This window comes from Danio rerio, chromosome 16 (assembly GCF_049306965.1).
Source record: "Danio rerio strain Tuebingen ecotype United States chromosome 16, GRCz12tu, whole genome shotgun sequence".
In the NCBI taxonomy this organism is placed as follows: Eukaryota; Metazoa; Chordata; class Actinopteri; order Cypriniformes; family Danionidae; genus Danio; species Danio rerio.
The window spans coordinates 18,206,987-18,279,075 of NC_133191.1; the positions used below are offsets into that span (position 1 = coordinate 18,206,987).

General features: G+C 37.1%; 2 protein-coding genes and 1 long non-coding RNA gene across 12 annotated transcripts; 1 reads left to right on the forward strand and 2 right to left on the reverse strand.

The window, feature by feature from the left end:
* Window positions 1-5,089: 5,089 nt before the first annotated feature.
* Window positions 5,090-9,530, reverse strand: LOC108179593 (uncharacterized). Of its 3 annotated transcripts, none has more exons than XR_012392076.1 (4): window positions 9,424-9,530; window positions 9,282-9,336; window positions 6,634-6,771; window positions 5,090-5,764 (listed from the first exon to the last, which is right to left on the reverse strand). It is a non-coding gene; the product is annotated as an uncharacterized lncRNA (long non-coding RNA). The 3 variants fall into 3 exon arrangements; XR_012392077.1 differs by having other exon boundaries at window positions 6,629-6,771; window positions 9,424-9,524; XR_001796072.4 differs by lacking the exon at window positions 9,424-9,530 and having other exon boundaries at window positions 9,282-9,397.
* Window positions 9,523-32,530, forward strand: LOC137487239 (uncharacterized). 7 transcript variants are annotated; one of them, XR_012392073.1, is made up of 7 exons: window positions 9,523-9,803; window positions 10,078-10,180; window positions 21,815-22,005; window positions 22,138-22,176; window positions 27,854-27,997; window positions 28,103-28,136; window positions 30,655-31,669. XR_012392073.1 is itself a non-coding variant. In XM_073926029.1 (6 exons), exon 6 carries the CDS (start codon window positions 25,906-25,908, stop codon window positions 26,728-26,730), a length of 825 nt encoding a protein of 274 aa, XP_073782130.1. In that variant the 5' UTR covers window positions 9,523-9,803; window positions 10,078-10,180; window positions 21,815-22,005; window positions 22,138-22,176; window positions 24,945-24,996; window positions 25,228-25,905; the 3' UTR covers window positions 26,731-30,203. The 7 variants fall into 7 exon arrangements, 3 of the variants coding, with proteins under 3 accessions (XP_073782130.1, XP_073782129.1, XP_073782128.1); XR_012392074.1 differs by lacking the exon at window positions 28,103-28,136 and having other exon boundaries at window positions 30,655-31,679; XM_073926029.1 differs by lacking the exon at window positions 30,655-31,669 and adding an exon at window positions 24,945-24,996 and having other exon boundaries at window positions 25,228-30,203.
* LOC100147949 (coiled-coil domain-containing protein 106) lies at window positions 13,412-16,171 on the reverse strand. Of its 2 annotated transcripts, none has more exons than XM_021466889.3 (3): window positions 15,992-16,171; window positions 15,295-15,489; window positions 13,412-13,857 (listed from the first exon to the last, which is right to left on the reverse strand). In XM_021466889.3, the coding sequence occupies exons 1-3, from the start codon at window positions 16,086-16,088 to the stop codon at window positions 13,547-13,549; spliced, it is 603 nt and encodes a 200-aa protein (XP_021322564.1). In that variant the 5' UTR covers window positions 16,089-16,171; the 3' UTR covers window positions 13,412-13,546. The 2 variants fall into 2 exon arrangements, 1 of the variants encoding a protein (XP_021322564.1); XR_002455765.3 differs by having other exon boundaries at window positions 13,657-13,874; window positions 15,992-16,113.
* Window positions 32,531-72,089: the final 39,559 nt, after the last annotated feature.

Here is a 72,089-nt window from a genome sequence, read left to right on the forward strand (position 1 = left end):
GACAGTGAGTAGTCGGGTGTGGGATCGTCACGAGCTGGAGTCTGCTGTGGAGAGACAGAGAGACAAGCATTAGCGCAGGGAGTTATTAGAGGAATAAAGCTCGTCTTCTTCTGGCGTGGGCTTGGTTTATATGCCTCTCTGCTTGATGACGTCCAGCTGTGAGCGATCCTGTGCTGATGATGGTCCAGCTGGGTTGGATTAGCGACCAGGGCGACGTGGCATGTGTGTGCTCGTTACAATATATATATATATATATATATATATATATATATATATATATATATATATATATATATATATATATATATACTTACCAGATGTAGCCGTCTTTACAAGATGTCACCATTTTCATGCTTTTCTTGCATCGTCTGCATTTAATTTTACCGTGGAGTATTCTTTTCTTTGCATCCACTTTATTAATTTTAGACGTGAGTTGTTTGTTTCACTAATATAAACTCTCCCAATGAGTGATCTTAAAAAAGTGCCCATCTACATAGCTGATTAAGCTATTATTTTTACTTAATTTACTTTAGATTTGCAAAAAAGTTGTTACCTAAACTGCTACAACACAAACTCGTTAATTTAGATGCAGCATAATGCTCTGAGTCTGTTGCAGGTCTGTTGGCGCGGAAAAGACAAATCCGGAAATGGGCGGGACTTGTTTAAGGGATAGGTTTTATTTTAAATGATTTTTTTTTCTGTGTGGTTTGTATTCATAATATTAATCTAATTATAAATCATAGTAAAGTTTATTTCTTTTATTATATTTATAACAGCTTTTACAGTCATTGGTCCCAACTGTTCAGGGTACGATGTCGATGTCACAGGGTACCTGTTACATTTCTAAGCGCTGTCATTACTTAGTCATTTCCGATGACTCAAAATAAACCTTTTTTAATATTTTTTTTTACGTTTTTTAAACGACTATTTTAATTTGTAAATGAGATGGCTAGATATAATTCGTTTTCATAAAATATAACAGTGTTTTTAATCTCTCCCATAAAACATAGAGACTCGCTAAGCGCCCTCTACAGGAGAACTATTTAAAAGGCGCTTACAAAAGGATTGCCGCCTAAATAAACTTCCTAAAAGAGCATATTGTAGGTTAGACACCCCAGTGAGACAATGTGTGTAAGAGTAAAATAAGAACTAGATTTTCTTTAAAATAAACGTTAAAGTTTATTATTAAGCCGTTTGGAGTCGTTTTAAGTCACGGAAATTATCTTCCGCATTTGAAAAATCGCCAGACCGGAAGTGACGTCGGATCAGGGAGTTCGCGCATATAAACTCTATGAATACAACTGATCGTAGTGCGCGTTTGGATGCCGAGATAAGATATTCTGAGAGACTCACACAAACGACAGACCACAGCCATACAATTATAAGCCTGTGGACAGACCAGCAGACAGAACAGCAGTCAGAGAAGTGTAATTTAACTCTATTGTGAGAAGAACCGAGCAGGTTTATGGTGAGGCCAGTGTTGGCTTACAGACAGATATGTAAGATAACAAAATCTTATCTGGCAACAGCAAAGCTAATATTGATCATCAATAAGTATTAATACTTACCAGTAACAGAAACTAATGAGCATTTAACACAGTTATGCCACATTGACCCTATTTTTAATAGTAGATAAGTGAATACAAAACACAAATAACAGATTGTCTGGAATAATGCAGAAACATGTAAACAAGGTACTGGAAAATCTTTTTTATTTTACAAAAGGTTTTCAGAGCTTCTGTATTAAAATAAAAACAACATGAAATATTAAAACAATTAAAACAAGTTTTTAAATATGTCTTTTTGTCATATTTTCATTGGGTATAAGATTATCTGTATCAGATCCCATTCAGGCAACAATCCATAAAAAGACAAGTATAGTTGTTACAGTATAAAATATTTACAAAGATTTGATCAACAGATCTGATCTGCATTTATGATTAAATAAACTTCAACCCTAATTCAAGTTCAGATTCTAAATGCAACTTCGTTCAAGTTTTATTTATATAGCACAAAATCATAAGCAGTGTTAATACCAGCATTTTTACTCTTTATATATGTATAAGTATCTGTGTGAGTGTGTGTATACTGTAAAATTACATACTTAACCAGCGTTCTCCAACCATTATAGGTCTAGATTACATATTTAAATGCTTTGTTTATTTTCCACAAATAAACTGGTAGCACATCATAATAATAATGTAGATTAAATTGCACGCATATCCACATTAATAATCTGTGACGAATGATAATGTAGATTAGAGTGCTTGCATATCTACACCATTATTACTGTAGTAAATTAGCTCAAGGTTATTCTTCCCGCGTCTTTTCCGCCGTTATAATGTTGCGAGTTATGATTTAGCTTTTAATGCTCGCGTACCTTCTGGAACATTATATAGCGGAATAGCTTAGCGGGAGGAAGATTCATTTGAACGGGGCTTCAAATGAATCAACTCTTTTGATCCGAACAACGAATCGTTCAGCGATGCTATCAACCTAAAATTTGAGCAGGGTAGCAAGATCAAAGTTCAAGACATTAGATTCATTAATATGCACAGGCACCTTTCTTTATACAAAATTAAACTTTATTGACTAATTAATCTAACAGAAACTAACACCTAACACAAACACACATTTATACAAGCATAAGGGAGAGTAACAAACGTGAAGAGGTTGAGAAGATGTAATGATGGGAAAACCTGAGTTTGTAAAAACAAACCAAGCAACCAAACGTAATCAAATTTAATATAACCCTTCTATTGTCTCTTTAGGGTTGAATTTTAGTTCACACCAGTTAAGATGTTGGGAGAAAGGTGAAACTTGCGGTCTGTTCGTGATGTCCGAGCTCCCGGTTTTGAGCACGTGGTTGATGTTGTTCTTTATTCCTCACGAGGTTGTAGTTTCAAGTTGAAGCGGCAAAGAGGATTCTGTGCGGTGCAATATCCGAGTGCGGTGCGATTAACCCTTTCTGTCTGGGTTTCTGCCTGCTTTCTTGGAGGTTTCTATACTTAGGTTTGTGAGGAAGTTGTATAGAGTTGAAGAAGGTTTCAAAACAGAGGCCTTTGGAGCAGAGAGGGGGGTTGCTTGGAGTTGGGAGAGAGAGAGGGGGAGCTCCCAGGCAGCGTGTTTGAAGAAAGGTCCCAAGAGAGTTTAAACAGAGAGATCCCAAGAGGGAGAGTTTAGCTTGGTCTTCAACTTTTATAAGGCGGATTCGGATCCACCCTCCATGGAAAGTTGACCAATTAGAAACTAACTTTCTTGAATAGTAATTTACAGCTCTTTGCCTGAGGCAGAAGAATTAGCATAAATTTTATGCAAATGGGGACAGAAATGTTAAAGTCTCTTAAAACGTTAATATGTTGTACTCATATTAAAACAAAATGTCAACGATCGATTTGTACAGCGAGTAAGCTTTTAAAAAAGTCCAAATTTGAACAGTATAAGAGGATGTTTAGCTTAGGTACAGTTAAAAATTATATGCAGGAGTATTAAAAACAAAATTATTAATACAAGAGAAAGGGAAACTTTGTTTTGGAAAGTTTGGTAACGCTTTCTTTTACAACCCGCAAAGTACCGCGTAAGTACAGTGAAATTACAGTGTACTTTTCTGTACGTACTGTGTAAGTATAATGAACGTATGTGTAGGTATAAGGGAACAAACCGTAATGCTTGGGTAATAAGGGAGTAACAACCAGATGTTCATCACGAAAATTACCGCGTAAGTATAGTGAAATAACGGTGTACTTTTCTGTACGTATAGTGTAAGTATAAATATTGTTTAATTAGGTATAAGGGAACAAACTGTAATGCTTGGGTAATAAGGGGGTAACAACCAGATATTCAGCATGAAAAGTACCGCGTAAGTACAGTGAAATAACGTTGTACTTTTCTTTAAATTGCAAAAGAACAAACCATAATGTATGCGTAATAGGGGGGTAACAATAAGATATTCATCACGCAAAGAACCGCGTAAATATATTACGTTTACAATGTACTTTTCTTCAAGTATTGTATACATATGAAGAATTATGCAAGGATGGTGACAACCTATTGCTATCTGCAAATGTACTGTACATGCACCTGCACGAGTACATACTCTTATTCAGTGCTTGGGTTTTATATAGGCTGTTTAATGAATAAAAAGTTTACAGCCTGTGAAATTATGAACCCTTATTGTATACTGTATGTATTTTAAATCTGCAATTCAATATAAAATATATTTCCATACACTACTTACCTTATGTTTACTCGTCGATCTCACCAAAGCCATCAATGTCTCCATAACTCACTATCAACAAATAACTTTGCATGATATAGGCCTATCGTCAGGGTTCAATGTAGATTAAAACAGGCTCGCATCTTTACTGCTGTTTGCACAGGGGGGCTAACTGTTGCATTTCAGTAAATGTATAGCTGATGCTTTATAGAAAAATTTAGTAATTTGGTCTTCAATCAATTAAACCTGCTGCTGTAGTTTACTCTGTTCTTAGTGTTCATGTATACACTAGTGTGTTAAAGTTCAGCTTCTTCCCTCTTTGTTCCCTGTAGTTGAAGGGTGAATACAATATTTGTTCCCTCCTTGTTCCCTGTACTTACAGGATAAATACCACATTTGAGGGTTGTAAATTAAAGTAAAGCATTGTTCCTCCCTTGTTCCCTGTACTTACAGGGTAAATACCACATTTAAGGGTTGTAAATTAAAGTGAAGCATTGTTCCTCCCTTGTTCCCTGTACTTACAGGGTAAATACAACATTTGTTCCCTCCTTGTTCCCTTTAGTTTTCACATACTAAATATTTACAGATACCATACATTACTATCAAACAAAAGTACTATGATCAGATCATATGGGAGATTGTGATCATTTATAGTGATAAAAATTAAAAAAAGAAATATATTGTGTGTTTGTATATTTATTTTACTGCCTTCAAGATTTTACATTGTAAACTAAAGGGAACAAGGAGGGAACAAATGTTGTATTAACACAGTTACTGTATGCCACATTGACCCTATTTTTAATAGTAGATAAGTGAATACAAAACACAAATAACACAGAACGTCTGGAATAATGCAGAAACATGTAAACAAGGTACTGGAAAATCTTTTTTATTTTACAAAAGGTTTTCAGAGCTTCTGTATTAAAATAAAAACAACATCAAATATTAAAACAATTAAAATAAGTTTTTAAATATGTCTTTTTGTCATTTTTTCATTGGGTATAAGATTATCTGTATCAGATCCCATTTAGGCAACAATCCATAAAAAAACAAGTATAGTTGTTACAGTATAAAATATTTACAAAGATTTGATCAACAGATCTGATCTGCATTTCTGATTAAATAAACTTCAACCCTAATTCAAGTTCAGATTCTAAATGCAACTCAAGTTCAAGTTTTATTTATATAGCACAAAATCAAAAGCAGTGTTAATACCAGCATTTTTACTCTTTATATATGTATAAGTATCTGTGTGAGTGTGTGTATACTGAAAGGAAAATATATCATCTGACCTATTTAAAAGTAAACCTAAAATTATTTTTCAGTAAGTTGGCCAATGTTTATGTGGGTACCACACCATCACGTCTTTAATGTGTATTAAATTGTAAATGCTGTGTAAAAAGATGCCGACAGCCTCATCCTTGTAAACCCGCTGGAAGGATCTAGAAAGGAGAGCAAATGTATTGCAAAGTTCTGCATTCTCGTCGAGCCTGTGATGAACTCCAGTAGTCCACCGTCAGACACGCAGTGAGGGCTGATGCATATATACTGCAGAAATAATGCAAAAGTTAAAATCATATTTATTAATAATATATATTTTAAAATTCACCATATGATTTTTAATATAACACAATACAGAAAACCCAACCACATTTGCAGACCCCTGGATAGTGAACTGCAAACCATCTCACATATACAGTAGACTGTACCCATTATAAGTTGAGCATTTGTGAATAAAAAGTGCCTTTCCTCATTGACAGGACAGAATATATTTACTCTCCCTCAAGTGGTTTCAAACCTTACTGACTTTCTTCTGTTGATCACAAACCAAGATATTTTGAAGAAAGCCTAATATCTGTAACCATTGACTTCTATAGTGGGAAAAACAGATATGGAAGTCAATGGTTACACGTTTCTAACATTTAAAAAAAAAACCTGCCTGCATTATATAGAAATATTGTAATAATTCTTTGCCCTTCTAGTTTTTGTTATCAAGTAATACCATGTAACGTACAAATAATTCACGATAGGGGTCATAATATTTTACCCGATGAACGAGGTGAATGTCTGAGGTAAAATTGGTTTTATATTCACACATTCTGACTTTCTCCCTAATAATATAATTTCAGAAGAGTATTATTTGCTAATCCCTAATATCATGTTAGCAGCCAATGACTATCAAAGTACAACATTGTTCACTGTCAGTTTAATAGTGCTAATGTTGTTTTTAAATCATATTTATGTGTGATTTCAGTTATTATAATAAAAGTCCGGGGCTTGGGGCGCCTTTCCGGGTTTTTTGGTGGAAGCTAGTCTCCCATCCTACTTTAAGCATAACGATCGCCCGCCCGCCGTGAAAACGACCGACCGCACGCCTCGACTAAACTGACCCACAAATTAGAAGATACGTACCTCACCTATTTAGGCTTGGTATCAATGTGTGACCGGATACCCTCTCGTCTTCCACGCCCTTGAATCGTTCCTTCGATCTGTCCCCACCTGCTGGCACAAATGGAAGTCCCTGCCATGTCCCTCTCCTCTATCTCGCTGTTTCTCTAGAAAACCAGCAGAGAGTACTAAGTTAGGAGAGAGTTTTGTGGACAGGTATGGCACTTACCTTTCATGCCTTTTTGTCATCCCTCGGCTGAACGAGGGGGGAAAGTCCCGGAAGCAATGTGAGAAGTTGTGGTCCGTTTCTCATTAAAGTCCCGCGAACCCCCTCGTCCCTCCAGATCAGCCGCCCCCGAGGGCGTCTATGGGTAGTGGCACGCCGGCGCCCCTTGGGCCGCCACCCCAGCGCCACCGACGCAACCGCAGCGGCGCCACGAGGACCGAAATCCCTGCCACACCCCGCAACCACTGCGGCGCACCGATGCCGCGCGAGCCGCAGGCCTCCGCAGCGCCGTCGCGACCACCGCCCCGACCGGGCTTCGGTTTTCTAAGAGGCTACCTCGGGAACGGGCATTTACCGCATTTTCGGGTCCGGCCTGGATGCAAGTGCAAGACTTGGATGTCCATCGTAAACGTTAAGGTTTTGAATACCTCTGCCATTTACCCGTGTGGTAATCTCCAGATGAGAATCTCAGCACTGGACAGAAGTCACACCTAGTGCACCATTACGGCGCTATTGCGGTGCTTTTTTTGTAAGTGAAACCGTAAGGTTTCACCCGGTTACCATGATGACCACACGAGAGGGGCTCTCCGGGGGCTGTTGTTTCCTCCCAAGTATTTCACCCCTATACCATCGACCTCAGGCTCGCAACAGCGGGGGATTCCCACTCCCCTGACATGCCCCGCCCGACGCCTCGATCCAGACTAGAACAGCCATGGATCGGAATGGGAGGGGGGGTCATCGGCAGTGTTTAGCACAGAAGAGCAGAATAATCTAAATAAAATAAATAGGACTGCCCTAAATTATTTTCATTTAAATAATTAATTTATATTACAAAACGAAAATACTGACTGATTCTTTTTAACAACCGGTATATAGGCAATTTTTTCCAATCATGTTTTTTTCTTCCGTCAAATAAATATCGCAGACTTCCTCAAAATGCCCGCTCCATGGAAAATATGCTGTTATTATTATAATAACAAAACCTTTTACATTTTTAATGGAAATCATTATTTTAAAGAATATGTCCTGATGGTTTCCTCTCTCCCTCGCGGTTCAAGTGCGCGTGCTATGTGATGAAAAGACAACACCAACACGCGCATATGTAGACTTTTTGTAAACAGTTTTGTTGTTTAAATATGCAATTGCATTAATGTGCATACATGCTTTATAAGCCGAAAATAGGGCGCACCTCACTGCCTTTATGTTGACAAGGAAAAAAGAAGAGAAGAAGCGCGGTCCTCTTATGAAACGACTGAATCAGCTGGGTATCGATTGTGCATAAGTGTTGCTGTCTGTGTTGTTACAATTGTAATATTTAATACTATTGTGATATTCAAGATTTGCACATTCATACAGCTCTGGATAACTTAAAACAGCGATTAGACCTTCAGAGCGGTGTTAATGCATCCTGAAGTAAAGCGAAACTGCTATAAACTCCAGCAAGATAGAGTGATTATATGCAGAGCCATATACCTTTATCTCTAAATAAAGTATAACTATAGAAACTGTGTTCATCTTAACTGAAAGCTTCGTCCTGTTTCCTGGCCTCACGCATCGCGCACCTGTCAGTCAGCACGTAACGTTAACTCCCAAAGGGTTAAACAGAAAGCGCAGAGCACGGTTACAGAAAAGTTTCCTCTGCAGAAGAGTCGGGGCATCTGGTGAACGCCCATCCCTTTCTGCGCAGCCACATTAACAACAATGCTTTGACAGCATTGGCAATGTTTCTGCCGTTGTCTGTTGTCAAGCGGGGTTAAGTTGGTTTTGTTTTTTATATTCCTGACACATTCAGACGGTCCCTTACTAAGAGCTCCGCGCGAGCTCTCCCGGCTTAACGCGTATTGCGAGGGCTTAAAAGGAGCATTGCTCGTTATGTCGAGCGGAAAAAAAAGTTTTTCCTCATGTTCTTCTTCAACTAGCTCAATTTTTGCAGGCAGCCGTGACGTTATTGGAAAGGTAGTCACGGGGAGTGTCGCGATTCTCCCTTATCACACCGCGACACAGAATCGTAGATCTGAGTGTCGCGATTTCGATTTTATATCGTGTATCGTTACAGCCCTATATAAGACTGTGTGAGAGAGAGCATGTACTTTTAAGAGTGTGAATGAGGGAGCATGTGTATGTGTCTGTGAGAGAATGTATGTGTGTTTGAAAGTGCATGTACAAGAGTGAGTGTGTGAGTGAGTGTGTGTGTGTGTGTGTGTGAGTGTGTGTGTGTGTGTGTGTGTGTGTGTACAATATGTGTATGAGTGAGAGCATGTATGTGTCTGGACATGAAAACAAAAATATTTATGCTTTTTAAAATAGTTTACAACAACTGACTACCATATAGGCTAATAAGTTGAAACAGATCTTACTATGTTGATGCGAGCTGATCACTTTCCATTAGGCCTACTTAAAACAGTAACAGTCAAATCACAAGAAACATTAGGTCAAAAACTTCATTCTTACCTTTTCTTTTTACGGTTGTTCCGTTTGGATCTTCACGGAGTACAAATTGGCTTTTCTGCCGTTAAAGAGCATATTGTAGGTTAAAAAACAGTTTAAAAAAGTAGAATTGTTTGTGAAAATGCTCTATAATACCATAAAATACCATATTAAAATGTTTTACGAAGTGCAAGGGCACAAATTTTAAAGAAATTGTGTCTGTTTTCCTACTTCCGCTTTTTTTTCTAACCACCCCAGTGATGTCAGAAGAGTGAGTTATCTGACAGACGCGCGCTGTTTACAGTGGGGCAGAGGAGCTAATAGCAGAACTGGTTGTTACTTTTGGCGCAATTTATCATCATCGTGGTATATTATTGCGTTTATGGAAACTGCACAAACTCCAGCCTGTCAACAGATCAAGTCCACAAGTTTCCTCTTGCTATTTTGGTTTGTGAAATGGGATGAATCCGATAGGAGTGATAGCTGACGCGAACGGCGAGAAACACTCCTGGATCAGTCGAAGATGCAGCTCGATGGCTGTACACGGTAAGACAACTCGTTTTTCGTTTATGTTTGTCAACTTTCAAGTCCGTAAGCATTATTATTTGAGTAATTTGAAGCAACGTGATGTGTTTACTTTGGAGTAGCCGATAGCACGGTTGCTAGCTTGTATTGTTAAGCATATTAAATATACTTTTTTGAAGCGTGTAAAAATGTACACATATGATAAGACGGCTAGTAGCATCAGTTTGCTAATATAATAAATGTCTTGTATAGTTACAGCGTTGTTGCTTTGTTTGCTTTGTGGTGTGTTTATTAGACTTTGGGAGACAGAGATGATGACCCGGAGCTGAAGGCTTTCTCTCCACTGGCCTCTCGCTCAACTGTGCTTCACTTTGGCTCACAAAGTAACCTCAACTAAGGTAAAGTGGACTTTATATTCGCACATTCGATTAGTGACAGCTTGTGTGACACACCCTCTGTATTGTTTACCATAGTACTTTTATTATAATGACTGAAATCACACGTAAATATGACTTAAAAACAACATTAGCACTATTAAACTGACAGTGAACAATGTTGTACTTTGATAGTCATTGGCTGCTAACATGATATTAGGGATTAGCAAATAATACTCTTCTGAAATTGTATTATTAGGGAGAAAGTCAGAATGTGTGAATATAAAACCAATTTTACCTCAGACATTCACCTCGTTCATCGGGTCAAATATTATGACCCCTATCGTGAATTATTTGTACGTTACATGGTATTATTTGATAACAAAAACTAGAAGGGCAAAGAATTACTACAATAATTCTATATAATGCAGGCAGGTAAACTCACACTATCTTTGACTTCCTTTTTTTTTAAATGTTGGAAACGTGTAACCATTGACCTCCATATCTGTTTTTCCCACTATAGAAGTCAATGGTTACAGATTTTTAGCTTTCTTCAAAATATCTTGGTTTGTGATCAACAGAAGAAAGTCAATAAGGTTTGAAACCACTTGAGGGAGAGTAAAAATATTCTGTCCTGTCAATGAGGAAAGCCACTTATGGTCCCACTTTATATTAAGTGTCGCTTATACCTGTGAACTTACATGGTAACTAGATGTGTAAGTAGTATGTAACTACAGTGTTTGTACACACTGGTACATAGTTATTACTTGTGTAATATTGGTGTAACTACACACATGTAACAGCCCACTGAATAGTATGTGTAAGTACAAATGTGTAACAGGACATTGGTAACAACACTTAGAAAGTACACATCTGTAACAAGAATTATGTAAGTGCAATGTGTAACAACAGTATGTACTTGCAGGTGTTTTCTCACTTCCACAACTGTTTGCATACCATGTACTTGTGAACATTGTATGACAGAAATAAAGCTTCATTAGAAGGTCTCTCCTTGTGATACCAGTGTAATTACAGGGTAAATCCACATAAACTGTCCACTCAATATAAAGTGTAAAATAGTCACAAAATACTCTGTAACTTGTAAAATATCCTATATGCAACACTTTATTAACAGTGTACTTACATGGTAACCCCAAAGAAACTGTCCACTCAATATAAAGTGTAAAATAGTCACAAAATACTCTGTAACTTGTAAAATATCCTATATGCAACACTTTATTAACAGTGTACTTACATGGTAACCCCAAAGAAACTGTCCACTCAATATAAAGTGTAAAATAGTCACAAATTACTCTTTAACTTGTAAAATATCCTCTGTGCAACACTTTATTAACAGTGTACTTACATGGTAACTCCACAGGAACTGTCCACTCAATATAAAGTGTAAAATAGTCACAAATTACTCTTTAACTTGTAAAATATCCTCTGTGCAACACTTTATTAACAGTGTACATGGTAACCCCAAAGAAACTGTCCACTCAATATAAAGTGTAAAATAGTCACAAATTACTCTTTAACTTGTAAAATATCCTCTGTGCAACACTTTATTAACAGTGTACTTACATGGTAACTCCACAGGAACTGTCCACTCAATATAAAGTGTAAAATAGTCACAAATTACTCTTTAACTTGTAAAATATCCTCTGTGCAACACTTTATTAACAGTGTACATGGTAACCCCAAAGAAACTGTCCACTCAATATAAAGTGTAAAATAGTCACAAAATACTCTGTAACTTGTAAAATATCCTATATGCAACACTTTATTAACAGTGTACTTACATGGTAACCCCAAAGAAACTGTCCACTCAATATAAAGTGTAAAATAGTCACAAAATACTCTGTAACTTGTAAAATATCCTATATGCAACACTTTATTAACAGTGTACTTACATGGTAACCCCAAAGAAACTGTCCACTCAATATAAAGTGTAAAATAGTCACAAAATACTCTGTAACTTGTAAAATATCCTATATGCAACACTTTATTAACAGTGTACTTACATGGTAACCCCACAGGAACTGTCCACTCAATATAAAGTGTAAAATAGTCACAAATTACTCTTTAACTTGTAAAATATCCTCTGTGCAACACTTTATTAACAGTGTACTTACATGGTAACTCCACAGGAACTGTCCACTCAATATAAAGTGTAAAATAGTCACAAATTACTCTTTAACTTGTAAAATATCCTCTGTGCAACACTTTATTAACAGTGTACTTACATGGTAACTCCACAGGAACTGTCCACTCAATATAAAGTGTAAAATAGTCACAAATTACTCTGTAACTTGTAAAAATATCCTCTGTGCTACACTTTATTAACAGTGTACTTACATAGAAACTCCACAGGAACTGTCCACTCAATATAAAGTGTAAAAAAAGTAAAATTACTCTTTAACTTGTAAAATATCTTCTATGCAACACTTTATTAAGTGTACTTACATGGAAACTCCACAGGAACTGTCCACTCAAGTGTAAATTTGTCACAAATTACTGATTCATCCACTGATGAATCCATGTACTTCTCACCTACATTCTGAAATGTTCCATGTTAATTCTATTGTAACTGTGAACCTAAAAGTAATAGTATTAAATTCCAAAGTATTAATCCACAAATGTTTTTCAATAAGTAGACTATAGAGGACTAAAAAAGAGAAAACATGCAGCAAAGGTAAACAATGTTTATTAACATTTTTATTCTCAACAGTGCAACACATAAAGAAAAACCTTAGAAATATGGCTGCAATATAGAACCTTACAGACACTATTAAATTAAAGAGATTAAACATAATGCCATAAACAAAAAAAATCTTAGAGTAAATTAAAACTTTTAGATAAATGTTGGAAGTAACATCATATCACATTAAACGTACAGCAATTCACATTGAAGGGATAGTTTACCCAAAAATGAAATTATTAATTACTCCCCCTGCTGTTATTCCAAACCTGAGTCCTTCATTCAGAAAATAAAATAAAAAAATCTACTTTTTTATTTTATTTGTAAAAATATTTTAGCTGATTATTTATTATTATTATTATCATTATATATTATTATATTATATATATTTTAGAATTATCTGACCCTCCATAGAAAGCCAGAGTTGCAAGGCATTTAAAGTCTAGAAAGATACAGTACCAATAACATCAAAAGAGTACATTTGTCTTCAGTGGTTCAATTGTAATGCTATGAAGCTATGATAATACTTTTGTGTGGACAAAAAACGCATTATTTTACATTTTATTCTCTTCAGTGTCATTTCAGGTCTCAGGGGTTGGAACGACAAATGGGGTAACAATTAATAACTACTGATGTGAATCTACAATTTAACTTTAAACAACATCTGCACATAAGAGATTTGTATATTTCTATCTGAACTTATACTTTATTGGCAGAAGTTTGCGCTCTTGTTTGGCGTTTTCAATGACAGATTTTAAGTCTGTTGTCAGCGACTGCAGGCACCTCTTGGCAAAGTCAAAAAGTTTCTCCTCGGTTCTGAATTTAGGGATGCTTCTGTAAAACTCAGCATCAACAAGCTGAATTTCAGCCACAACAGCTGTTAATGCGAGAGTATTACGGTCAACCCCAACTTTGGCACATGCTTTACTAATGCTCCCTTCTTTTTTATAGGCATTGAAAACTTTGTTGTACCGCCTTAGTACGTCATCAGGGGTTGTTGCTGTAGAAAGATAAAAGCTTAAGAAGAAATTAAAAAAAACAAAAAAAAAAAAAAAAAAAAAAAACAATGTGTGTCAAATACTTAAATGCACAAACCACACAAACCTGGCATGACCTATTGTGAATTAGTTTTTCCAGGGATGTCCCACATGGAACGAACATATATGAGGATGTATGCACAAACATGAAACCTATAAGCAGTATACAGTATATGCACATATATGATAGGCATGGGACGATAACCATTTTCAAGGTATGCCGCGGTTTGGAAAAGTCAAGGTTTTAAAACTGTACAACAGTTTTCAAGGGGGGACAACAGTATCTCTAGCAGAACATATTCCATTTTAAATTGTAAAAAACATGTTTTGAAACAAATAAAGACAAAATGAAGCAAAATTCATTAATTCATTTAGCCCGACACATTTACTGCTCCAACATATTTTAAATGTTTCACAAAATAAAATATACTGTGTTTAAAACAAAATGTACTGTTGTTTTTTACCCAGACATTTAAAAAGAAAATATTTTTGAGCAGTAATTACAATACTGTGATACCGTGATATTTTTATCCAATGTTATCATACAGTAAGAATCTTATACAGGCCCATGCCTAATATATGATAATAAATATGTGTATGTATATGCCATATATAGGCAAAACTGAGGTGCATATATGTGCATATACATGCCATATAGGTCTCCTGTAATGCTTCTTTATATCCACATATAAGCCTTACATGTACATACAAGATATACTAATAAAAAACAAAATGCAAAAAAATTATGTGCCAACACTTGAAATTTTATTCACATGTAATTGGCATGTTATGGAATTTAACTATGGCAAATAAGTGAGGAGATGAAAAGCTATGATGTCTACATGTTTTCCTGAAACATTTACAAGGCCAATTCTTTCTTGTATTAAGATAGTGAAAAAGAAAGAATAACAAAAGCTTTTGTGTTTTAAAATATTTTTTCTGTTCAGTTTTTTTGTCTTATTTTTTATTGTACTATTTGATTGTTTTTAAGTAAATAAAAAATGCAATTTATTATATTTACCTTGTCTAGCAGCTATAGGTTTTAATAATTTAACTAATATGTAGGTAAACATATAGGTAAACATATAAATGTACATATAAACATACATATAAGCACATATATGTGTACATACAGTATATGTCTACATATATGCATACATACAGTATGTGTACATATATGAATGTGCATATATGTACATATATGTACATATAATATAGGAAATGGCCAATTTTTTATGTCATATATATTAAAAACCTATATCAAAACTTATATGTTTATATAGGTTTTATTTATCTATCTTAAAACATATATGTTTATATAGGTTCTTTCCATGTGGGGTTCTATTGACTAAGTTCACATCAACAGAAAAATGGCATTCAAAAACAGGATATATGCTTACCACGTGTGCTGTGCTTGGTAGATTTTGACCTGCTGGCCCTCTTTGTCTTCTTATGACTCTTTCTCTTCTTCCGAGGAATATCACTATCAGGTGAATCTGAAGAGGAGGAAGAAGTCATGGACTCCTCATCAGTGTTACTGGTGCTGCATTCAGTGCTTGTGTCCAAGACTTTCTTTACTTTTTTTGCCCCTCTGTCTATGGAAAAAAAACAGATTTAGTTACATAAAAAGGCTAGCAGGCTTAGGCTAGCCACAGATGAGACTTTATACAAATCTTAACCAATTTTAAAATCATGGAATAAAACAGACATACTGTTTCTTACAGTCTTACAGCTAGAAATTAAGTCCAAAAAGAATATGGTTAATAAATTTGTCCAGTTTTTATAACATGTTTGTGGCTCCCAAATTTTAACAAAGCGCGAGGTTTAGAATAAAATGTGTTTTTGTTTTTTTTTTTGTTAAAGGATCTTCCGTCTTGATCAGAAGCAGTTAATAATAGGTCAAACCCCATTCAGGGGTTCAAATCAAACTTAAAATCAGCAACTGTAGTATGTGGCCAGCCTTAAAAATGTAATCTATTAATACTACTCAGCAGTTCAGGATTGATGTGAAAGTTTAAAAAGTAAAAAAAAATCTACTTGCTCAGTAGATATTAATTTCAAATCAAACACGTTAATACAACAAAACAGGTTTCTTACTTGACAATTTTAGGACAGTTTGGCGGAGAAAATCTCGTTCCTGTTTAAGTGTTTGTATTGTCTGGGCCATGAGCATCAGCTTGTCTTTTTCCACCATAGAGGAAGACCCATCATCTTGTCCTTTAAAAACAAACAATGTAGCAAAATACAGTTATGGTACATACATCTGGTACATACATCTGGTACATAATGGTACATACAAGTGCCTGCTAAATAACTAAAAATTTACCTTGTGTAATATGGAGTATATAAAAGTGGCATTAGTGCAAGATCAAGTATTTATATTTCCATAAAAGTACAATAGAACAAGACTGGTATTGGCTGTTTTTTTTTTTTTTTTTTTGTTAAAGCTAAAACATTTCAGCAAACAGTTGTGGTAGATGTGGTTCATTTTCAAATACGTTGGCTTGGTCTATCTTATACCATGATTGCACATTCAAAGTAATTTCTTTCTAAGTAAATACAAACTCACCTGGTTCTGGAGTTATGGTTTCCACCGCAACAACAGAAAGGTCATTGTCATCGTCTTTATCATGGTGTACTTTATGAATTTTTTGGGATGATTCAGGTGGTTCTGTAAAAACAAAAAAAGAAAATGGTTGCTGCTCTTGTCTGTCAAACTACCGCAACATTACTGGAGCAACAACTTCTAAAACACTTCATGTAAAATGGTTTAACTTCGCCAAGAGTATGATCAGTTGGTTATCAATTTTTTTCTCAAACATTTTACCCACTTTTATTTTTTCCTGTAGGACCAATATAGAAAAAGCTTGATGTGGCTTAAATAAACAAATAAAAACATACATGTGTATTTTTAAACAAATTTAAATGTGCATTGTGTCCTAATATGATAAAAAAATTATTCAATCCTACATTAATTTTCTTGTTGCATTTATAAGGGTTAAAATTAAATTTAAATAGACTAGTGGTCAAATGTGCTGATCACTGATTTCACCATTAAAAATACAATCAGCAAATGTGTTTTTTTTTTTTTTTTTTGCATATTCAGCACTATTTGTATATGGTTTTACAAATAGCATGGTTAGTTATTAGTGTATAAAAAGTGTGTACAATAAACTATAATTTAAAGTAGTTTAAGTATAGTAACATTAATTTTTTTATTTAGTAAAGGCTTGCTTACGGTTAAGCATATTGCACATAAAAGTGAACTTATATCTAACCTTTGTTAGTCAGTGTAGATGAGTTAATGCATGAGACTACTAATATTAACGTTAAATCATTACAAATCATCGAACTGTAGATTAAATTACCTTCACTCAAGAGGTCAGCTTCAGCTTCGCTGCGTTGGGGGCAGTTCCTCGTCAAAGAAATCGTCTTTTTTCGTGGCATACTGAAGAAAAATTCGCTAAAGAGTTAGGGCTAACAATTTGCAAAAAGACGCATCATGAGCGAGATAACCGTCTGCTCTGATAGGGAAGTTGGCGGTTCATTCAGTAGTCCAATCAAAACTTACGTAACGTGACGTGACAACTGTGACGTTTCGTTGTGAACAGCCAGTTATCGACAAGGCGCCAAATTTTCAAATAGGAAAGCAAGGAAAGCGGCTTTCAGTTATACATTAGCTGTATCTGTTATAGCGCTATGCATACAGGGAAATTAAACAAGATTATACGGCTTTGCAGCGGTGGAAAACATAGAAAATTAGTGATCAAATGGCTACAGAGGAAAGGCTTGCTTTGTAAAGCACCTCATTGTCGCCAGTGTGGAAAAAAGATGAGTATTAAAGCCCACAGTGGACGTGATGGTTACATATGGTAAGTAACGTCAAGCACAAAGCTTGTTTAACTCGCTGTTTTGATTGCTAATTTTAACATAATTTAAGTAAGTTTCCTTGAATACTGTGTTATAGATTATCATAATTTTTTCACTTTTATTTTAGGACATGCCGAAGAAACAAGCATCGCAGAATTACACTCTCCATTCGCAAAGGATCACTGTTTCATAACTCCAGAATACCTTTGGTAAAGTGGATGGAATACATATATAGGTAATCTAATAATTATAAACTTAATGTCATTGCGGTCGATCGCTAGCCTCGTTAGGTCATTTTCATGTGTAATATAAATGTAAGATTATCAAGAAATATAGTTTAATACTATTTGCCCAGCCACTTCAACAACACACTCCTTATTGTTTATGAATAGAGATTGTATAGGTGAAGAATCTGTGTTTTATCTGAAAAGCTAGCATTGTAAATATATATATTATATATATATATAAAATTAACCAAAACTATTTTCTTATAAGATTTTCACAGGGTCTACATTTAAGACAAATTGACTTGATGGATGATGGTGTTGCCAAAACTTCAACAACATTGTCCAGAATAAACAAATTGCTCAGAAAGGTAACTTAATAATAACATATGCACACATATACAATGCAGGCTTTTTCACTCTTACATTTAACAGCACCTTACTCAACCAATTCAATTCAATTAGGTTTATTAGTACAAATTTCCTATGGCTATTTTTTACAGGTTTGCATCAAGGCATTGAGTAATTTGAAAAGAAGAACAGGCCTTAGAGTTGGTGGAAAGTCAAGACAGAAGTTTGTGGCCATAGATGAGTCCAAGTTTGCTCACAAGAGAAAGGTATGTTTGATGTGAAAATGTTTATACTGTATACTTAGTAATTTTTACTATGTTGAAATACTAAAGTTCATTAACCTGCATTCAGTAATACTTCCAGAGTTAACATCACATCAAAATAGCACATGTAATCAAAAGCAGGGATATGATTTTTATGTATGCAAATTCCTGTATGTTCTGACGTCAATGGGGTGACCCTTTCAGTTTTAATGTAAATTTCTTCATTCAGGACATCATGTGATTGTACCCAATAATTACAGATTTCACTATTTTCCTGTGTCTCCGGGAAGTAATGTCTATAATGATATTTGTGTAGTCCTTCAATCTACTCATATGAGGAAGCTGATGTCAATGTGAAAAACAATGACAAAGATTTGAATGTGTTCATGTGAATTTTATGTTTTCACTTTTGAGTGTGCACCATGTTTTATTACCCTCTGCAAATCATCTGTTCTTACAGTCTTTATTTAATATTTAATAGACAATAACCTGAAATGTATACCTAAATATTAATTTCAAAACGTTATATTATTATACCTAACTCAAGAGTTACACATTATACATAATATTTTAAGAAATTTAAACAATTTCATTTTGAAATTTAAACAAATTTTGGACTGACTAGTAATTTATTTATCAGGTTGAAATTAAAGGTGTACTAAATAAATGCAGACACTTGCATTTTTTAAATTCTATTTTATGCATTGATGAAGACACAATGGCACCACACAAGTTAGTGGCCATCTAGCAGCAGCAGTGTGCCGTTCTGTCCTCAGACTAAAGAACTAGGTATAGACCAATTGGTTTAAAGATTATTCAGATGATTATTAAACTGCTTTTTAAGTTAATTGAGATAGATGCATGGTGAAAAATAACTATGGTCAGTCATTGGGAGATTTTACTGCTCTTACAATTTCCGTTGTTTCTTGTGTTCATTACTTTTCAGTTTAATCGTGGCCGCTTTTGTACTACTTGGCAGAGAAGAAAAGGATGGGTTTTTGGGATGATGGAGGTTAAAGGAGATCACCGCCTACCAGTCTTAAAGATGGTAAAGGACCGTTCCAGGACCACACTGGTGCCCATCATCACAAGGCACATCAGAAGGGGGTCAACTGTTTACAGTGACAATTGGAGGGCATATCTGAATGCATTACAACCTTTACGATACAGACACCTAACTGTTAATCACAGTGAAAATTTTGTTGATCCCCAAACTGGCTGTCACACACAACATATTGAAAGGGCTTGGCTTGCCATCAAGGCACAGGTATCAAGATTAAGGGGTAACAAGACTACAAAACTATTGAGAGAACATTTGAAATTCATTCAGTGGCACTACTGGCTGGGAAGGCGAAATAGTAAAGGTGCCTTAGCACAGCTTATCCATGACATTAGAAAAGCATACCGGGTTCATTGAAAATATATATGCCATTTTTTTCTCTTTTATTTGCTGTTTATATTGTGACATTTCTTCAGATTCTAAAATTTCCTGATAATACAAACAATTAACTTGTTTTAATACATTCATAGTTTACTCAAAAAAATATTTGTGTAAAATACTATGTTGCAGAGTAAAAAGTCAAATACAAATGTGACAGTTTTGATTTAATAGATCCTGGGATATTATTTACAGCACTGATTGTTTTCTTTATTGTTATTTAAAATTTTTCTTTTGTGATTGCTGGCACTCTGTTGAACAATCTGACTTTACAGTCACAGTGTAAATTACAATATTCTGTTACTTTTCTAGAACATTGAAACTGCAATGCAATAAAGTTACACTACATATTAAATATACTATTCCTTTTGATTCACCATGCATTTTCCTTTGCTACAGTTATATGAGGACATGAAAGGACAGTTCATGAGAAGTTACCATGTCAGTACATTGTTATGTGTTCAATTTGGATTTATATTACACAGTTTGTGACCATTTTGCTAGTACACTTTAAAAAAAAGTTACAATTTATTTACATACAGTATGTACACATTGGGTGGACGGTTTCTGAGGAGTTTCTATGTAGGTACACTGTTGTTAAGCAGTTGCATGGAGGATTATGTTTAATATATTACATAGTAATTTGTGACAAATTTACACTTTATATTGAGTGGACAGTTCCTGTGGAGTTACCATGTAAGTACACTGTTAATAAAGTGTTGCATATAGGATATTTTACAAGTTAAAGAGTAATTTGTGACTATTTTACACTTTATATTGAGTGGACAGTTCCTGTGGAGTTACCATGTAAGTACACTGTTAATAAGTGTTGCATAGAAGATATTTTACAAGTTACAGAGTATTTTGTGACTATTTTACACTTTATATTGAGTGAACAGTTCCTGTGGGGTTACCATGTAAGTACACTGTTAATAAAGTGTTGCATATAGGATATTTTACAAGTTACAGAGTATTTTGTGACTATTTTACACTTTATATTGAGTGGACAGTTCCTGTGGAGTTACCATGTAAGTACACTGTTAATAAAGTGTTGCACAGAGGATATTTTACAAGTTAAAGAGTAATTTGTGACTATTTTACACTTTATATTGAGTGGACAGTTTATGTGGATTTACCCTGTAATTACACTGGTATCACAAGGAGAGACCTTCTAATGAAGCTTTATTTCTGTCATACAATGTTCACAAGTACATGGTATGCAAACAGTTGTGGAAGTAAGAAAACACCTGCAAGTACATACTGTTGTTACACATTGCACTTACATAATTCTTGTTACAGATGTGTACTTTCTTAGTGTTGTTACCAATGTCCTGTTACACATTTGTACTTACACATACTATTCAGTGGGCTGTTACATGTGTGTAGTTACACCAATATTACACAAGTAATTACTATGTACCAGTGTGTACAAACACTGTAGTTACATACTACTTACACATCTAGTTACCATGTAAGTTCACAGGTATAAGCGACACTTAATATAAAGTGGGACCCCACTTTTTATTCACATATGAGGAATATTCATCCTGTAGAAGAAAAACAAATAACATTCAAAAATTGAAGTTTGTTCTTTCATGCTCAACTTCTAATGGGTACAGGCTACTGTATATGTGAGATGGTTTGCATTTCACTATCCAGGGGTCTGCAAATGTGGTTGGGTTTTCTGTATTGTGTTATATTAAAAAGCATATGGTGAATTTTAAAATATACATTATTAATAAACATGATTTAAACTTTTGCATTATTTCCGCAGCATATATGCATCCGCCCTCACTGCGTGTCTCACGGTGGACTACTGGAGTTTATCACAGTCTCGACGAGAATGCAGAACTTTGCACTACATTTGCTCACCTTTCTAAATCCTTCCAGCGGGTTTACAAGGATGAGGCTGTTGGCATCTTTTTACACAGCATTTACAATTTAACACACATTAAAGACGTGATGGTATGGTCCCCACATAAACGTTGGCCAACTTACTGAAAAATAATTTTAGGTTTACTTTTATTTTCCTTTCAGTATTGTAACGAATATGGCTGACCAGACACATTAATATTTTGCATTTTATTCCACAACCAGCCAACTTTGCCCAGAGAAGGCTCGAAACCTGATTCCAAGGTATTTACAACCCAAAGGAATGTGCCATGCGGCACTAAGCACAGGAATGAGTTACAAAGGACTATTTAAACTGCTTGTTTAACACTGTTTTCATATAAACTTTACTCTTTATGTTTAATCATATGTTTTGCAAAGTTTCCCTTTATCTTGTATTAATATTTTTGGTTTTAATACTCCTGCATATAACTTTTAACTGTACCTAAGCTAAACATCCTCTTATACTGTTCAAGTTTGGACTTTTTGAAAAGCTTACTCACTGTATAAATCGATCGTTGACATTTTATTTTAAAATGAGTACAACATATTAACGTTTTAAGAGACTTTAACATTTCTGTCCCCATTTTCATAAAATTTACCTATGCAAATTCAAATGCGTCAGCGGCACGTGAGCAGAGCGTGAGCAGCGCGTGTGTTTTCGGCGTCCATGTTAACAGATTAGAGTTTTCATACCGCACGCAGCAGCAGCCAAATGAACTTAAAACGATTAAAAACGGCAACAAACATTTATTTAGGCCCGAACTACAAAACCAAATGTAAAACAATTTTAGTATCAGTTTTGCTTAAGTTGCACAATAGTGTTGCAGGAGAGGGGAAATAGAATATTTACGGGATTTGTAGTCCATAGCGAAGTGTATTGTGGGTAGTGTAGTTCGACATGCATACTGGATTATGTGAGCTCGCTGTGTTCTGTGCAGCTGAGCAGAGCAAGAAAGTTTTAATCGGCTTTGTTTTATGTTCACTCGAGTTATTCCTACCGGGAGCTGTTTGCACTGTGAATCTGACAACACGAAAATAAGTAAAAGAATGGCATGCATTGGTTACTTTTGTCCGTCTCATCATCTGCACGAGCATGAATTAACGAGCTGTTATTCTGCCGCTGGACATCACTGAAGCGGAGAAAGTAACACTAGTTTGATCATGTATAAATATCATTATAACTATATTGTATAAAAATGATTATAACTAGGTCTACAGCAACCTGATAATCAAAAAACATATGATATGATATCACAGGCGATTGTCCTCTGACTGTAGACACTTCTCATATAAGTTAGCTTGAGAAGCATACAGTACTATTTGATCTATAAAATTTGTAAAATAAACATTTGCAGGTCAAAGAAACAGCATAGGAGGGGCTTTGGTGCAGATGAAAAGTTTAAAAGGTGTATTTGTATATAGAGAGACATGGGTAACTAGATAGAATAGACGGAGATAGGTTGATCTCTGCAGCAGCTGCCGAAGAGCTGCGCACTGCAGACGCAGCTGGTGTGAAATGCAAACGCCTGCGTGCTGCTACTGCTCGACATACGCGCTGCTCACGCTCTGCTCACGCGCCGCTGACGCTTGCGGTGTGAAACAGGCGTTAGAAAGACACACACACTTACACATGCACACACACAGAGGATCCTCAGAGAGCACTCGTGTGTTTGCCTGCATTACTAAACTGCTTCTCAAAGTTTAAGCCCGCTCTTAAAGGACAGAGTGTGAAACCCCACATCATAAAACCATTTATGATTGCTGGATAATGTATGATTGCATGTAAATGTGCCGACATTTCGCATTTAATGTTTGAATCTCGGCTACGTTCAAAGATTCATTTGGCTAACATTCCCTTTGTTCTGGTTGCATAGCGACCTGTACAGATCAGGAAGTTTCCATCACTTCCGAGGGAAGTCTGAACTGTGCATGCGCATCAAATGTAAACAAACTGCGCGTTACGTCAACAGTTGCAATGTTTACATTTATACGAACCTAGAAACATTAATTGATGAATTAGCCTACAAGAATAGTGATTAGCAATTTACAACGGTGTCTGTTTGAGAACTTGAAAGTGATTTTAACCATTTAACATCTTTGCATTTTGTTTGTCCCTATATTCTTTACTCTCATTTGTTTTGAGAGTAAATCTTTTATGCATTTTACTTTACTAACAGTGTGCTGTTAAAGCAAAACATAACCCACTGTTCTTTTATTTAATATCTAATTACATTTTACAAAAAGGAAATACTGGTTCACTATTATTATTATTATTATTATTAATACACATTACCATTTGTTTAACAATAATAAAGTTAATGTTCTATTTGTGTTTTATGCACAAAATCACAATATTACATTTAATTGTAATTCTATTTGCTCACAAGCAACTTTTGAATTAAAATTTCACCAAAATTCCCTTTTTAGTCTAATCTCTTTAGACATTATTAAGTCTTAAGCTCCGATAGTTTAAGCAAGCATACCACTTTTTACAACTTCTTATTCACCCCCTTTACAGAAAATCTGTTTCATCAAATTCAGATTTTCTCAAGATCCAATTACATTATAGTGGTTATGCACTTATAGCCATTGGATGTTTTTGTTTCCTTGTATTTTTCCTTACTCCTTCACCTTTTCTAGTAAACCTCATTACGAGTCTTAAATAAATTAGAGACAACCCACTCTCTTATAATTTATTTCATTTAGTTGAACTTCAACTATCAATTTTGTACTCGTAGCGAGACGTTAAGGCTTCAAAGCTGGTTGTGGACCAAGTCCACTCAGTTCTCCTTTTTCTTCCTGCTTCTTTCTTGATTAGTTTTCATTTCCTTTCCTGTTGTTTTCTCCTGTCTTCTATCTAATGCATCTCATTTGTAGGAAGCAAATCTAAGCAAACCAACTTATCAAGTCTATGGAAAGAAACAAATTTGTTTTGTAATCAAACCATCCTTTGATTTGATTTACTTCATGCATTTGTGAATGCAATTAAAACTTCTGATTTTTCCGTCAAGATCAATTGACAGAAATGAGTAGTGAACAGCCATCCCCGCTAAAACATCGCTGGTAAGCGGTCCAATAAGGTGTGTAGTGTCAATCCTGTCATATTGAGACAAGAAAAAATTCAGAATTATAATTGTAGTATTTCCCTCCTAGATATAAGCAGTAATATTATTCTTTTCATTTTCAGTGATACAAAATATTATAAATATTTTCATAACTGAAAGAAAAATAATATTTTTCTGTTTAAATTTGTTTTAACCTTGTTCTCTCTCTCTCTTCTTTTCGCACACGGAGACCTACACAGTCACCACACCACTTCATTTTGGTTCATAATCACTGAAACAAACAACACTTAGCTGCTCCACTACATATAGACTGATAACACCACAAAGATCTGGATCAGTCTCCACCTTCCAGTAAGCCAGCATGTCACCGACTGCAAACCCCACTGCTCGAGCAGAAGATGTGGAAACCTGACTACAGAACATCACGGATGGCCTAATCACCAAGGCAATTGAACTTTTATTACTTTTAGTAATATTCGTGATTCTGAAGAGACTTTTCACACAGGAGTCGAGCCAGCCAGAGCTAACAAAATTCACCTGTCTCCTGAGTGACGCCTTCACCGCCCAGCTCAAGCTCAGCGACCAGCACCTCACCCATCTTCAGAAGGAGCTGACTTGTGCACAAAGCCGCATCGACAAGCTGAAAGCGAAAGGACAAGATGACTTCAAGCGTCAAACCACTGAGTTCCTGAAAAGGCTACTGCACCTCCAATGCTGCACAGAGAAAACCAAGGACCAGATCATGGTATCAGACGAAGTGAAGCATCTAACTAAGAGACATGTTTAACAGCTCCAAACTGCCCTTGCTGTTGTTGAACGAGACCAGCATGAACTGAAGTCATCCCAGCAGGACCTGATACAGCGTCTCCAGTCTGCTGAACAGCAAGTAGAGGAAGCTAAAACCAGCATGCAACACAAAGACGCTAAAATTAATGCTCTGGAGGACCAACTGAGCACATACAGCAGTCCAAATGATGACCTGACCCAACAGCTAGATGACATCAGCGATGAACTCTACAGGCTCAGAGAACTCATACAGGTCTATCAAAAGAAACCAGAGCCAAGATGGGCGGAGCCCTTATCAGCATCACCTCCGCTGAGCAAAGCTGACTCCCTCATCTCCATAAACATTGGAAGAAGTGAACGGCTGAAGACCAAGTCATCACCAGCTCTCACCACCAACAACTTCCCTTCTGATGCAAGCAGAAAGTTACTACACACGGCTGTCAAACCTGCACAGGAAGAGACTCTTAGAGACCTTGACAAACTGGCGAAACGCATCACCCAGTTTAACCCAAGCTCCACTGAGAGCAGAAACATCCAGGCTTTCCTCCAGGACATAGACTTTTATCTTGAAGCAAGACCTCATGTGACTGACAGAGACCGGTTCTACCTCCTCAGATCCACATCCAGTCCCGAGGTGCAAAGTTTCCTAGACAGACAACGTGCTCACATAAAGTCAAACTACCAGCTACTGCGTGAAGCACTGATTGAAGAGTTTAAAAGCTCTGAGTCTGAACATGGAGTGTTTACTGCCCTGGAAACCAAACAAGGTCGCCACAAGACACCTCAAGCCTTCTACCACAGGTTCAGAAAAGCATACTTTGCTGCACATGACAACCCGGTTCTTGAAGAGGATGTAAACTTCAAAACCTTCTTCCTACGAAACCTTCATCCAGGACTAAGTCGTCTTCTAGGCATCATAGCCTGTCCACGCACAATGTCCATCTGACAGTTGAGGGACCTCACACACCGGGCGTACCTCAAGCAGAAGATGTCTTCAAGAAGAGATGTAAAATCTTCAGTGGGCCCCATCACCCAAGGTCCAACACAGAAAGACATCCTGTGTAACGACGATACCACAGACTTCAGAGCACACAGTGATCGTGACTCCCATGACGACGACAGCTACTACACAACCTGGTTGGAAAAGTCACGGGATCAGCCACGCTCCACAAGGCACTCAAGACAGGAATAACAGTAATAAGACAAGGAAACAGTAATAACAGCACCTCCACAGTCTGTTAGCCAACACTGTCAATGGCTATCACCATGGACAAGAGATGACAGCCACCTGTTCTGCAACAACACAGATTCAAAAGGGGGAGGTCTCTCACCAACAATAGAACTCAGAGGTATCAGAAAAACACCACTCTGTTTTTACCTCACACTCACTAAGAAAACATTGAACTCTAAACTCATTTCACCTGACAGCAACCACGGTCTAGCACAGAGACCAGAGTCTGTCACAGCCAGAAAGCCCCATCAGAGGAAAGTAATGTGGAAGACAAGTTTGCATATCAGCTCCACACTGCCATTACAAACAACTACCCAAATTCTGCCAGAGAAACACACTTCCTAGTGGACCCCCATCAGGTCACCAACGACCCGTTACCCAAGGAAAAGATGCATAGAGCCAAACTTCATGTGCACCTAGAGACAATGAATGAGAAGCAAGCGCATCAAACCAGCAAGGAAGGGGGAGGGCCCAAAGGCTGAGACAGATCTGATCATACATTACACGCACTACATCAGTAACTGCACACAGCAAACACATCTGACATTAAAACATCATTGTTTGGTTTAACTCTGCCTATCGTTTCCTCTCCTATCTTTCTTTAATTAGAATATCAGGATTGGCACACCATACCTAATTTTGATACCATTTAAATATGGTTGTGAACCAGAGAGCGCTACGCCAGTTAGTCATATTATCATAGACTACTGAGAACTGAACTAACTTAAAAATGTTGAGTGTCAGTTTCAACGATCAGTAACCAAACAATTTGATACTCTACACTAGTATAGTATGTTGAGATGTAGGTGTTGTCTTGTTGCTTGCCGTGTTTCTCCAGCGTTCACCGATGTCTTCATCCCAACACATCGCCTAACGAAGGGGGATCTGTAACGAATATGGCCGACCAGACACATAAATATTTTGCATTTTATTCCACAACCAGTCAACTTTGCCCAGAGAAGGCTCGAAACCTGATTCCAAGGTATTTACGACCCAAAGGAGTGTGCCATGCGGCACTAAGCACAGGAATGAGTTACAAAGGACTATTTAAACTGCTTGTTTAACACTGTTTTCATATAAACTTTAGGTAACGCTTTCTTTTACAACCCGCAAAGTACTGCGTAAGTACAGTGAAATTACAGTGTACTTTTCTGTACGTACTGTGTGTGTATAATGAACGTATGTGTAGGTATAAGGGAACAAACCGTAATGCTTGGGTAATAAGGGGGTAACAACCAGATATTCAGCATGAAAAGTACCGCATAAGTACAGTGAAATAACGTTGTACTTTTCATTAAATTGCAAAAGAACAAACCATGTTTGTGTAATAGGGGGGTAACAATAAGATATTCATCACGCAAAGAACAGCGTAAGTATATTACGTTTACGATGTACTTTTCTTCAAGTATTGTATACATATGAAGAATTATGCAAGGATGGTGAAATCCTATTGCTATCTACAAATGTACTGTACATGCACCTGCACGAGTACATACTCTTATTCAGTGCTTGGGTTTTATATAGGGTGTTTAATGAATAAAAAGTTTACAGCCTGTGAAATTATGAACCCTTATTGTATACTGTATGTATTTTAAATCTGCAATTCAATATAAAATATATTTCCATACACTACTTACCTTATGGTTACTCGTCGATCTCACCAAAGCCATCAATGTCTCCATAACTCACTATCAACAAATAACTTTGCATGATATAGGCCTACCGTCAGGGTTCAGTGTAGATTAAAAGAGGCTCGCATCTTTACTGCTGTTTGCACAGGGGGGCTAACTGTTGCATTTCAGTAAATGTATAGCTGATGCTTATAGAAAAATGTAGTAATTTGGTCTTCAATCAATTAAACCTGCTGCTGTAGTTTACTCTGTTCTTAGTGTTCATGTATACACTAGTGTGTTAAAGTTCAGCTTCTTCCCTCTTTGTTCCCTGTAGTTAAAGTGTGAATACAGTATTTGTTCCCTCCTTGTTCCCTGTACTTACAGGGTAAATACCACATTTGAGGGTTGTAAATTAAAGTGAAGCATTGTTCCTCCCTTGTTCCCTGTACTTACAGAGTAAATACCACATTTGAGGGTTGTAAATTAAAGTGAAGCATTGTTCCTCCCTTCTTCCCTCTACTTACAGGGTAAATACAACATTTGTTCCCTCCTTGTTCCCTGTAGTTTACAATATAAAATCTTGAAGGCAGTAAAATAAATATACAAACACACAATATATTTCTTTTTTTAATTTTTATCACTATAAATGATCACAATCTCCCATATGATCTGATCATAGTACTTTTGTTTGATAGTAATGTATGGTATCTGTAAATATTTAGTATGTGAAATTGTTGGACAACCACCACACACACATTAAACAGCAAAATAAACATGTCTATAGCTTACTAAAAGCCTTTATATCTGTTCATATATTTTATATAAATGCAGAGCAACAAGACTCATGGGATTTCAGCAGCCACTCACCATCAGAGTCCTCAGTGGAAGCTGAGAAGAGCAGAAGAGGAAGCCAAGCAAGAGATGCCAGAAAAAAGGGGGAAGGAAATAATGTGTTATTTTGCTGTTTGAGTATAGGCAGGTGCAGTGGGTAGCACAATCGGCTTACAGCAAAAAGGTCGCTTGTTCGAGCCTTGGCTGGGTCAGTTGGCATTTCTGTGTGGAGTTTGCATGTTCTCCCCATGTTAGCGTGGGTTTCATCCGGGTGCTCCTACGAGTCCAAAAATATGTGGGGACATTGGGTAAGCTAAAATTGTCCGTAGTGTATGTGTGTAAATGAGTGTGTATGGATGTTTCCAGCTGGGTCAGTTGGCGTTTCTGCGTGGAGTTCTCCCTGCGTTCGCGTAGGTTTCCTCCGGGTGCTCCAGTTTCCTCCGTGTGCTCCGGTTTCCCTCACAGTCCAAAGACATGTGGTACAGGTGAATTGGGTAGACTAAATTGTCCGTAGTGTCTTTAATGCCTTCAAGATTTTACATTGTAAACTAAAGGGAACAAGGAGGGAACAAATGTTGTATTTACCCTGTAAGGACAGGAAACAAGGGAGGAACAAGGCTTCACTTTTATTTACAACCCTCAAATGTGGTATTTACCCTGTAAGTACAGGGAACAAGGGAGGAACAATGCTTTACTTTAATTTACAACCCTCAAATGTGGTATTTATCCTGTAAGTACAGGGAACAAGGAGGGAACAAATACTGTATTCACCCTTCAACTACAGGGAACAAAGAGGGAAGAAGCTGAACTTTAACACACTAGTGTATACGTGAACACTTAAGAACAGAGTAAACTACAGCAGCAGTTTTTATTGATTGAAGACCAAATTACTAAATTTTTCTATAAAGCATCAGCTATACATTTACTGAAATGCAACAGTTAGCCCCCCTGTGCAAACAGCAGTAAAGATGCGAGCCTGTTTTAATCTACATTGAACCCTGACGGTAGGCCTATATCATGCAAAGTTATTTGTTGATAGTGAGTTATGGAGACATTGATGGCTTTGGTGAGATCGACGAGTAAACATAAGGTAAGTAGTGTATGGAAATATATTTTATATTGAATTGCAGATTTAAAATAAATACAGTATACAATAAGGGTTCATAATTTCACAGGCTGTAAACTGTTTTGACAGCGCTCACCTGCCCGGAGGGGGAGAGCAGGTCTGGATCATCATCGGACCATGAAAGCCCACCCTCCGATGCCGCGGTGGATGTCTGCTCTCCGGTGTCATCGAGCGTAAGGGCTACCATCTGTTAGACGGATAGCTTCCTACGCCCGAAGCTTGGATGGAGCGCTTGGAGGAGCAGGAGGTCCGTGGGCGATGGATTATCTCTCGCTGAAATCCTCAGATCTGCCTGAGTGCCCGCTGCAGAGCAGGGGACAACTGGAGTGGTTTGCCCTTTTGCAAAGACTAGCCACGATCTTTACTGCGCAACAGTCATGGCATCGCAATGGAAAAGGACATGCTGCATAACTGTGTTGCTCTCTTTGTGAAGTTGCAACTTTATACGCACCGCTCTGGAGGACCGGACCCAAAGAACGCAAGGCAAGGGAGAAACCCAGCTCGACCGTCTGCCGCTCTGTGTACACACTCTGGACCGGGAGAATGCTCTTGTTCGCTCAGAATCGCTGGATCAAAGCAGGAGGAACCCTCATCGACTCGATCAGAAAAGTCTCTGAAGCAAAAAAGGATGGCATCTGTTTGCTCCACTTGTGCTTATATGCTGGGTTTATTGGCAATGAAGCACACCTGCGCAAGCTTGCGCTGCCAATTCATTGGCCCGTTCAATACTCTTTCAGACAAGTGGCTTCTGAACGGAATCCTCCCAATTCGCGGATTTCCCTAAAATCAAATCCACTAATGGCATTGGAGTTCACCTCCCGAAGGGGAACAAACAATCATTATACAATAACTTGCCTAATTACCCTAACATGCCTGGTTAACCTAATTAACCCAGTTAATGTCAATTAAGCTGTATAGAAGTGTCTTGAAGAATATCTAGTCTAATATTATTTACTGTCATCATGGCAAAGATAAAATATATCAGTTATTAGAAATGAGTTATTAAAACTATTATGATTAGGAATTTGTTGATTTTTTTTTCTCTGTCAAACAGAAATTGGTGAAAAAAATAAACAAGGGGGCTAATAATTCAGAAAGCTAATAATTCCTTCAACCATGTATACACACACACACACACACACACACACACACACACACACACATACATACATACATACACATACATACATACATACATACACACAAACACACACACACACGCACACCTAGGAATAATATTTCTAAGGGAGCTGTTGACATGGAATTAAACCAGATTTTGGTAAAAACCCAAACAATACAAACAGAAATATAACAAAATTTGTAAAAATCTGAAAAAAATTGTATGGACAACAATGGAATGACACAAGGGGAAAGAACTGAACTACTGAAATGTATTTAATACTCTATATTACTGTATTTTATAGTTATGGCAGCTTAAAGATGCCTCCCATATGGAGAATGAAGTCCCATACATTACTCAGGTGTGAGTTTCTCACAGACTTCAACAGAGTGTAAAAGTCTTGATGCTTCTGTGGGTCTCGTCTATCAAATCTTAGCTTTATTTTATATTGGATTTAAGTCAGGTGATTGGCTGGGCCATTCTACAGTTTGATTTTCTTTCTCTGAAACCATTTAAGAGTTTCCTTGGCTGTGTTTTGGGTGATTGTCTTGCTGAAATCTCCACCCTGGTTTCATCTTCATTATCCTGCTAATGTATATGTTGGAATAAAGCGGCTGCTATTCATTTTTAGTGAGGAAGGACAGACGGCTGCTGAAGAACTACTGAGAGATTTCAGCTGCTGTTTTTCTACACATCCCTTTTCTCGTTTGTTCAATACTTTTTATCTGTGTCATTTCATTTTATTACACAGAACTTTATGTGTAAAGTAGATAGATTTTTTTTTCTTTGCAGAGTCAGTTAACAATACATTTACATTTTTGATGTAACTGTTACTCACCCCCTAATTTCACTCCAAACATAAAAATATTAATTATTCTTAGATAAAAAAAATAATAATTATATATATATATATACAGTATATATATATAAACAGTTTGTGAGTGCTAACAGCCAGTAAAGAAAGGTCAGAGGAATTTAACTCTGTTGCCGGGTAATTTGTACATGAACTTCACTTATGATTTTGTAGGGTTTAAAGTTTCACAATTAAAATTCTCATGACAAGAATGAATGACATTGCACCATTTTAGCATTGCAGTTTTACAAAATGCAGTGCTTTAAACTTGAACTTGGTAGTAACTGACTTAAATGAGCCATAGTTTAACTGCAAGAATTTAGCAAAAAGATTCTGACTCATAATGCAGCATTTTTATTTATTTTTTTATTCTAAATTAATTATGGACAGAAAAATCTATAGAAGTCTGAAAAATTGATTCAGGAAAAGTATGCAATTCTTTAAAGGGATTTTGTGTAGTCTTCATATATGTAGACAAAAAATCATTATTGTTACATTGTTCTAATCTAATAAATTAAATTGCCACGTTGTAAAAAGTAATTTTTATATAGACTCACAATGTTTAACTTTTTTTTAAAGCTGCATGGCTTCTAACCATTCAAAGTTTTTGAAAAGGTTTAACCCATTTTTTTTTTACTTTTTTCAGTATGCCAGAGGGCGTTTTGAAGTTCCGTGGAAAAGGAAAAGCTGGGTATTGGGAATGGTTGAAATTTTGCCATCACAAAAAACAGTTTTACGGCTGGTGGACAAACGTGACAAGAAGACGCTTATACCAATCATAGCGAAACATGTAAAGAAAGGCAGCATTATTCATAGTGATGAGTGGCGTGCATATTCAAGTCTGTCAGAGAGAGGATACCAACATCACACAGTGAACCACAGCATTGGTTTTGTTAATCCATCATCAGGAGTACATACACAAAACACTGAAAGGGCATGGGCAAACTACAAAAGGTATGGAGATTGTGTGCAAACCGGACAGAAAAGTTTATATAGAATGGACTTAGTGGTTGGTTAGGAAACACAAACAAGGGATTATTGGAAGGCTTATACATGACATCAGTCAGTTCTACCACTGACGTGTGTGTGTGTGTGTGTGTGTGTGTGTGTGTGTGTGTGTGTGTGTCTGTGTGTATAGTATATGCTTATATATATATATATATATATATATATATATATATATATATATATATATATATATATACATTTAATATTAGTTAACATTAATATTTATTGTTTCATGTTTATGTACAAGTTTTTCTTTGAACTTGTGCCTCTCTACAACTTTATCCTAAGTGAAGTTTCATAAACTAATTTCGAGAGGAGCACGTGATATGATTGTGCACCGCTGGCCACTCATCTGTAATCAGTAATAATCCAATCAGAATGATCCTAGCTTAATATAAATGGATCACTTTCTCCTTATTATCTTCGTTTTGGAAGAATCCCCCTTTCCACCCCATCTCCTCCTTTTTCTCCCCTTCTAAAGGGGGAGTGATCAAGACCTACCTGATCTCGGTTCTCCTGATATGCTTCTAGACTGGGCTCAAATATCTCCGAGCTCAGGGTTCTCTCCCGGGACAGCATGCCAAACATGCTATAAGTGCCAAGCATATCTAAGTGGGAACTCTTGAAAGGTCTTTTGAAAGCAGGGTGCAATGTGAGTATGTATGATTTTATATAGCCACTTTGAATATATAAACAGGGATTTATGTCAGTTATTTTTATATTTTTCTTTATCATGTCAGTTGAAATATCAATTTACATTTCCAAACATTATTTTTGTCATTAATTGTAATTCTACAGTGAAATTATTGTCTGCACAAGAAGTCTGACAAAAGGCAGTGCAAACTGAACAGAACAAACTGAGACATACAACTGTACATTCAGAAGAACTTTGGCAACATCTCCAAGATGCTTCAAATACCTACCTGCAAAGCTACAGTAGTGTTCAGTTTTTGGTACTTGTGCAAGCTAGCTGTAAAATGAGGATGCGATCAAAAATAATGCATACATGCTTTTTATTTATCAATTAACTTATATTAACTAAATCAAATGAACTATTGGTATGACCACACTTTGCATTTAAAACATTTGGTCCATTTGCCCATGATTTTTCTAGTGGCTTGGCTTGTAGGTATTTGATGCATCTTAGAGATGTTGCCAAAGTTCTTCTGTATGTACAGTTGTTTGTCTCTGTTTGTTCTGTTTCATCATGTCTTTCCAGACAGACTGGATTATGATCAGATCTCTGTGGAGCACTGCCTGTTACAGAAAGATATAGAAATAACTGGCTTTAAACCTCATTGTTATTGGTGAAAATAGTGGCTTAGACTTGGCACAGTATGCATATATATATATATATATATATATATATATATATATATATATATATATATATATATATATATATATATATATATATATATACACACACACACACACACACATATATGTATACAGAGAGAGAGAGAGAGATTTAATGTTCAGTTGTGTTTATTGAGATTTTTGACAGCAATACATTGAAAGCAGTTGGACAAACTAATGACTCTGGTATTTATTTTTATGTTCTTGTATATGTGGTGCTGTTGTGTCTTTTAATACTTGCATCAGTGTTGCTACTACCTGTCTGTTGACTATTTGCTGAACATTTACTTGCTTGTAGCCATGCTGTCTGTGATGTTGGCTTCTTCAACAGCATTTCTGAAGCATCACTTCATTTTGATGGGCCTAGTGTGACAACAGATGAGCAGATAACTGTACTTTCAAGTAAAATAACTGTCTACTGAAAGTTAGGTTAAATGCAACAAATAGTTAATTGAACACTCTTGCAAATACTTGTATGAAGATTGTACCAAAACCTATTTTATATTTGAGAAAAAGTTCATTTTAAATTATGTTGTGTTGCTATTTAGAGGCATGTGAATGTCTACTGAAAATCTATTGATAAACTGGTTAACAACTACACAGACAATTACAACCAAAACAATCTTGGTGCTAAATGTATTGAAAACTTGTTGAAGATTTGTAGCATATCTACTAATACATTGTTGAACATATACAACCTAATTTGATAACACGTAACTTACCAAAGGTTTAATAAATGTTGAGGATTTGTTGCATATTTACTAATACACTATTGAATATATACAACCTAATTTGGTAACATGTAACTTACCAAAGGTTTAATAAATGTTGAGGACTTGTTGCATGTCAACTCATACTTTGATGAACATTTGTTGAAGATTTGTTGCATGTCTACTATAACATTGTTGAATATCTACAACCTAAAATACTAATACTTTGATGAACATTTTTTGAAGATTTGTTGCATGTCTACTAAAACATTGTTGACCATCTAGAACCTATGTTGGTAACAACTTACCAAAACTTTATTAAATGTTTACATGTAGACATTGTAATGATTGACAAAGAAAATTTAAAAGACAATCTACAGATACTACCCAGATGAGAGTAAACAGATTAGAACTTGAAAAATAACTTAAGGTCAACAGACTATCTAAAGGGGGACAATCAAAATAAAGTATTACCAATTCTTTTTTTGTTTTAGACAACATTTCATGCACTGTTAAACATGTTAAAGCAAGTTGCACGTGAAAATCTGTGTCTCTGACTGAGTTTGCATTATTGCTTATTTTGGCCTCTGTGCTGGCTGGGAAAAGCTTGTTATAGGCCTAATACAGCAAGTGATTAAAACAGCTTCAGCCACTAAAAACCATCATTCTTTTTGTTTTAGACAACATTTCATGCAGTGTTGAACATGTTAAAGCAAGTTGCAAGTTTAAATCTGTGTCTATGACTGAGTTTGCAATACTGCTTATTTTGAGCTCTTTGCTGGGTGGAAAAAGTTCATTTTGAAGTCTAATACAGCAAGTGATAAAAACAGCTTCAGCCACTAAAAAGCATATTTTTTTGTTTTGGACGACATTTCATGCACTGGTAAACATGTTAAAGCAACTTGCAAGTTAAATCCAGTGTATCTGACAGAGTTTGAAATACTGCCTATTTTGACCTCTGCTGGCTGGGAAAAGCTTGTTACCGGCCTAATACATCAAGTGATAAAAACAGCTTCAATTACTAAAAAGCATCATTCTTTTTGTTTTAAACAACATTGTATGCACTGTGCAATCATGTTAAAGCAAGTTGCAAGTGAAAATCTTTGTCTCTGACTGAGTTTGCATTACTGCTTATTTTGACCTCTCTGGTGGCTGAGAAATTCTCGTTTAGAGGCCTTATACAGCTAGTGATAAAAACAGCTTCAGCCACTAAAAAGCATCATTCTTTTTGATTTAGACATTTCATGCACTGTTAAACATGTTAAAGCAAGTTGCAAGTTAAAACCAGTGTATCTGACTGAGTTTGCATTACTGCTTATTTTGACCTCTCTACTGGCTGAGAAAAGCTTGTTTAGAGACCTTATACAGCAAGTGATAAAAACAGCTTCAGCCACTAAAAAGCATCATTCTTTTTGATTTAGACAACATTTCATGAACTGGTAAGCATGTTAAAGCAAGTTGCAAGTTAAAACCAGTGTATCTGACTGAGTTTGCATTACTGCTTATTTTGACCTCTCTGCTGGCTGAGAAAAGCTCGTTTAGAGGCCTTATGCAGTGTAAGAATCAGCTCTTCGGTTTAAATCATGTTTAAACTTTGGGGATTCGAATCAAAAATTCGAACATGATTCACATAGAATTATTTAAAGCTTACACTTAACTTAAGTATTTGTCCAGCTAATAGAACGTTTAGTGTAAAGCAATCCTGTATTATATTATTACGTGGCCAACAATAACAGTATAAAAACAGTATCTAATTATTTAATAAGCAAGGTAGCAGTATGTGAAGTTGAGGCATTAACTTATAAAGCACACAACACACCAACACGGATCTTAAAACGAAACAAAAGTTTATTGCTACTCTATAACACAATTACTAATCTACGTAATACAAACAAATGCACATACATACACACACACACACACACACAAGCAGTTTGAAGAGAGTTTTGACTTAGTGGATTCAACTTCTAGCCTTTGCTAAGTTCTTAGCATTGCAACCTGCGAGAAACTTTAAAAGCAGAGAATTTCGATATTCTTTACTACTTAAACATAATTCACACCAGATTCAGTAATGGATAGAAACCTTGTTTGTGTTACTTGCGTTCTGATGTAATTTTGGTTTCCTCAACTGGTCCAAAGGGAAATCCCGGTGAAGCTGATTGGTCAGCGTAGCAACTTCAGTGACGTGATGGAATTCCCTTGTCGGTGAAGAGGGGTTTCCTTAGTCGGTTGCTAGGGATACGCATGTTGGACAAGGAGGCGTTCGAAGTCCTTCCTGGGTTTCTGTAGTTATGATGAGTTTCAGAGTTTGGATGTGTTGACCCGATGGCTTGTTGTTGCAGCGGTTGCACAAGCAGATCAGGGGTCGAGCCGGCAGCAAGTGAAGGTCGCGGTCTGCTCCGTGATGTAACGAGGCTTCCGGCGAGGCGATGTATCTGCCACAGCACAAGAAGAGCGAGGTCCGGGCAGCGACGGCGGTGACGACTGGCAAAGATGACCGGCAAAAGACGACGATGAAATTCCTTTGTTCAAAGTTTTATAGGTTTTGGTAGAGGCTGGGTCTACACAATACTTGTCCAATCAGAGAAGGTGCAGGGTGGAGTCACACCCCAATTCTGCCCTCTAGGAGGCCGGGTTGGCACCCTGTGTGGGCGCTGCTTTGATAGCAAAGTTGTTAAAATAAAGTCTCATAACATGGACATCTTTCCTAGTATGGTTTCTTCATATAAACCAATGCATTTAAATTGTTCCTAGCTTTCAATCAATACCAAACATGAAGTATTCCAAAAACATTCTGTAGATTTCATTTGTCACTGAGGGCTATAACTCAATAATTATCCATAACAGTTTTGTTAAACACATGAAACATGTACACACAAAAACCTACAGAAACATAAAGCAAACATACATTACTCAAATAAACTGTTCTACTTAAATGTCCATTAAACTTTGGAAGCGTTTCTGATCGCTTGTGTGTGAGCCTAGAATGCGTATTCCTCTCAGACTTGGGTCGCAGGCGTGAAACAAAAGGCACTTTCAGAAACCGGTTTGGTGGGTTTTTGAATGTAGAGCCTCTTAATGTTTTAAGGTGTAAAAGTTAATTAGCACACAGTTGTGATCATGACTGGCAAGTCATCCTGTGGATTGCCTTGAAAATTAAATCAAAGCTCAGACAGGTAGGCACCAACCAATCTTTTAAGAAAAATATGGTCTGCGACTTGTTCGGTTCTGGAACGATCCATTGACCCGCTACAGCAGCAAGTGATAAAACAGCTTCAGCCACTAAAAAGCATCATTCTTTTTGTTTTATTCTTTTTGTTTTTGTTAAAGCAAGTTGCAAGTGAAAATCTATGTCTCTGACTTAGTTTGCATTACTGCTTATTTTGAACTCTCTGCTGGCTGAGAAAAGCTCATTTTCAACGTCCAATACAGAAAGTGATAAAAACAGATCCAGCCACTAAAAAGCATCATTCTTTTTGTTTTAGACAACATTTCATGCACTGTTAAACATTTTAAAGCAAGTTGCAAGTGAAAATCTATGTCTCTGACTGAGTTTGCATTACTGCTTATTTTGAACTCTCTGCTGGCTGAGAAAAGCTCATTTTCAACGTCCAATACAGAAAGTGATAAAAACAGATCCAGCCACTACAAAGCACCATTCTTTTTGTTTTAGACAAAATTTCATGCACTGTTAAACATGTTAAAGCAAGTTGCAAGTGAAAATCTATGTCTCTGACTGAGTGTCACGGTCGGTGAGGGAAAAAAAAGGAGTGCAGACCCAATTGCAGAAAAATGAAGGAATATTTATTATAAACTACAAATAAAAATAAAAGGCAAAACAAAACTACCCCGAAGGGGAAAACATTAATAAAAAGGCAAAAACAAACTTGACAGGGCTGGCAGGACAAAACAGGACTGGAGACAACAAGACAGGGTAATATCGATGACGAACTGACAAAGGACTGAAAACATGAGGGGGATTATAAAGCAAAGAGTAAATTGACACACAGGTGAACACAATTAACTAATAATGGGTTAACAAGGAGGGTGGGACTAGACAATAGACGGGAGAGCGCATGACACAGAGACAATACAAGCCATGCGCTCACATAACACAACACTGAAGCACACGACAAAAGCACGTGACCACAATGTAAACACCGAGCCACGTGCTTTGACAAAAGACGCAAGACACGAGCACACGATGAATGAAAACACTCACCATGTGCTCACATATGCAGCATGCATGCTTCATCCCAGCGCCGACCAAAACCGAAACCAACAAGACTGAGACGCTGGGAATGAAACACCATGCTGCTGACAGACGAAAACACAGACACGATTACAAGAGCGCATGCGTCTGAGGGACGCAGAGCGCGCACGCAGCCGCGTCAAGCAGGAGCGCGCACACTCTGCGTACACCCACGACGGCGCGCGCGCACACAGAGACAGAAACAGGACCAGACACGAGTAGTGTCCGAGATCTGCCACCAAAACAAGAATTTACAAGATCAGAGTGGCAGAACCCTGACACTACCCCCCCCCAAAAGGGACGCCACCTGGCGTCCCTAAAGGGAACATCCAACAAGGTACAAGACAGACAAGAAACACTACAAGACAACAAAACAGGCAACATCAACAGACACAAGACAGGGAGGTGAACAGGCAAGACGACATGAAGGGAGGGAGGGAGGGAAGCCAAGCCAGACCGAACAAGACAAACAAGGGAGGGATGGGAGGGCAAGACCAGGGAGGATCAGGAGGGACAGTCCAGGGTGGATTCAGTGGGTCGGGGGCCCCGGCAGGGAGCCAGGGTGGAGCCGGAGGGTCCTTCCAGGGTGCAGGGAGGGAACACCAGGGAGGAGCAGGAGGGACGACCCAGGGAGAGTCTATCAGGGGAGACAAGGCAGGAGGTCGGTGGGGAGCCGGCTGGGCTGGAGGCCTGTGGGGAGCCGGCAGGGCTGGAGACCAGAGGGGAGCCGGCAGGGCTGGAGACCAGAGGGGAGCCGGCAGGGCAAGGCGCCGGGCTGGGACCGGTAGGGCGAGACGTCTGGGTGGCGCCGGCAGGGCAGGTAGCCGAGCTGGGGCCGGCTGGGCGAGACGTCTGGGTGGCGCCGGCAGGGCGAGACGTCTGGGTGGCGCCGGCAGGGCGAGACGTCTGGGTGGCGCCGGCAGGGCGAGACGTCTGGGTGGCGCCGGCAGGGCGAGACGTCTGGGTGGCGCCGGCAGGGCGAGACGTCTGGGTGGCGCCGGCAGGGCGAGACGTCTGGGTGGGGCCGGCAGGGCAAGGGGCCGGGCTGGGGCCGGCTGGGCAAGACGTCTGGGTGGCGCCGGTAGGGCAAGACGTCTGGGTGGCGCCGGCAGGGCAAGGAGCCGGGCTGGGGCCGGCTGGGCAAGACGTCTGGGTGGCGCCGGCAGGGCAAGGAGCCGGGCTGGGGCCGGCAGGGCTAGACGTCTGGGTGGCGCCGGCAGGGCAAGACGTCTGGGTGGCGCCAGCAGGGCAAGGAGTCGGGCTGGCGCCGGCAGGGCAAGACGTCTGGGTGGCGCCGGCAGGGCAAGGAGCCGGGCTGGGGCCGGCTGGGCAAGACGTCTGGGTGGCGCCGGCAGGGCAAGGAGTCGGGCTGGCGCCGGCAGGGCAAGACGTCTGGGTGGCGCCGGCAGGGCAAGGAGCCGGGCTGGGGCCGGCTGGGCAAGACGTCTGGGTGGCGCCGGCAGGGCAAGGAGCCGGGCTGGGGCCGGCAGGGCAAGACGTCTGGGTGGCGCCGGCAGGGTAAGGAGCCGGGCTGGGGTCGGCTGGGAAAGACGTCTGGGTGGTGCCGGCAGGGCAAGGAGCCGGAATGGGACCGGCACTGAGGGGCGCTCAGGGGCTGGAGCCGACACTGGAGGGCGCTCAGGGGCTGGAGCCGACACTGGAGGGCGCTCAGGGGCTGGAGCCGACACTGGAGGGCGCTCAGGGGCTGGAGCCGACACTGGAGGGCGCTCAGGGGCTGGAGCCGACACTGGAGGGCGCTCAGGGGCTGGAGCCGACACTGGAGGGCGCTCAGGGGCTGGAGCCGACACTGGAGGGCGCTCAGGGGCTGGAGCCGACACTGGAGGGCGCTCAGGGGCTGGAGCCGACACTGGAGGGCGCTCAGGGGCTGGAGCCGTTGTGGTGGAGGAGCCCTTTCTCCTCCGACGCTTCCTTGGTCTGGGTGGCGGGAAGCTGGCCACCTCTTCAGACACTGTCTGCTGGACTGGTGCAGTGTCTGTTGCGGGTGCTTCACTGGGTGATGCTGCAGCCAGGGTTGTTGCTGGGTGGGCTGCAGCAGGTTCCGTCACCAATAGAGGGGTAATGATAGAGGAAGACCTATTCCTCCTCCTCAGTTTCCTCTTCTCTGTGGGAGGCAGCAGTGAGCTGGGTTCAGGTTGGTCTGTTGGTGGAAGAACAGAGCAGATTCTCTCCTGACGACATTCTTGGGCAACTTGATTAACCATATGGTCCACAAACTGTTTGTACGAGTAGCCCACCAATCTCTGTATCTGTAGAGGATAGAGGGGTTTATCAAGAGCGAAGTTCAGGAGATTCAAAAGAGCCCAGTCATTGAACCCAAGCCCCTCTGATGCCATACGGAACCTCTCCGCAAACTCCTTTAGCTCAGAGCCATGTTGCCGCAGCGCATGCAGACGGAGAAGCTGTGGCATGTGGCTGAGGAAGGAGTCATCCTTCTGCTAGGTCCTCATTTTGGTCAGTTCGTACTGTCACGGTCGGTGAGGGAAAAAAAAGGAGTGCAGACCCAATTGCAGAAAAATGAAGGAATATTTATTATAAACTACAAATAAAAATAAAAGGCAAAACAAAACTACCCCGAAGGGGAAAACATTAATAAAAAGGCAAAAACAAACTTGACAGGGCTGGCAGGACAAAACAGGACTGGAGACAACAAGACAGGGTAATATCGACGACGAACTGACAAAGGACTGAAAACATGAGGGGGATTATAAAGCAAAGAGTAAATTGACACACAGGTGAACACAATTAACTAATAATGGGTTAACAAGGAGGGTGGGACTAGACAATAGACGGGAGAGCGCATGACACAGAGACAATACAAGCCATGCGCTCACATAACACAACACTGAAGCACACGACAAAAGCACGTGACCACAATGTAAACACCGAGCCACGTGCTTTGACAAAAGACGCAAGACACGAGCACACGATGAATGAAAACACTCACCATGTGCTCACATATGCAGCATGCATGCTTCATCCCAGCGCCGACCAAAACCGAAACCAACAAGACTGAGACGCTGGGAATGAAACACCATGCTGCTGACAGACGAAAACACAGACACGAGTACAAGAGCGCATGCGTCTGAGGGACGCAGAGCGCGCACGCAGCCGCGTCAAGCAGGAGCGCGCACACTCTGCGTACACCCACGACGGCGCGCGCGCACACAGAGACAGAAACAGGACCAGACACGAGTAGTGTCCGAGATCTGCCACCAAAACAAGAATTTACAAGATCAGAGTGGCAGAACCCTGACACTGAGTTTGCTTTACTGCTTATTTTGACCTCTCTGCTGGCTGAGAAAAGCTCATTTTCAACGTCCAATACAGAAAGTGATAAAAACAGATCCAGCCACTAAAAAGCATCATTCTTTTTGTTTTAGACAACATTTCATGCACTGTTAAACATGTTAAAGCAAGTTGCAAGTGAAAATCTATGTCTCTGACTGAGTTTGCATTACTGCTTGTTTTGACCTCTGCTGGCTGAGAACAGCTCATTTTCAACGTTGAATTCAGAAAGTGATAAAACCAGATCCAGCCACTAAAATGCATCATTCTTTTTGTTTTAGACAACATTTCATGCACTGTTAAACATGTTAAAGCAAGTTGCAAGTGAAAATCTATGTCTATGACTGAGTTTGCATTACTGCTTATTTTGACCTCTGCTGGCTGAGAACAGCTCATTTTCAACGTTCAATTCAGAATGTGATAAAACCAGATCCAGCCACTAAAAAGCATTTTCTTTTTGTTTTAGACAACATTTCATGCACTTTTAAATATGTTTAGGAAAGTTGCAAGTGAAAATCTATGTCTCTGACTGAGTTTGAATTACTGCTTATTTTGACCTCTGCTGGCTGAGAACAGCTCATTTTCAACGTTCAATTCAGAATGTGATAAAACCAGATCCAGCTATTAAAATGCATCATTCTTTTTGTTTTAGACAACATTTCATGCACTGTTAAACATGTTAAAGCAAGTTGCAAGTGAAAATCTATGTCTCTGACTGAGTTTGCATTACTGCTTATTTTGACCTCTGCTGGCTCTGAACAGCTCATTTTCAACGTTGAATTCAGAAAGTGATAAAACCAGATCCAGCCACTAAAATGCATCATTCTTTTTGTTTTAGATAACATTTCATGCACTGTTAAACATGTTAAAGCAAGTTGCAAGTGAAAATCTATGTCTCTGACTGAGTTTGCATTACTGCTTATTTTGACCTCTGCTGGCTCTGAAAAGCTCATTTTCAACGTTCAATTCAGAATGTGATAAAACCAGATCCAGCTACTAAAAAGCATTTTCTTTTTGTTTTAGACAACATTTCATGCACTGTTAAATATGTTTAAGAAAGTTGCAAGTGAAAATCTATGTCTCTGACTGAGTTTGCATTACTGCTTATTTTGACCTCTGCTGGCTCTGAAAAGCTCATTTTCAACGTTCAATTCAGAATGTGATAAAACCAGATCCAGGCACTAAAAAACATTTTCTTTTTGTTTTAGACAACATTTCATGCACTGTTAAATATGTTTAAGAAAGTTGCAAGTGAAAATCTATGTCTCTGACTGAGTTTGTATTACTGCTTATTTTGACCTCTGCTGGCTCTGAAAAGCTCATTTTCAACGTTCAATTCAGAATGTGATAAAACCAGATCCAGGCACTAAAAAGCATTTTCTTTTTGTTTTAGACAACATTTCATGCACTGTTAAACATGTTAAAGCAAGTTGCAAGTGAAAATCTATGTCTATGACTGAGTTTGCATTACTGCTTATTTTGACCTCTGCTGGCTCTGAAAAGCTCATTTTCAACGTTCAATTCAGAATGTGATAAAACCAGATCCAGCTACTAAAAAGCATTTTCTTTTTGTTTTAGACAACATTTCATGCACTGTTAAATATGTTTAAGAAAGTTGCAAGTGAAAATCTAGGTCTCTGACTGAGTTTGCATTACTGCTTATTTTGACCTCTGCTGGCTCTGAACAGCTCATTTTCAACGTTGAATTCAGAAAGTGATAAAACCAGATCCAGCCACTAAAATGCATCATTCTTTTTGTTTTAGACAACATTTCATGCACTGTTAAACATGTTATAGCAAGTTGCAAGTGAAAATCTATGTCTATGACTGAGTTTGCATTACTGCTTATTTTGACCTCTGCTGGCTCTGAAAAGCTCATTTTCAACGTTCAATTCAGAATGTGATAAAACCAGATCCAGCTACTAAAAAGCATTTTCTTTTTGTTTTAGACAACATTTCATGCACTGTTAAACATGTTAAAGCAAGTTGCAAGTGAAAATCTATGTCTCTGACTGAGTTTGCATTACTGCTTATTTTGACCTCTGCTGGCTGAGAACAGCTCATTTTCAACGTTGAATTCAGAAAGTGATAAAACCAGATCCAGCCACTAAAATGCTTCATTCTTTTTTGTTTTAGACAACATTTCATGCACTGTTAAACATGTTCAAGCAAGTTGCAAGTGAAAATCTATGTCTATGACTGAGTTTGCATTACTGCTTATTTTGACCTCTGCTGGCTCTGAAAACCTCATTTTCAACGTTCAATTCAGAATGTGATAAAACCAGATCCAGCTACTAAAATGCATCATTCTTTTCTGTTTTAGACAACATTTCATGCACTGTTAAACATGTTAAAGCAAGTTGCAAGTGAAAATCTATGTCTATGACTGAGTTTGCATTACTGCTTATTTTGACCTCTGCTGGCTGAGAACAGCTCATTTTCAACGTTCAATTCAGAATGTGATAAAACCAGATCCAGCCACTAAAAAGCATTTTCTTTTTGTTTTAGACAACATTTCATGCACTTTTAAATATGTTTAGGAAAGTTGCAAGTGAAAATCTATGTCTCTGACTGAGTTTGAATTACTGCTTATTTTGACCTCTGCTGGCTGAGAACAGCTCATTTTCAACGTTCAATTCAGAATGTGATAAAACCAGATCCAGCTATTAAAATGCATCATTCTTTTTGTTTTAGACAACATTTCATGCACTGTTAAACATGTTAAAGCAAGTTGCAAGTGAAAATCTATGTCTCTGACTAAGTTTGCATTACTGCTTATTTTGACCTCTGCTGGCTCTGAAAAGCTCATTTTCAACGTTCAATTCAGAATGTGATAAAACCAGATCCAGGCACTAAAAAGCATTTTCTTTTTGTTTTAGACAACATTTCATGCACTGTTAAATATGTTTAAGAAAGTTGCAAGTGAAAATCTATGTCTCTGACTGAGTTTGCATTACTGCTTATTTTGACCTCTGCTGGCTCTGAAAAGCTCATTTTCAACGTTCAATTCAGAATGTGATAAAACCAGATCCAGGCACTAAAAAGCATTTTCTTTTTGTTTTAGACAACATTTCATGCACTGTTAAACATGTTAAAGCAAGTTGCAAGTGAAAATCTATGTCTATGACTGAGTTTGCATTACTGCTTATTTTGACCTCTGCTGGCTCTGAAAAGCTCATTTTCAACGTTCAATTCAGAATGTGATAAAACCAGATCCAGCTACTAAAAAGCATTTTCTTTTTGTATTAGACAACATTTCATGCACTGTTAAATATGTTTAAGAAAGTTGCAAGTGAAAATCTAGGTTTCTGACTGAGTTTGCATTACTGCTTATTTTGACCTCTGCTGGCTGAGAACAGCTCATTTTAAACGTTCAATTCAGAATGTGATAAAACCAGACCCAGCCACTAAACTGCATCATTCTTTTTGTTTTAGACAACATTTCATGCACTGTTAAACATGTTAAAGCAAGTTGCAAGTGAAAATCTATGTCTATGACTGAGTTTGCATTACTGCTTATTTTGACCTCTGCTGGCTCTGAAAAGCTCATTTTCAACGTTCAATTCAGAATGTGATAAAACCAGATCCAGCTACTAAAAAGCATTTTCTTTTTGTTTTAGACAACATTTCATGCACTGTTAAATATGTTTAAGAAAGTTGCAAGTGAAAATCTATGTCTCTGACTGAGTTTGCATTACTGCTTATTTTGACCTCTGCTGGCTGAGAACAGCTCATTTTCAACGTTCAATTCAGAAAGTGATAAAACCAGATCCAGCCACTAAAATGCATCATTCTTTTTGTTTTAGACAACATTTCATGCACTGTTAAACATGTTAAAGCAAGTTGCAAGTGAAAATCTATGTCTATGACTGAGTTTGCATTACTGCTTATTTTGACCTCTGCTGGCTGAGAACAGCTCATTTTCAACGTTCAATTCAGAATGTGATAAAACCAGATCCAGCCACTAAAATGCATCCTTCTTTTTGTTTTAGACAACATATCATGCACTGTTAAACATGTTAAAGCAAGTTGCAAGTGAAAATCTATGTCTCTGACTGAGTTTGCATTACTGCTTATTTTGACCTCTGCTGGCTCTCAACAGCTCAATTCAGAAAGTGATAAAACCAGATCCAGCCACTAAAATGCATCATTCTTTTTGTTTTAGACAACATTTCATGCACTGTTAAACATGTTAAAGCAAGTTGCCAGTGAAAATCTATGTCTATGACTGAGTTTGCATTACTGCTTATTTTGACCTCTGCTGGCTGAGAACAGCTCATTTTCAACGTTCAATTCAGAATGTGATAAAACCAGATCCAGCCACTAAAATGCATCATTCTTTTTGTTTTAGACAACATTTCATGCACTGTTAAACATGTTAAAGCAAGTTGCAAGTGAAAATCTATGTCTCTGACTGCGTTTGCATTACTGCTTATTTTGACCTCTGCTGGCTCTGAACAGCTCATTTTCAACGTTGAATTCAGAAAGTGATAAAACCAGATCCAGCCACTAAAATGCATCATTCTTTTTGTTTTAGACAACATTTCATGCACTGTTAAACATGTTATAGCAAGTTGCAAGTGAAAATCTATGTCTATGACTGAGTTTGCATTACTGCTTATTTTGACCTCTGCTGGCTCTGAAAAGCTCATTTTCAACGTTCAATTCAGAATGTGATAAAACCAGATCCAGGCACTAAAAAGCATTTTCTTTTTGTTTTAGACAACATTTCATGCACTGTTAAATATGTTTAAGAAAGTTGCAAGTGAAAATCTATGTCTCTGACTGAGTTTGCATTACTGCTTATTTTGACCTCTGCTGGCTCTGAAAAGCTCATTTTCAACGTTCAATTCAGAATGTGATAAAACCAGATCCAGGCACTAAAAAGCATTTTCTTTTTGTTTTAGACAACATTTCATGCACTGTTAAACATGTTAAAGCAAGTTGCAAGTGAAAATCTATGTCTATGACTGAGTTTGCATTACTGCTTATTTTGACCTCTGCTGGCTCTGAAAAGCTCATTTTCAACGTTCAATTCAGAATGTGATAAAACCAGATCCAGCTACTAAAAAGCATTTTCTTTTTGTATTAGACAACATTTCATGCACTGTTAAATATGTTTAAGAAAGTTGCAAGTGAAAATCTAGGTCTCTGACTGAGTTTGCATTACTGCTTATTTTGACCTCTGCTGGCTGAGAACAGCTCATTTTCAACGTTCAATTCAGAATGTGATAAAACCAGACCCAGCCACTAAACTGCATCATTCTTTTTGTTTTAGACAACATTTCATGCACTGTTAAACATGTTAAAGCAAGTTGCAAGTGAAAATCTATGTCTATGACTGAGTTTGCATTACTGCTTATTTTGACCTCTGCTGGCTCTGAAAAGCTCATTTTCAACGTTCAATTCAGAATGTGATAAAACCAGATCCAGCTACTAAAAAGCATTTTCTTTTTGTTTTAGACAACATTTCATGCACTGTTAAATATGTTTAAGAAAGTTGCAAGTGAAAATCTATGTCTCTGACTGAGTTTGCATTACTGCTTATTTTGACCTCTGCTGGCTGAGAACAGCTCATTTTCAACGTTCAATTCAGAAAGTGATAAAACCAGATCCAGCCACTAAAATGCATCATTCTTTTTGTTTTAGACAACATTTCATGCACTGTTAAACATGTTAAAGCAAGTTGCAAGTGAAAATCTATGTCTCTGACTGAGTTTGCATTACTGCTTATTTTGACCTCTGCTGGCTCTCAACAGCTCAATTCAGAAAGTGATAAAACCAGATCGAGCCACTAAAATGCATCATTCTTTTTGTTTTAGACAACATTTCATGCACTGTTAAACATGTTAAAGCAAGTTGCCAGTGAAAATCTATGTCTATGACTGAGTTTGCATTACTGCTTATTTTGACCTCTGCTGGCTGAGAACAGCTCATTTTCAACGTTCAATTCAGAATGTGATAAAACCAGATCCAGCCACTAAAAAGCATTTTCTTTTTGTTTTAGACAACATTTCATGCACTTTTAAATATGTTTAGGAAAGTTGCAAGTGAAAATCTATGTCTCTGACTGAGTTTGAATTACTGCTTATTTTGACCTCTGCTGGCTGAGAACAGCTCATTTTCAACGTTCAATTCAGAATGTGATAAAACCAGATCCAGCCACTAAAATGCATCATTCTTTTTGTTTTAGACAACATTTCATGCACTGTTAAACATGTTAAAGCAAGTTGCAAGTGAAAATCTATGTCTCTGACTGAGTTTGCATTACTGCTTATTTTGACCTCTGCTGGCTCTGAACAGCTCATTTTCAACGTTGAATTCAGAAAGTGATAAAACCAGATCCAGCCACTAAAATGCATCCTTCTTTTTGTTTTAGACAACATATCATGCACTGTTAAACATGTTAAAGCAAGTTGCAAGTGAAAATCTATGTCTCTGACTGAGTTTGCATTACTGCTTATTTTGACCTCTGCTGGCTCTGAACAGCTCAATTCAGAAAGTGATAAAACCAGATCCAGCCACTAAAATGCATCATTCTTTTTGTTTTAGACAACATTTCATGCACTGTTAAACATGTTAAAGCAAGTTGCAAGTGAAAATCTATGTCTATGACTGAGTTTGCATTACTGCTTATTTTGACCTCTGCTGGCTGAGAACAGCTCATTTTCAACGTTCAATTCAGAATGTGATAAAACCAGATCCAGCCACTAAAAAGCATTTTCTTTTTGTTTTAGACAACATTTCATGCACTTTTAAATATGTTTAGGAAAGTTGCAAGTGAAAATCTATGTCTCTGACTGAGTTTGAATTACTGCTTATTTTGACCTCTGCTGGCTGAGAACAGCTCATTTTCAACGTTCAATTCAGAATGTGATAAAACCAGATCTAGCCACTAAAATGCATCATTCTTTTTGTTTTAGACAACATTTCATGCACTGTTAAACATGTTAAAGCAAGTTGCAAGTGAAAATCTATGTCTCTGACTGAGTTTGCATTACTGCTTATTTTGACCTCTGCTGGCTCTGAACAGCTCATTTTCAACGTTGAATTCAGAAAGTGATAAAACCAGATCCAGCCACTAAAATGCATCATTCTTTTTGTTTTAGATAACATTTCATGCACTGTTAAACATGTTAAAGCAAGTTGCAAGTGAAAATCTATGTCTATGACTGAGTTTGCATTACTGCTTATTTTGACCTCTGCTGGCTCTGAAAAGCTCATTTTCAACGTTCAATTCAGAATGTGATAAAACCAGATCCAGCTACTAAAAAGCATTTTCTTTTTGTTTTAGACAACATTTCATGCACTGTTAAATATGTTTAAGAAAGTTGTAAGTGAAAATCTATGTCTCTGACTGAGTTTGCATTACTGCTTATTTTGACCTCTGCTGGCTAAGAACAGCTCATTTTCAACGTTCAATTCAGAATGTGATAAAACCAGATCCAGCCACTAAAATGCATCATTCTTTTTGTTTTAGACAACATTTCATGCACTGTTAAACATGTTAAAGCAAGTTGCAAGTGAAAATCTATGTCTCTGACTGCGTTTGCATTACTGCTTATTTTGACCTCTGCTGGCTCTGAACAGCTCATTTTCAACGTTGAATTCAGAAAGTGATAAAACCAGATCCAGCCACTAAAATGCATCATTCTTTTTGTTTTAGACAACATTTCATGCACTGTTAAACATGTTATAGCAAGTTGCAAGTGAAAATCTATGTCTATGACTGAGTTTGCATTACTGCTTATTTTGACCTCTGCTGGCTCTGAAAAGCTCATTTTCAACGTTCAATTCAGAATGTGATAAAACCAGATCCAGCTACTAAAAAGCATTTTCTTTTTGTTTTAGACAACATTTCATGCACTGTTAAATATGTTTAAGAAAGTTGCAAGTGAAAATCTATGTCTCTGACTGAGTTTGCATTACTGCTTATTTTGACCTCTGCTGGCTCTGAAAAGCTCATTTTCAACGTTGAATTCAGAAAGTGATAAAACCAGATCCAGCCACTAAAATGCATCATTCTTTTTGTTTTAGACAACATTTCATGCACTGTTAAACATGTTAAAGCAAGTTGCAAGTGAAAATCTATGTCTATGACTGAGTTTGCATTACTGCTTATTTTGACCTCTGCTGGCTGAGAACAGCTCATTTTCAACGTTCAATTCAGAATGTGATAAAACCAGATCCAGCTATTAAAATGCATCATTCTTTTTGTTTTAGACAACATTTCATGCACTGTTAAATATGTTTAAGAAAGTTGCAAGTGAAAATCTATGTCTCTGACTGAGTTTGCATTACTGCTTATTTTGACCTCTGCTGGCTCTGAAAAGCTCATTTTCAACGTTCAATTCAGAATGTGATAAAACCAGATCCAGCCACTAAAAAGCATCCTTCTTTTTGTTTTAGACAACATTTCATGCACTGTTAAACATGTTAAAGCAAGTTGCAAGTGAAAATCTATGTCTCTGACTGAGTTTGCATTACTGCTTATTTTGACCTCTGCTGGCTGAGAACAGCTCATTTTCAACGTTCAATTCAGAATGTGATAAAACCAGATCCAGCCACTAAAATGCATTATTCTTTTTGTTTTAGACAACATTTCATGCACTGTTAAACATGTTAAAGCAAGTTGCAAGTGAAAATCTATGTCTCTGACTGAGTTTGCATTACTGCTTATTTTGACCTCTGCTGGCTCTGAAAAGCTCATTTTCAACGTTCAATTCAGAATGTGATAAAACCAGATCCAGCCACTAAAAAGCATTTTCTTTTTGTTTTAGACAACATTTCATGCACTGTGAAATATGTTTAGGAAAGTTGCAAGTGAAAATCTATGTCTCTGACTGAGTTTGCATTACTGCTTATTTTGACCTCTGCTGGCTCTGAAAAGCTCATTTTTAACGTTCAATTCAGAATGTGATAAAACCAGATCCAGCCACTAAAATGCATCATTCTTTTTGTTTTAGACAACATTTCATGCACTGTTAAACATGTTAAAGCAAGTTGCAAGTGAAAATCTATGTCTCTGACTGAGTTTGCATTACTGCTTATTTTGACCTCTGCTGGCTCTGAAAAGCTCATTTTCAACGTTCAATTCAGAATGTGATAAAACCAGATCCAGCTACTAAAAAGCATTTTCTTTTTGTTTTAGACAACATTTCATGCACTGTTAAATATGTTTAAGAAAGTTGTAAGTGAAAATCTATGTCTCTGACTGAGTTTGCATTACTGCTTATTTTGACCTCTGCTGGCTAAGAACAGCTCATTTTCAACGTTCAATTCAGAATGTGATAAAACCAGATCCAGCCACTAAAATGCATCATTCTTTTTGTTTTAGACAACATTTCATGCACTGTTAAACATGTTAAAGCAAGTTGCAAGTGAAAATCTATGTCTCTGACTGCGTTTGCATTACTGCTTATTTTGACCTCTGCTGGCTCTGAACAGCTCATTTTCAACGTTGAATTCAGAAAGTGATAAAACCAGATCCAGCCACTAAAATGCATCATTCTTTTTGTTTTAGACAACATTTCATGCACTGTTAAACATGTTATAGCAAGTTGCAAGTGAAAATCTATGTCTATGACTGAGTTTGCATTACTGCTTATTTTGACCTCTGCTGGCTCTGAAAAGCTCATTTTCAACGTTCAATTCAGAATGTGATAAAACCAGATCCAGCTACTAAAAAGCATTTTCTTTTTGTTTTAGACAACATTTCATGCACTGTTAAATATGTTTAAGAAAGTTGCAAGTGAAAATCTATGTCTCTGACTGAGTTTGCATTACTGCTTATTTTGACCTCTGCTGGCTCTGAAAAGCTCATTTTCAACGTTGAATTCAGAAAGTGATAAAACCAGATCCAGCCACTAAAATGCATCATTCTTTTTGTTTTAGACAACATTTCATGCACTGTTAAACATGTTAAAGCAAGTTGCAAGTGAAAATCTATGTCTATGACTGAGTTTGCATTACTGCTTATTTTGACCTCTGCTGGCTGAGAACAGCTCATTTTCAACGTTCAATTCAGAATGTGATAAAACCAGATCCAGCTATTAAAATGCATCATTCTTTTTGTTTTAGACAACATTTCATGCACTGTTAAATATGTTTAAGAAAGTTGCAAGTGAAAATCTATGTCTCTGACTGAGTTTGCATTACTGCTTATTTTGACCTCTGCTGGCTCTGAAAAGCTCATTTTCAACGTTCAATTCAGAATGTGATAAAACCAGATCCAGCCACTAAAAAGCATCCTTCTTTTTGTTTTAGACAACATTTCATGCACTGTTAAACATGTTAAAGCAAGTTGCAAGTGAAAATCTATGTCTCTGACTGAGTTTGCATTACTGCTTATTTTGACCTCTGCTGGCTGAGAACAGCTCATTTTCAACGTTCAATTCAGAATGTGATAAAACCAGATCCAGCCACTAAAATGCATTATTCTTTTTGTTTTAGACAACATTTCATGCACTGTTAAACATGTTAAAGCAAGTTGCAAGTGAAAATCTATGTCTCTGACTGAGTTTGCATTACTGCTTATTTTGACCTCTGCTGGCTCTGAAAAGCTCATTTTCAACGTTCAATTCAGAATGTGATAAAACCAGATCCAGCCACTAAAAAGCATTTTCTTTTTGTTTTAGACAACATTTCATGCACTGTGAAATATGTTTAGGAAAGTTGCAAGTGAAAATCTATGTCTCTGACTGAGTTTGCATTACTGCTTATTTTGACCTCTGCTGGCTCTGAAAAGCTCATTTTTAACGTTCAATTCAGAATGTGATAAAACCAGATCCAGCCACTAAAATGCATCATTCTTTTTGTTTTAGACAACATTTCATGCACTGTTAAACATGTTAAAGCAAGTTGCAAGTGAAAATCTATGTCTCTGACTGAGTTTGCATTACTGCTTATTTTGACCTCTGCTGGCTGAGAACAGCTCATTTTCAACGTTCAATTCAGAATGTGATAAAACCAGATCCAGCCACTAAAATGCATCATTCTTTTTGTTTTAGACAACAATTCATGCACTGTTAAACATGTTAAAGCAAGTTGCAAGTGAAAATCTATGTCTCTGACTGAGTTTGCATTACTGCTTATTTTGACCTCTGCTGGCTGAGAACAGCTCATTTTCAACGTTGAATTCAGAAAGTGATAAAACCAGATCCAGCCACTAAAATGCATCATTCTTTTTGTTTTAGACAACATTTCATGCACTGTTAAACATGTTAAAGCAAGTTGCAAGTGAAAATCTATGTCTATGACTGAGTTTGCATTACTGCTTATTTTGACCTCTGCTGGCTCTGAAAAGCTCATTTTTAACGTTCAATTCAGAATGTGATAAAACCAGATCCAGCCACTAAAATGCATCATTCTTTTTGTTTTAGACAACATTTCATGCACTGTTAAACATGTTAAAGCAAGTTGCAAGTGAAAATCTATGTCTCTGACTGAGTTTGCATTACTGCTTATTTTGACCTCTGCTGGCTGAGAACAGCTCATTTTCAACGTTCAATTCAGAATGTGATAAAACCAGATCCAGCCACTAAAATGCATCATTCTTTTTGTTTTAGACAACAATTCATGCACTGTTAAACATGTTAAAGCAAGTTGCAAGTGAAAATCTATGTCTCTGACTGAGTTTGCATTACTGCTTATTTTGACCTCTGCTGGCTGAGAACAGCTCATTTTCAACGTTGAATTCAGAAAGTGATAAAACCAGATCCAGCCACTAAAATGCATCATTCTTTTTGTTTTAGACAACATTTCATGCACTGTTAAACATGTTAAAGCAAGTTGCAAGTGAAAATCTATGTCTATGACTGAGTTTGCATTACTGCTTATTTTGACCTCTGCTGGCTGAGAGCAGCTCATTTTCAACGTTCAATTCAGAATGTGATAAAACCAGATCCAGCCACTAAAATGCATCCTTCTTTTTGTTTTAGACAACATATCATGCACTGTTAAACATGTTAAAGCAAGTTGCAAGTGAAAATCTATGTCTCTGACTGAGTTTGCATTACTGCTTATTTTGACCTCTGCTGGCTCTGAACAGCTCAATTCAGAAAGTGATAAAACCAGATCCAGCCACTAAAATGCATCATTCTTTTTGTTTTAGACAACATTTCATGCACTGTTAAACATGTTAAAGCAAGTTGCAAGTGAAAATCTATGTCTATGACTGAGTTTGCATTACTGTGATTTGACCTCTCTGCTGGCTGAGATAAGCTCATTTTCAACGTCCAATTCAGAAAGTGATAAAAACAGATCCAGCCATAAAATGCATCATTCTTTTTTGTTTTAGACAACAATTCATGCACTGTTAAACATGTTAAAGCAAGTTGCAAGTGAAAATCTATGTCTCTGACTGAGTTTGCATTACTGTGATTTGACCTCTCTGCTGGCTGAGATAAGCTCATTTTCAACGTCCAATTCAGAAAGTGATAAAAAGAGATCCAGCCATAAAATGCATCATTCTTTTTTGTTTTAGACAACAATTCATGCACTGTTAAACATGTTAAAGCAAGTTGCAAGTGAAAATCTATGTCTCTGACTGAGTTTGCATTACTGCTTATTTTGACCTCTGCTGGCTGAGAACAGCTCATTTTCAACGTTCAATTCAGAATGTGATAAAACCAGATCCAGCCACTAAAATGCATCATTCTTTTTGTTTTAGACAACAATTCATGCACTGTTAAACATGTTAAAGCAAGTTGCAAGTGAAAATCTATGTCTCTGACTGAGTTTGCATTACTGCTTATTTTGACCTCTGCTGGCTGAGAACAGCTCATTTTCAACGTTGAATTCAGAAAGTGATAAAACCAGATCCAGCTACTAAAATGCATCATTCTTTTTGTTTTAGACAACATTTCATGCACTGTTAAACATGTTAAAGCAAGTTGCAAGTGAAAATCTATGTCTATGACTGAGTTTGCATTACTGCTTATTTTGACCTCTGCTGGCTGAGAGCAGCTCATTTTCAACGTTCAATTCAGAATGTGATAAAACCAGATCCAGCCACTAAAATGCATCCTTCTTTTTGTTTTAGACAACATATCATGCACTGTTAAACATGTTAAAGCAAGTTGCAAGTGAAAATCTATGTCTCTGACTGAGTTTGCATTACTGCTTATTTTGACCTCTGCTGGCTCTGAACAGCTCAATTCAGAAAGTGATAAAACCAGATCCAGCCACTAAAATGCATCATTCTTTTTGTTTTAGACAACATTTCATGCACTGTTAAACATGTTAAAGCAAGTTGCAAGTGAAAATCTATGTCTATGACTGAGTTTGCATTACTGTGATTTGACCTCTCTGCTGGCTGAGATAAGCTCATTTTCAACGTCCAATTCAGAAAGTGATAAAAACAGATCCAGCCATAAAATGCATCATTCTTTTTTGTTTTAGACAACAATTCATGCACTGTTAAACATGTTAAAGCAAGTTGCAAGTGAAAATCTATGTCTCTGACTGAGTTTGCATTACTGTGATTTGACCTCTCTGCTGGCTGAGATAAGCTCATTTTCAACGTCCAATTCAGAAAGTGATAAAAAGAGATCCAGCCATAAAATGCATCATTCTTTTTTGTTTTAGACAACAATTCATGCACTGTTAAACATGTTAAAGCAAGTTGCAAGTGAAAATCGATGTTTCTGACTGAGTTTGCATTACTGCTTATTTTGACCTCTGCTGGCTCTGAAAAGCTCATTTTCAACGTTCAATTCAGAATGTGATAAAACCAGATCCAGCTACTAAAAAGCATTTTCTTTTTGTTTTAGACAACATTTCATGCACTGTTAAATATGTTTAAGAAAGTTGCAAGTGAAAATCTATGTCTCTGACTGAGTTTGCATTACTGCTTATTTTGACCTCTGCTGGCTAAGAACAGCTCATTTTCAACGTTTAGTTCAGAATGTGATAAAACCAGATCCAGCCACTAAAATGCATCATTCTTTTTGTTTTAGACAACATTTCATGCACTGTTAAACATGTTAAAGCAAGTTGCAAGTGAAAATCTATGTCTCTGACTGCGTTTGCATTACTGCTTATTTTGACCTCTGCTGGCTCTGAACAGCTCATTTTCAACGTTGAATTCAGAAAGTGATAAAACCAGATCCAGCCACTAAAGTGCATCATTCTTTTTGTTTTAGACAACATTTCATGCACTGTTAAACATGTTATAGCAAGTTGCAAGTGAAAATCTATGTCTATGACTGAGTTTGCATTACTGCTTATTTTGACCTCTGCTGGCTCTGAAAAGCTCATTTTCAACGTTCAATTCAGAATGTGATAAAACCAGATCCAGCTACTAAAAAGCATTTTCTTTTTGTTTTAGACAACATTTCATGCACTGTTAAATATGTTTAAGAAAGTTGCAAGTGAAAATCTATGTCTCTGACTGAGTTTGCATTACTGCTTATTTTGACCTCTGCTGGCTGAGAACAGCTCATTTTCAACGTTCAATTCAGAATGTGATAAAACCAGATCCAGCCACTAAAATGCATCCTTCTTTTTGTTTTAGACAACATATCATACACTGTTAAACATGTTAAAGCAAGTTGCAAGTGAAAATCTATGTCTCTGACTGAGTTTGCATTACTGCTTATTTTGACCTCTGCTGGCTCTGAACAGCTCAATTCAGAAAGTGATAAAACCAGATCCAGCCACTAAAATGCATCATTCTTTTGTTTTAGACAACATTTCATGCACTGTTAAACATGTTAAAGCAAGTTGCAAGTGAAAATCTATGTCTATGACTGAGTTTGCATTACTGCTTATTTTGACCTCTGCTGGCTGAGAACAGCTCATTTTCAACGTTCAATTCAGAATGTGATAAAACCAGATCCAGCCACTAAAAAGCATTTTCTTTTTGTTTTAGACAACATTTCATGCACTTTTAAATATGTTTCGGAAAGTTGCAAGTGAAAATCTATGTCTCTGACTGAGTTTGAATTACTGCTTATTTTGACCTCTGCTGGCTGAGAACAGCTCATTTTCAACGTTCAATTCAGAATGTGATAAAACCAGATCCAGCCACTAAAATGCATCATTCTTTTTGTTTTAGACAACATTTCATGCACTGTTAAACATGTTAAAGCAAGTTGCAAGTGAAAATCTATGTCTCTGACTGAGTTTGCATTACTGCTTATTTTGACCTCTGCTGGCTCTGAACAGCTCATTTTCAACGTTGAATTCAGAAAGTGATAAAACCAGATCCAGCCACTAAAATGCATCATTCTTTTTGTTTTAGATAACATTTCATGCACTGTTAAACATGTTAAAGAAAGTTGCAAGTGAAAATCTATGTCTCTGACTGAGTTTGCATTACTGCTTATTTTGACCTCTGCTGGCTAAGAACAGCTCATTTTCAATGTTCAATTCAGAATGTGATAAAACCAGATCCAGCCACTAAAATGCATCATTCTTTTTGTTTTAGACAACATTTCATGCACTGTTAAACATGTTAAAGCAAGTTGCAAGTGAAAATCTATGTCTCTGACTGCGTTTGTATTACTGCTTATTTTGACCTCTGCTGGCTCTGAACAGCTCATTTTCAATGTTGAATTCAGAAAGTGATAAAACCAGATCCAGCCACTAAAATGCATCATTCTTTTTGTTTTAGACAACATTTCATGCACTGTTAAACATGTTATAGCAAGTTGCAAGTGAAAATCTATGTCTATGACTGAGTTTGCATTACTGCTTATTTTGACCTCTGCTGGCTCTGAAAAGCTCATTTTCAACGTTCAATTCAGAATGTGATAAAACCAGATCCAGCTACTAAAAAGCATTTTCTTTTTGTTTTAGACAACATTTCATGCACTGTTAAATATGTTTAAGAAAGTTGCAAGTGAAAATCTATGTCTCTGACTGAGTTTGCATTACTGCTTATTTTGACCTCTGCTGGCTCTGAAAAGCTCATTTTTAACGTTCAATTCAGAATGTGATAAAACCAGATCCAGCCACTAAAAAGCATTTTCTTTTTGTTTTAGACAACATTTCATGCACTGTTAAACATGTTAAAGCAAGTTGCAAGTGAAAATCTATGTCTATGACTGAGTTTGCATTACTGCTTATTTTGACCTCTGCTGGCTGAGAACAGCTCATTTTCAACGTTCAATTCAGAATGTGATAAAACCAGATCCAGCTATTAAAATGCATCATTCTTTTTGTTTTAGACAACATTTCATGCACTGTTAAATATGTTTAAGAAAGTTGCAAGTGAAAATCTATGTCTCTGACTGAGTTTGCATTACTGCTTATTTTGACCTCTGCTGGCTCTGAAAAGCTCATTTTCAACGTTCAATTCAGAATGTGATAAAACCAGATCCAGCCACTAAAAAGCATTTTCTTTTTGTTTTAGACAACATTTCATGCACTGTGAAATATGTTTAGGAAAGTTGCAAGTGAAAATCTATGTCTCTGACTGAGTTTGCATTACTGCTTATTTTGACCTCTGCTGGCTGAGAACAGCTCATTTTCAACGTTGAATTCAGAAAGTGATAAAACCAGATCCAGCCACTAAAGTGCATCATTCTTTTTGTTTTAGACAACATTTCATGCACTGTTAAACATGTTAAAGCAAGTTGCAAGTGAAAATCTATGTCTATGACTGAGTTTGCATTACTGCTTATTTTGACCTCTGCTGGCTGAGAGCAGCTCATTTTCAACGTTCAATTCAGAATGTGATAAAACCAGATCCAGCCACTAAAATGCATCCTTCTTTTTGTTTTAGACAAAATATCATGCACTGTTAAACATGTTAAAGCAAGTTGCAAGTGAAAATCTATGTCTCTGACTGAGTTTGCATTACTGCTTATTTTGACCTCTGCTGGCTCTGAACAGCTCAATTCAGAAAGTGATAAAACCAGATCCAGCCACTAAAATGCATCATTCTTTTTGTTTTAGACAACATTTCATGCACTGTTAAACATGTTAAAGCAAGTTGCAAGTGAAAATCTATGTCTATGACTGAGTTTGCATTACTGTGATTTGACCTCTCTGCTGGCTGAGATAAGCTCATTTTCAACGTCCAATTCAGAAAGTGATAAAAACAGATCCAGCCATAAAATGCATCATTCTTTTTTGTTTTAGACAACAATTCATGCACTGTTAAACATGTTAAAGCAAGTTGCAAGTGAAAATCGATGTTTCTGACTGAGTTTGCATTACTGCTTATTTTGACCTCTGCTGGCTCTGAAAAGCTCATTTTCAACGTTCAATTCAGAATGTGATAAAACCAGATCCAGCCACTAAAAAGCATTTTCTTTTTGTTTTAGACAACATTTCATGCACTGTTAAACATGTTAAAGCAAGTTGCAAGTGAAAATCTATGTCTCTGACTGAGTTTGCATTACTGCTTATTTTGACCTCTGCTGGCTGAGAACAGCTCATTTTCAACGTTCAATTCAGAATGTGATAAAACCAGATCCAGCCACTAAAATGCATTATTCTTTTTGTTTTAGACAACATTTCATGCACTGTTAAACATGTTAAAGCAAGTTGCAAGTGAAAATCTATGTCTCTGACTGAGTTTGCATTACTGTGATTTGACCTCTCTGCTGGCCGAGATTAGCTCATTTTCAACGTCCAATTCAGAAAGTGATAAAAAGAGATCCAGCCATAAAATGCATCATTCTTTTTTGTTTTAGACAACAATTCATGCACTGTTAAACATGTTAAAGCAAGTTGCAAGTGAAAATCTATGTCTCTGACTGAGTTTGCATTACTGTGATTTGACCTCTCTGCTGGCTGAGATAAGCTCATTTTCAACGTCCAATTCAGAAAGTGATAAAACAGATCCAGCCATAAAATGCATCATTCTTTTTTGTTTTAGACAACATTTCATGCACTTGTAAACATGTTAAAGCAAGTTGCAGGTGAAAATCTATGTCTCTGACTGAGTTTGCATTACTGTGATTTGACCTCTCTGCTGGCTGAGATAAGCTCATTTTCAACGTCCAATTCAGAAAGTGATAAAAAGTGATCCAGCCATAAAATGCATTATTCTTTTTTGTTTTAGACAACAATTCATGCACTGTTAAACATGTTAAAGCAAGTGGCAAGTGAAAATCTATGTCTCTGACTGAGTTTGCATTACTGTGATTTGACCTCTCTGCTGGCTGAGATAAGCTCATTTTCAACGTCCAATTCAGAAAGTGATAAAAACAGATCCAGCCATAAAATGCATCATTCTTTTTTGTTTTAGACAACAATTCATGCACTGTTAAACATGTTAAAGCAAGTTGCAAGTGAAAATCTATGTCTCTGACTGAGTTTGCATTACTGTGATTTGACCTCTCTGCTGGCTGAGATAAGCTCATTTTCAACGTCCAATTCAGAAAGTGATAAAACAGATCCAGCCATAAAATGCATCATTCTTTTTTGTTTTAGACAACAATTCATGCACTGTTAAACATGTTAAAGCAAGTTGCAAGTGAAAATCTATGTCTATGACTGAGTTTGCATTACTGCTTATTTTGACCTCTGCTGGCTGAGAACAGCTCATTTTCAACGTTCAATTCAGAATGTGATAAAACCAGATCCAGCCACTAAAATGCATAATTCTTTTTGTTTTAGACAACAATTCATGCACTGTTAAACATGTTAAAGCAAGTTGCAAGTGAAAATCTATGTCTCTGACTGAGTTTGCATTACTGCTTTTTTTGACCTCTGCTGGCTGAGAACAGCTCATTTTCAACGTTGAATTCAGAAAGTGATAAAACCAGATCCAGCCACTAAAATGCATCATTCTTTTTTGTTTTAGACAACATTTCATGCACTGTTAAACATGTTAAAGCAAGTTGCAAGTGAAAATCTATGTCTATGACTGAGTTTGCATTACTGCTTATTTTGACCTCTGCTGGCTCTGAAAAGCTCATTTTCGACGTTCAATTCAGAATGTGATAAAACCAGATCCAGCCACTAAAAAGCATTTTCTTTTTGTTTTAGACAACATTTCATGCACTGTTAAATATGTTTAAGAAAGTTGCAAGTGAAAATCTATGTCTCTGACTGAGTTTGCATTACTGCTTATTTTGACCTCTGCTGGCTCTGAAAACCTAATTTTCAACGTTCAATTCAGAATGTGATAAAACCAGTTCCAGCCACTAAAAAGCATTTTCTTTTTGTTTTAGACAACATTTCATGCACTGTTAAACATGTTATAGCAAGTTGCAAGTGAAAATCTATGTCTATGACTGAGTTTGCATTACTGCTTATTTTGACCTCTGCTGGCTCTGAAAAGCTCATTTTCAACGTTCAATTCAGAATGTGATAAAACCAGATCCAGCTACTAAAAAGCATTTTCTTTTTGTTTTAGACAACATTTCATGCACTGTTAAATATGTTTAAGAAAGTTGCAAGTGAAAATCTATGTCTCTGACTGAGTTTGCATTACTGCTTATTTTGACCTCTGCTGGCTCTGAAAAGCTCATTTTTAACGTTCAATTCAGAATGTGATAAAACCAGATCCAGCCACTAAAAAGCATTTTCTTTTTGTTTTAGACAACATTTCATGCACTGTTAAACATGTTAAAGCAAGTTGCAAGTGAAAATCTATGTCTATGACTGAGTTTGCATTACTGCTTATTTTGACCTCTGCTGGCTGAGAACAGCTCATTTTCAACGTTCAATTCAGAATGTGATAAAACCAGATCCAGCTATTAAAATGCATCATTCTTTTTGTTTTAGACAACATTTCATGCACTGTTAAATATGTTTAAGAAAGTTGCAAGTGAAAATCTATGTCTCTGACTGAGTTTGCATTACTGCTTATTTTGACCTCTGCTGGCTCTGAAAAGCTCATTTTCAACGTTCAATTCAGAATGTGATAAAACCAGATCCAGCCACTAAAAAGCATCCTTCTTTTTGTTTTAGACAACATTTCATGCACTGTTAAACATGTTAAAGCAAGTTGCAAGTGAAAATCTATGTCTCTGACTGAGTTTGCATTACTGCTTATTTTGACCTCTGCTGGCTGAGAACAGCTCATTTTCAACGTTCAATTCAGAATGTGATAAAACCAGATCCAGCCACTAAAATGCATTATTCTTTTTGTTTTAGACAACATTTCATGCACTGTTAAACATGTTAAATCAAGTTGCAAGTGAAAATCTATGTCTCTGACTGAGTTTGCATTACTGCTTATTTTGACCTCTGCTGGCTCTGAAAAGCTCATTTTCAACGTTCAATTCAGAATGTGATAAAACCAGATCCAGCCACTAAAAAGCATTTTCTTTTTGTTTTAGACAACATTTCATGCACTGTGAAATATGTTTAGGAAAGTTGCAAGTGAAAATCTATGTCTCTGACTGAGTTTGCATTACTGCTTATTTTGACCTCTGCTGGCTGAGAACAGCTCATTTTCAACGTTGAATTCAGAAAGTGATAAAACCAGATCCAGCCACTAAAGTGCATCATTCTTTTTGTTTTAGACAACATTTCATGCACTGTTAAACATGTTAAAGCAAGTTGCAAGTGAAAATCTATGTCTATGACTGAGTTTGCATTACTGCTTATTTTGACCTCTGCTGGCTGAGAGCAGCTCATTTTCAACGTTCAATTCAGAATGTGATAAAACCAGATCCAGCCACTAAAATGCATCCTTCTTTTTGTTTTAGACAAAATATCATGCACTGTTAAACATGTTAAAGCAAGTTGCAAGTGAAAATCTATGTCTCTGACTGAGTTTGCATTACTGCTTATTTTGACCTCTGCTGGCTCTGAACAGCTCAATTCAGAAAGTGATAAAACCAGATCCAGCCACTAAAATGCATCATTCTTTTTGTTTTAGACAACATTTCATGCACTGTTAAACATGTTAAAGCAAGTTGCAAGTGAAAATCTATGTCTATGACTGAGTTTGCATTACTGCTTATTTTGACCTCTGCTGGCTGAGAGCAGCTCATTTTCAACGTTCAATTCAGAATGTGATAAAACCAGATCCAGCCACTAAAATGCATCCTTCTTTTTGTTTTAGACAACATATCATGCACTGTTAAACATGTTAAAGCAAGTTGCAAGTGAAAATCTATGTCTCTGACTGAGTTTGCATTACTGCTTATTTTGACCTCTGCTGGCTCTGAACAGCTCAATTCAGAAAGTGATAAAACCAGATCCAGCCACTAAAATGCATCATTCTTTTTGTTTTAGACAACATTTCATGCACTGTTAAACATGTTAAAGCAAGTTGCAAGTGAAAATCTATGTCTATGACTGAGTTTGCATTACTGTGATTTGACCTCTCTGCTGGCTGAGATAAGCTCATTTTCAACGTCCAATTCAGAAAGTGATAAAAACAGATCCAGCCATAAAATGCATCATTCTTTTTTGTTTTAGACAACAATTCATGCACTGTTAAACATGTTAAAGCAAGTTGCAAGTGAAAATCTATGTCTCTGACTGAGTTTGCATTACTGTGATTTGACCTCTCTGCTGGCTGAGATAAGCTCATTTTCAACGTCCAATTCAGAAAGTGATAAAAAGAGATCCAGCCATAAAATGCATCATTCTTTTTTGTTTTAGACAACAATTCATGCACTGTTAAACATGTTAAAGCAAGTTGCAAGTGAAAATCTATGTCTCTGACTGAGTTTGCATTACTGCTTATTTTGACCTCTGCTGGCTGAGAACAGCTCATTTTCAACGTTCAATTCAGAATGTGATAAAACCAGATCCAGCCACTAAAATGCATCATTCTTTTTGTTTTAGACAACAATTCATGCACTGTTAAACATGTTAAAGCAAGTTGCAAGTGAAAATCTATGTCTCTGACTGAGTTTGCATTACTGCTTATTTTGACCTCTGCTGGCTGAGAACAGCTCATTTTCAACGTTGAATTCAGAAAGTGATAAAACCAGATCCAGCTACTAAAATGCATCATTCTTTTTGTTTTAGACAACATTTCATGCACTGTTAAACATGTTAAAGCAAGTTGCAAGTGAAAATCTATGTCTATGACTGAGTTTGCATTACTGCTTATTTTGACCTCTGCTGGCTGAGAGCAGCTCATTTTCAACGTTCAATTCAGAATGTGATAAAACCAGATCCAGCCACTAAAATGCATCCTTCTTTTTGTTTTAGACAACATATCATGCACTGTTAAACATGTTAAAGCAAGTTGCAAGTGAAAATCTATGTCTCTGACTGAGTTTGCATTACTGCTTATTTTGACCTCTGCTGGCTCTGAACAGCTCAATTCAGAAAGTGATAAAACCAGATCCAGCCACTAAAATGCATCATTCTTTTTGTTTTAGACAACATTTCATGCACTGTTAAACATGTTAAAGCAAGTTGCAAGTGAAAATCTATGTCTATGACTGAGTTTGCATTACTGTGATTTGACCTCTCTGCTGGCTGAGATAAGCTCATTTTCAACGTCCAATTCAGAAAGTGATAAAAACAGATCCAGCCATAAAATGCATCATTCTTTTTTGTTTTAGACAACAATTCATGCACTGTTAAACATGTTAAAGCAAGTTGCAAGTGAAAATCTATGTCTCTGACTGAGTTTGCATTACTGTGATTTGACCTCTCTGCTGGCTGAGATAAGCTCATTTTCAACGTCCAATTCAGAAAGTGATAAAAAGAGATCCAGCCATAAAATGCATCATTCTTTTTTGTTTTAGACAACAATTCATGCACTGTTAAACATGTTAAAGCAAGTTGCAAGTGAAAATCGATGTTTCTGACTGAGTTTGCATTACTGCTTATTTTGACCTCTGCTGGCTCTGAAAAGCTCATTTTCAACGTTCAATTCAGAATGTGATAAAACCAGATCCAGCTACTAAAAAGCATTTTCTTTTTGTTTTAGACAACATTTCATGCACTGTTAAATATGTTTAAGAAAGTTGCAAGTGAAAATCTATGTCTCTGACTGAGTTTGCATTACTGCTTATTTTGACCTCTGCTGGCTAAGAACAGCTCATTTTCAACGTTTAGTTCAGAATGTGATAAAACCAGATCCAGCCACTAAAATGCATCATTCTTTTTGTTTTAGACAACATTTCATGCACTGTTAAACATGTTAAAGCAAGTTGCAAGTGAAAATCTATGTCTCTGACTGCGTTTGCATTACTGCTTATTTTGACCTCTGCTGGCTCTGAACAGCTCATTTTCAACGTTGAATTCAGAAAGTGATAAAACCAGATCCAGCCACTAAAGTGCATCATTCTTTTTGTTTTAGACAACATTTCATGCACTGTTAAACATGTTATAGCAAGTTGCAAGTGAAAATCTATGTCTATGACTGAGTTTGCATTACTGCTTATTTTGACCTCTGCTGGCTCTGAAAAGCTCATTTTCAACGTTCAATTCAGAATGTGATAAAACCAGATCCAGCTACTAAAAAGCATTTTCTTTTTGTTTTAGACAACATTTCATGCACTGTTAAATATGTTTAAGAAAGTTGCAAGTGAAAATCTATGTCTCTGACTGAGTTTGCATTACTGCTTATTTTGACCTCTGCTGGCTGAGAACAGCTCATTTTCAACGTTCAATTCAGAATGTGATAAAACCAGATCCAGCCACTAAAATGCATCCTTCTTTTTGTTTTAGACAACATATCATACACTGTTAAACATGTTAAAGCAAGTTGCAAGTGAAAATCTATGTCTCTGACTGAGTTTGCATTACTGCTTATTTTGACCTCTGCTGGCTCTGAACAGCTCAATTCAGAAAGTGATAAAACCAGATCCAGCCACTAAAATGCATCATTCTTTTGTTTTAGACAACATTTCATGCACTGTTAAACATGTTAAAGCAAGTTGCAAGTGAAAATCTATGTCTATGACTGAGTTTGCATTACTGCTTATTTTGACCTCTGCTGGCTGAGAACAGCTCATTTTCAACGTTCAATTCAGAATGTGATAAAACCAGATCCAGCCACTAAAAAGCATTTTCTTTTTGTTTTAGACAACATTTCATGCACTTTTAAATATGTTTCGGAAAGTTGCAAGTGAAAATCTATGTCTCTGACTGAGTTTGAATTACTGCTTATTTTGACCTCTGCTGGCTGAGAACAGCTCATTTTCAACGTTCAATTCAGAATGTGATAAAACCAGATCCAGCCACTAAAATGCATCATTCTTTTTGTTTTAGACAACATTTCATGCACTGTTAAACATGTTAAAGCAAGTTGCAAGTGAAAATCTATGTCTCTGACTGAGTTTGCATTACTGCTTATTTTGACCTCTGCTGGCTCTGAACAGCTCATTTTCAACGTTGAATTCAGAAAGTGATAAAACCAGATCCAGCCACTAAAATGCATCATTCTTTTTGTTTTAGATAACATTTCATGCACTGTTAAACATGTTAAAGAAAGTTGCAAGTGAAAATCTATGTCTCTGACTGAGTTTGCATTACTGCTTATTTTGACCTCTGCTGGCTAAGAACAGCTCATTTTCAATGTTCAATTCAGAATGTGATAAAACCAGATCCAGCCACTAAAATGCATCATTCTTTTTGTTTTAGACAACATTTCATGCACTGTTAAACATGTTAAAGCAAGTTGCAAGTGAAAATCTATGTCTCTGACTGCGTTTGTATTACTGCTTATTTTGACCTCTGCTGGCTCTGAACAGCTCATTTTCAATGTTGAATTCAGAAAGTGATAAAACCAGATCCAGCCACTAAAATGCATCATTCTTTTTGTTTTAGACAACATTTCATGCACTGTTAAACATGTTATAGCAAGTTGCAAGTGAAAATCTATGTCTATGACTGAGTTTGCATTACTGCTTATTTTGACCTCTGCTGGCTCTGAAAAGCTCATTTTCAACGTTCAATTCAGAATGTGATAAAACCAGATCCAGCTACTAAAAAGCATTTTCTTTTTGTTTTAGACAACATTTCATGCACTGTTAAATATGTTTAAGAAAGTTGCAAGTGAAAATCTATGTCTCTGACTGAGTTTGCATTACTGCTTATTTTGACCTCTGCTGGCTCTGAAAAGCTCATTTTTAACGTTCAATTCAGAATGTGATAAAACCAGATCCAGCCACTAAAAAGCATTTTCTTTTTGTTTTAGACAACATTTCATGCACTGTTAAACATGTTAAAGCAAGTTGCAAGTGAAAATCTATGTCTATGACTGAGTTTGCATTACTGCTTATTTTGACCTCTGCTGGCTGAGAACAGCTCATTTTCAACGTTCAATTCAGAATGTGATAAAACCAGATCCAGCTATTAAAATGCATCATTCTTTTTGTTTTAGACAACATTTCATGCACTGTTAAATATGTTTAAGAAAGTTGCAAGTGAAAATCTATGTCTCTGACTGAGTTTGCATTACTGCTTATTTTGACCTCTGCTGGCTCTGAAAAGCTCATTTTCAACGTTCAATTCAGAATGTGATAAAACCAGATCCAGCCACTAAAAAGCATTTTCTTTTTGTTTTAGACAACATTTCATGCACTGTGAAATATGTTTAGGAAAGTTGCAAGTGAAAATCTATGTCTCTGACTGAGTTTGCATTACTGCTTATTTTGACCTCTGCTGGCTGAGAACAGCTCATTTTCAACGTTGAATTCAGAAAGTGATAAAACCAGATCCAGCCACTAAAGTGCATCATTCTTTTTGTTTTAGACAACATTTCATGCACTGTTAAACATGTTAAAGCAAGTTGCAAGTGAAAATCTATGTCTATGACTGAGTTTGCATTACTGCTTATTTTGACCTCTGCTGGCTGAGAGCAGCTCATTTTCAACGTTCAATTCAGAATGTGATAAAACCAGATCCAGCCACTAAAATGCATCCTTCTTTTTGTTTTAGACAAAATATCATGCACTGTTAAACATGTTAAAGCAAGTTGCAAGTGAAAATCTATGTCTCTGACTGAGTTTGCATTACTGCTTATTTTGACCTCTGCTGGCTCTGAACAGCTCAATTCAGAAAGTGATAAAACCAGATCCAGCCACTAAAATGCATCATTCTTTTTGTTTTAGACAACATTTCATGCACTGTTAAACATGTTAAAGCAAGTTGCAAGTGAAAATCTATGTCTATGACTGAGTTTGCATTACTGTGATTTGACCTCTCTGCTGGCTGAGATAAGCTCATTTTCAACGTCCAATTCAGAAAGTGATAAAAACAGATCCAGCCATAAAATGCATCATTCTTTTTTGTTTTAGACAACAATTCATGCACTGTTAAACATGTTAAAGCAAGTTGCAAGTGAAAATCGATGTTTCTGACTGAGTTTGCATTACTGCTTATTTTGACCTCTGCTGGCTCTGAAAAGCTCATTTTCAACGTTCAATTCAGAATGTGATAAAACCAGATCCAGCCACTAAAAAGCATTTTCTTTTTGTTTTAGACAACATTTCATGCACTGTTAAACATGTTAAAGCAAGTTGCAAGTGAAAATCTATGTCTCTGACTGAGTTTGCATTACTGCTTATTTTGACCTCTGCTGGCTGAGAACAGCTCATTTTCAACGTTCAATTCAGAATGTGATAAAACCAGATCCAGCCACTAAAATGCATTATTCTTTTTGTTTTAGACAACATTTCATGCACTGTTAAACATGTTAAAGCAAGTTGCAAGTGAAAATCTATGTCTCTGACTGAGTTTGCATTACTGTGATTTGACCTCTCTGCTGGCCGAGATTAGCTCATTTTCAACGTCCAATTCAGAAAGTGATAAAAAGAGATCCAGCCATAAAATGCATCATTCTTTTTTGTTTTAGACAACAATTCATGCACTGTTAAACATGTTAAAGCAAGTTGCAAGTGAAAATCTATGTCTCTGACTGAGTTTGCATTACTGTGATTTGACCTCTCTGCTGGCTGAGATAAGCTCATTTTCAACGTCCAATTCAGAAAGTGATAAAACAGATCCAGCCATAAAATGCATCATTCTTTTTTGTTTTAGACAACATTTCATGCACTTGTAAACATGTTAAAGCAAGTTGCAGGTGAAAATCTATGTCTCTGACTGAGTTTGCATTACTGTGATTTGACCTCTCTGCTGGCTGAGATAAGCTCATTTTCAACGTCCAATTCAGAAAGTGATAAAAAGTGATCCAGCCATAAAATGCATTATTCTTTTTTGTTTTAGACAACAATTCATGCACTGTTAAACATGTTAAAGCAAGTGGCAAGTGAAAATCTATGTCTCTGACTGAGTTTGCATTACTGTGATTTGACCTCTCTGCTGGCTGAGATAAGCTCATTTTCAACGTCCAATTCAGAAAGTGATAAAAACAGATCCAGCCATAAAATGCATCATTCTTTTTTGTTTTAGACAACAATTCATGCACTGTTAAACATGTTAAAGCAAGTTGCAAGTGAAAATCTATGTCTCTGACTGAGTTTGCATTACTGTGATTTGACCTCTCTGCTGGCTGAGATAAGCTCATTTTCAACGTCCAATTCAGAAAGTGATAAAACAGATCCAGCCATAAAATGCATCATTCTTTTTTGTTTTAGACAACAATTCATGCACTGTTAAACATGTTAAAGCAAGTTGCAAGTGAAAATCTATGTCTATGACTGAGTTTGCATTACTGCTTATTTTGACCTCTGCTGGCTGAGAACAGCTCATTTTCAACGTTCAATTCAGAATGTGATAAAACCAGATCCAGCCACTAAAATGCATAATTCTTTTTGTTTTAGACAACAATTCATGCACTGTTAAACATGTTAAAGCAAGTTGCAAGTGAAAATCTATGTCTCTGACTGAGTTTGCATTACTGCTTTTTTTGACCTCTGCTGGCTGAGAACAGCTCATTTTCAACGTTGAATTCAGAAAGTGATAAAACCAGATCCAGCCACTAAAATGCATCATTCTTTTTTGTTTTAGACAACATTTCATGCACTGTTAAACATGTTAAAGCAAGTTGCAAGTGAAAATCTATGTCTATGACTGAGTTTGCATTACTGCTTATTTTGACCTCTGCTGGCTCTGAAAAGCTCATTTTCGACGTTCAATTCAGAATGTGATAAAACCAGATCCAGCCACTAAAAAGCATTTTCTTTTTGTTTTAGACAACATTTCATGCACTGTTAAATATGTTTAAGAAAGTTGCAAGTGAAAATCTATGTCTCTGACTGAGTTTGCATTACTGCTTATTTTGACCTCTGCTGGCTCTGAAAACCTAATTTTCAACGTTCAATTCAGAATGTGATAAAACCAGTTCCAGCCACTAAAAAGCATTTTCTTTTTGTTTTAGACAACATTTCATGCACTGTTAAACATGTTATAGCAAGTTGCAAGTGAAAATCTATGTCTATGACTGAGTTTGCATTACTGCTTATTTTGACCTCTGCTGGCTCTGAAAAGCTCATTTTCAACGTTCAATTCAGAATGTGATAAAACCAGATCCAGCTACTAAAAAGCATTTTCTTTTTGTTTTAGACAACATTTCATGCACTGTTAAATATGTTTAAGAAAGTTGCAAGTGAAAATCTATGTCTCTGACTGAGTTTGCATTACTGCTTATTTTGACCTCTGCTGGCTCTGAAAAGCTCATTTTTAACGTTCAATTCAGAATGTGATAAAACCAGATCCAGCCACTAAAAAGCATTTTCTTTTTGTTTTAGACAACATTTCATGCACTGTTAAACATGTTAAAGCAAGTTGCAAGTGAAAATCTATGTCTATGACTGAGTTTGCATTACTGCTTATTTTGACCTCTGCTGGCTGAGAACAGCTCATTTTCAACGTTCAATTCAGAATGTGATAAAACCAGATCCAGCTATTAAAATGCATCATTCTTTTTGTTTTAGACAACATTTCATGCACTGTTAAATATGTTTAAGAAAGTTGCAAGTGAAAATCTATGTCTCTGACTGAGTTTGCATTACTGCTTATTTTGACCTCTGCTGGCTCTGAAAAGCTCATTTTCAACGTTCAATTCAGAATGTGATAAAACCAGATCCAGCCACTAAAAAGCATCCTTCT

Coding starts and splice junctions, on each gene's coding strand:
- LOC137487239 (XM_073926027.1), top strand. CDS start 25,906: ATGCAACACAAAGACGCTAAAATTAATGCTCTGGAGGACCAACTGAGC.
- LOC100147949 (XM_021466889.3), bottom strand. CDS start 16,088: ATGGTGGAAAAAGACAAGCTGATGCTCATGGCCCAGACAATACAAACA. Junction 15,490..15,991: donor AACTGTCCTAAAATTGTCAA/GTAAGAAACCTG, acceptor TTTTTTCCATAG/ACAGAGGGGCAAAAAAAGTA. Junction 13,858..15,294: donor TACCAAGCACAGCACACGTG/GTAAGCATATAT, acceptor ATCTTTCTACAG/CAACAACCCCTGATGACGTA.